Raw genomic sequence first — 55,619 nt, 5'->3', positions numbered from 1 at the left:
TGTGTCCTGGCGCGCGTTTTCCAATCCCGCCTTTCTTCCTTCTAATCGCACCTTTCTTTTCAGAGTGTCTGTTTCCCAGATTCCCCTTTCAATACCATCTCCTATTTTCCCCAGTCATAATCGATACCTTTCTCCTTGAACTCCCTCTCTCTTTCTCTGCCCTCTCAGTTTCCTCATCTGGATCTGCATCTTTGTCTTGCTCTCTGAGTTTCTCTTTTGGTATATCTTACATTTTTATGCAGACCTTGTACAAATAAAACCCCCTTTCTCTCTTACTTCCCTTTCTTCTTATCTCTATGCCCAAATACAAATACAACTCTAGCTTTGGAATTCTCAAAGCCATCGTCAATGGCGGTCTTAGAGACAGAGTGCTCGTTTGCAAAGTCCCGATCATCGTCGTCAGCCCCATCCAGCAGTTCTGACTACCTCTATGGCCACATCCGTTTTCCCACTCCCTATGACGTCGTCTTCGACAAGTTCATCTATCTCTCATTGATCAAGCTCTTCTTATTTAATTGTCAGCATCCTTAAATCTTAACATTTTTTTGTCAACCTAAAAATTTCCAGGGGCTGAAATGGGTGAATGATGGGTTTATAGTTTAGGGTATAGATTTGTTGAAATTTATTTATTAATCCATTTTGGGACTTTTAATGGGATCCTTACAAATCAATGGTGTTCATGGTGGATTTGGGTTAATTTGGGGCTTTAAGGGTTCAGATCTACACAGGACGTGGAAATAGTCTTTTCTATCTTAATCGCTTTTGGGTTATTATGCCCTGATGCTTACCACAGTCTTGCTCTTGTTGGTGAGTTTTAGCTTGTAGTCAAATTTTGATGTTTTCACTAGTAATTGGGTTCTCAAAAAAGTGAAAATTCCATTATGAAATGGGCATTTAGAATTGTTCAGATGATTGTTGTGAGTTTATTCAGTCTTTGATTCTTAAATGGTATGTTGGTGTTGCACAAAGATAAAGATTTATTATTGTGTTTGGAAATTTCAGTGCTTTGGAAAATGTTGTATTTGTTCAGAACCATAAACTATGACCTTGTTTTAAACGAAGATTTGTCCATTTTATTGTTGATTTTCTTGTTGAAGTAACTTGTCATGTTTTTGGTTCTCACATTGCAGAACTCTAATGTCAGTTGATAATTCATTTGGAAAGCTTCCTGATCATCTCCTAAAAGAAATTTTCATTCGAGTTCCTGTCTCAGAATGGGCACAAATATCCTGTGTCAAAAAACAGTGGGCCAATCTGTTTCGTGGAGAATGCTTGTGGCAAGCTGCTCTTGCAACAACATATCCTTTGGCTAGCCAAGCTAAAACGTGGCCTGGACCTATCCCTCGAGGAACATTTCTCCTCACGATGGTCATTTCTTTTTTCTTGCTTTCTATCCATTTCTAACTTTCCAATTTCTCTTATCTCTTTTAATAATTACTTGCTTCTGAGTTTTTTTGTTCTGTTGTTCTGGATTTCTAGTGAAGAATCTCCTTTCCCATCCTAAGCAGATAGCTGTGACTCTCCCCTAAGATCCACATTATAATCTTGTTTCCAAATCAATGCAGAAAAAACAACTTAGACTTACAAGTGCAAGGATATATTTTACACATGCCGCTAGTCTGATGCATGTGCTTCACTTCAAAATTCATGCATTATATTTTGCTAAGCTATTGACAATTTTCTCAAGAGATTTGCAGCTTTATATGTCTATTCTAACTTTACTTGTGTGATGGCAGATGATGGATCAATTTGGTGCTGGGGTTACAACATATGTATCCTTCACTATAGGGTTATATATGTGCTTTCATTAATTCTCCACAATGAAAGAATTTAGTTATGGAAAGTGCATCCCTAGTTCTTTGTGTTTGCTCCTTGTTTATAATATTGTTTACCGGTTGAATGGATGGTCAACCTTGTGTAAATGGAGAAAATGTTCTGGTGCCCTGCTTGTTGGAATGGTTCCTTGAGGTGTGATCTGCGACGAAGAGTCAAGTGTCATTACAGGTATGGAAAGAATTGTTTCACTACTGCATTAAATACCTGATGAAGATAAGAGCCTTATGTTTTGGTTTTTTGTTGTTGCCAAAGCTGTCTACATCAGGTTTGTTCTATTAAAGCTGGAGGAATGATGCCTCTAGCCATTGATAATAATCTTGGTGGCCTTTAGATATAGGGTAATTCCCACTTCTTAACCAATTCTACATTATATGTGAACCCACTATTGTTTTATCCTCTCTACAATTAATTTAAAAAAAGATAAACCCCAAAGATGTAGAAAGTGTCACAAGAAGGCTTTATAATTTTATTTTTTTTCATTTTATGTATTTTTTCTGCTATTTAATGAATTATTATGATTTTTGGAAGTTAAATAATTCAAAAATAGTAATAAACGGAAGAGAATGACAAGTTGCAGCACTTGAATGGTGCGTTGTTAGTGCTTCTGACATGTGTCATTCTTGTGAGCGACAGGTGTCATTCTTGGGAGCGGCACATGTCATTAGAGTTTCAATTTTATGTGTTAATCTTAAAAATTTCCCAATTTTTTTAATAAAAAGTCATAAAAATACACCAAGAATTTCTTCAAACTTGTTGCAACATTATCTTCAACTAGGGATTGTGAAAATCTAAATTTGAAGTAAAAATTAGAGGAAGTGTAATGATCTTCAACTTAGTGTATCATGCTTGTTGCATATTTCAGGCCATCTATGAGGATAATGGGTCATTTATGTGTCATCATGCACCCTATGGCACATATGCAACATCTCTGTTGAATTTACTTTTGAATATCAGCTTTGTTCTTTATATGTATTTTTTAATGCCCCTTCCAATTTGGTTTAAAATTCAGGACCTTGATAAACCACCTCTTACGTGAGAAACTTTTTTCTATCCTGGCATCATTGTGTATCATGCTTATTGCATATTTCAGGCTGTCTTTGGGGATAATGGGTCATTTATGTATCATTATGGATATGGTTATACACCCTACAACACATATGCCACATCTCTGTTAAATATACTTTTGAATGTCAATGTCCCTTCCAATTTGTTTAAAATTCGGGACCTTGAGAAACCACCTCTTACGTGAGAAACTTTTTTCTATCTTCAAATCATTCTGTATCATGTTTATTGCATATTTCAGACTGTCTATGGGGATAATGGGTCATTTATGTATCATTTCAAGTTGTATATGGGGTAACTTTACTTCATCTTTCTTTCTTTTTTCATGTTCCTCACCCCTCTGCCTCCCCTTTTATTCAAAACATCCCATTTCCACCTCTCACAACTAGAGCTAAGCTAAAGTACAAGGGAATTTTGCAAGGAGATATATTTAATATGTGCAGCATATTTTAATTTCAGCTATTTAATTTGGGAATTTTAGGCGCTTAGTTTGATTTATATTGTGTTTATTTAATTTGTGCAGCCATGGTTTAAAGCTTTGGTTGCCTTTGCAATTGGACGAGGATTGATTTCGTGATTGCTGTGAAAGTAATCAAATATAGAAAGAAAATAATAATAATTGCTTAAACGCATTTGGTACTTCTGCATTTTTTGTTGAGTATTCCTCTAAATGTTAAATTGTGACTTTTTTTGGGTTTAATATTGGAATTTTAGCAGCTTGGTTTTATTTTTATTATGTTCATAGTAATTTTATGTATATTTTTATAATTTTTAAAAATTATAAATTTTACAAATAATAGAGAAATGACACAAGTCTTAATTGCAATGCTACATCATTAATTGTTTTCCATCAAAATATCTTTCGTAAACGCTTCAAAAGGATTCACTAGAGCTTCAACATCGCTTCATAATATTGTTATTATTTTTTGACTAAGAAGTCTTCATTAGTATTTTTATGAATGTTTTAGGATGAACTCAAAAGACGTGGAAAGTGTCACATTGAGTTTGTATAATTTTTTGGTGCGTGTATTTTTATGCTATTTAATGAATTCTTTGTGTATGTTTCTCTTTAAAAATTCCCAAACAATTAATGAAAAATCGAAAAAATGCATCCTTAATTTCTACAAATTACATGCGATATTATCTCGAAAATCAAAATTTGACTTTGGAAAATTTGAATTAATAGTTGGAGGAAGAGTTAAACTTGGTGGGTAATTAGTTAGTACAGAAACAAACTTGAGCTTGAAAAATTATTTGAATTTTTTTATATCTCATAATAAACATGAAAAATTCACCAAAAAAATAGCTGAACTCCTTGTGACATTTCCAACATCTTTTAAGACTTAATATATAATTTTGACTAAGAGAAAAATTGAAATAATTTTCACAAAGTCAAGTTTGCGTCCATATGAACAGTAACACTAAGTTGAAGATCACTAGTTTGCATCACTACAACTCTTCCTCCAATTATTACTTCAAATTTCTCACAGTCAAATTTTGATTTTCGAGCATCATAGTCGAAGATTATGTTGCAAGGAAATTGTAGAAATTTTCGGTGTATTTTTCTGAAATTTTAATTATTTTTTTGTGAATTTTTAAAGATAAACTCACAAAAATGAAACATGAATGACATGTGGAGCTATGAGATAATGACACCCGTTGGAAAAATTGATGACGCACCCATTAGGCGCTGCCATGTGTCATTCTCTTCTATTTATTACTATTTTTCAATATTTTGACTTCCAAAAATCATAATAAATCTGAAAAATTCATCAAAAAATACCCTGGACTCCCTTGCGACATTTCTAACATCTTTTGAGACTTAAAATACAATTTTGACTTAGAGAAAAATTCAAATAATTTCACAAAGTCAAGTTTGCTTCAATACTAACAATAATAGTAAGTTGAAAATCACTAGTCTTCATCACTATAACTCTCCATCCAATTATTCCTTCAAATTTCTCAAAGTCAAATTTTGATTTTCGAGTATTATAGTCGAAGATAATGTTGCAAGGAATTTGTAGAAATTTTTTGTGTATTTTTCTGTTTTTTAATGATTTTTTGTGAATTTTTTAAGATATACTCACAAAAATGGAATATGAATGACATGTGGAGCTATAAGATACTGACACCCATTCAAAAAGTTGACAACGCACCCATCAGCCGCTGCCATGTGTCATTATCTTTCATTTATTACTATTTTCCTATATTTTGACTTCCAAGGATCATAATAAATTCATAATAAATATGAAAAATTCACCGAAAAATACCTCGGACACCTTGCGACATTTTCAACATCTTTTGAGACTTAAATTATAATTTTGACTAAGAGAAAAATTCAAATAATTTCACAAGGTCATGTTTGCTTCCATACTAATAATAACACTAAATTGAAGATCACTAGTTTTCATCACTACAACTCTTCCTCCAATTATTACTTCAAATTTTTCAATGTCAAATTTTATTTTTTGAGTATCATAGTCGAAGATAATGTCGCAAGGAATATGTAGAAATTTTCGGTGTATTTTTCTGATTTTTTAATAATTTTTCGTGAAGTTTTTAAGATAAACTCACAAAAATGAATCATTAATGACACGTGGCGCTATGAGATACTGACGCCCGTTGGAAAAGCTGACGACAGACCCAATCAAGGGCTGCCATGTGTCATTTTCTTCAATTTATTACTATTTTCCAATATTTTGACTTCCAAAAATCATAATAAATTCATAATAAATCCGAAAATTTCACCAAAAAATACCTCAGACTCCTTGTGACATTTCCAACATCTTTTGAGACTTAAAATATAATTTTGACTAAGAGAAAAATTCAAGTAATTTCACAAAGTCAAGTTTATTTCCTTACTAACAATAACACTAAGTTGATGATCACTAGTCTTCATTATTACAACTCTTCCTCTAATTATTACTTCAAATTTTTCAATGTGAAATTTTGATTTTCGAGTATCATAGTCGAAGATAATGTCGAAAGGAATTTGTAGAAAAGTTCGGTGTATTTTTCTGATTTTTTTTTCTGATTTTTCATGAATTTTTTAAGATAAACTCACAAAAATGAAAGATTAATGACATATGACGCTATGAGATACTGACATCCATTGGAAAAGCTGACGAAGCACCCATCAAGCGCTGCCATGTATCATTCTCTTCCATTTATTACTATTTTCCAATATTTTGATTTCCAAAAATCATAATAAATCTGAAAAATTCACCAAAAATACCCAAACTCCATACAACATTTTCTACACCTTTTGAGATTTAAAATATAATTTGTCTAAGAGAAAAATTCAAATAATTTCTTGAAGTCAAGTTTGCTTTTGTAATAACAATAACACTAAATTTAAGATCATTATTGTTCCTCCAATTATTACTTCAAAATTTCCATAGTCAAATTTGGATTTTCAAGCTTTATAGTCGAAGATATTGTGGTAAGGAGTTCATAGAAATTTTCGATTTTTTTTAATTTTTGTGAATTTTTTAATATAAAGACACAAAAATGAACCTTTGATGACAGGTAGCGCTACGTGAGAATGACACCCATCAGAAGCATTGATGACACACCTCTCAAGTGTTGCCACTTGTTATTCTCTTCCATTTAATATTATTTTTCAATGCTATAACTTGCAAAAATTGTATTAAATTCATAAAAAATAAGAAAAATACACTAAAATTTCTTGTGATACTTCTCTACTTCTTTTGAGTTTATGTAAACAAATTCATAAAAATATTTTAATACTTTTGAGTCAAAAAATAAAAATAATATTTATGAAGCTTTAGTTAATAGTAAATCAAGTGATGTTGAAGGTCTAATGAATCTTTTTGAAGCCTTTACGAAACATATTTTGGTGGCAAACAAGTAACTTGTGTCATTTCTCTATTATTTTATTGCATTACTTTTAAAATTATAAAAATAGACAAAAGCTTTAAGCATGTTCCTTGCAACGACTCTTCGTATTTGAAGTGTCAAGGCCACCAAAGCTTTAAACAAGGGCATGCACAAATTAAATAAACACCCAATATTGAACCAAAAAAAAGAGAGTCCCAATTTAACAATCAGAGGAATACTCAACATCGACCTCAACCTTGGCACCTGAAATTCACAAAAGGAACAAAGAAAAGGTGAATTAATTAAGAAAAAGAAGGGAAATGATATAAGAGGAAAGGAGAGGATAGGGTAAGGTAGGGTAGGGAGGAGGACCATGGAACTCATGAGGACGATGGTCCTCACCCCTTACCAATGCCGTGAGTGGACTCGAGGTACTGGTGGATGAGGTGGCGATACTTCTGGAGGTGGTTGACGCCCTCGATGCAGTAGCACTAGCGGAGCTTTGCTCTGATGATCTTGGCCTTCTCGATGTCGATCCACTTCTCTCGCATTGTGCTCCCTCATATCCATCATCGACACTGGGTCCTTGTACGGATTCGCTGAATCGAAGTCCACAGAAGAATCCTTGATAGTTTACATACTCTAGAAAACTATAAAAACTCAAATATCCAGTGCCAAGCATCTAAAACTTTGGGAGAAAATTAAGCATCTTAATTTATGATATCTACTTGATAAAATAAAAATAATTTCATGACAAATAAAGAAACAGAACAACTCATATTCCAGGAGGGGTAGAAAGTCTCTCACTCTTATAGTCGCCCCATGTACAATGAGCCAAGACACAAAGCAGATCAATGTATACATCATAATTAGTTCCTTGAAGGGCAGGACAACAGTTAATGCGGGAAAAAATGGCGCCCTGCACGAGAATGAAAAATTTCTCGAAAAAGTTTTGGAGGAGAGAGGAGAGAGAACAAGTTGAGGGTTTGATTCTAGTACAACTATTTCACTTACAATCGCTTTTTGCAAAACCATTGGATTAGATCCAACGGTGTTCTCATATAAGGTTCTCACATAAACGTTCTCACTAGATAACCGCCCAAATATTTAAGGGAGATTCACTACTATACCCAATATAGGAGCCCAATTTATTTTTTAAAAAAAACCCTATATGAAATGGACTTTAGAAACACACGTGTATTCAATTGAGATTTTAAAAGATTATTTTGGGATAAATAAGTCTTGTGGTATTCAATTAAGACTTTTAAATAATCTAAACAAGTCTTGTGGTATTCCATTAAGACTATTAGGATTTTTTAAAGAGAGTGTCAAAATCCTGTAGTATTCAATCAAGACTTTAAAGAAGTAACAAAAAGTCTTATGGTATTCAAAAACTTGTTAATTTCGAAGGAATTTTTCAAATGCTAAATTGTGTGAGACTTTTTAGTGAGATGTATGAATATCAAACCTATCTCAAATCGCACCCTAACCCATGAGACTTTTTTTTTTCCTTCACGTGAGATTGTTTTTTGTGCTCATCCACTTCGCCTTCTCTCAAAGCCAACTTCAACACCCCAAGCTTCACCGCCACAAGCCATCTCTGCAACTCTACCTGCAAACTCACTTCACTTTCTCTCCTATACCTCAGTCAAATTTATGGTGACACCATGAGACCCAACAGGTCCAAAGTCCCAAACTCAAATGGGTTCTTCTCTGTTAAAGCTTACATGGATAATCCAAACTCCATCTCCAGCTCCAATTCCTTCAACAAAATAGAGAGACTTGATAGTAGAAGTTCTTGCCCTCACTTGTAAGAAAATTCATGACTGGGAAATTCACTCCCTGCTGACACGTGATGGTACTTGTCACTCTCACCTTAGCCACCCTCATCTCGGGCAAAAGAGTCAGTTCACTGGTTGCAACTGTAGAGAAACTACAGACAACAAACACACTGGAACAGAGAAAGGGGTTAAAGGAAGCGAGCAAAAGAGAGAGAGAGAGACAGAGAGAGAGAGAGAGAGAGTCATGGACCTCGTGGTTCAGCATTAGGTAAATCCCTTCAAAAAAGTATGAGATTATCTCTCTTCATTTTCTCAGCTTTGAATTCTCGTCTGGGTCGTTGCCATTTTCCCCAAAGCCTTCCATTTTCTTGCCCAACTTCCTGACTCTTACAAAATGGAGTGACTCACTTGCATTTCAGGTTTTGGTTATTATAGTCTGTTTTGGGGATTGGTGTTGAAATTCTTGTGGTTTGTGGAGTGCGTTGGGGTTTTTTGTTGTTGCTGTAGTTGATTGGTTATAGGGAGTGGCTATGGAGGGAGGGTGGAGATGGAGGCTATGCAATTTTCTGGTTATCATCAATTCTCCCTTACTCAAGGATTTACACATTTTGTTCAAATTTTGAACCATCGTGTATGAATTTTGCAAATCAACTGAACTAGAGAACCTTCCTCTTAGGCCCTCTACTTTCCTTTGATTCCCAGCAAAGAAAAGAAATGGCATATAGCTTCCAACTTATTAATTGAGGATTAACTCCAAACAATACCATACTTTGAAAAAGAAGGTGGTAAGGGATAGAAGAGAAAATACTACCACCAAAAAAAACATAGGGCAGAAACTCCACTTGCATAGAACCACATGATATCTCATAACATTAATAGTTAATAAGGTAACACAAATTTTAAAAAACCAAGCAAGTTCCTTTTCCACTATTTTACTGGAGTTACCAGCTGTGCAGCAGGCCAGTGTTAAGATGGTAAAACCAGCAGCCTCCCATGTTCTGGGTTCACTATATTTGTTGGGCTAGGTATTTAAAAAAGTTTCAAATTTTGGTTAGGGCTATAGCCCTATTTAGTCATACCCATATATAAATCCTATTATATAAATCCATGTGGTCCTTTCAAATCTTATAAAATCTTATGATATAATCTTTAAAATCCAAAAGTTAAAAATCTTGATTATACAAAATTATCAATAAAATCTTATAAGTCATTATATTCTGATTAAATCCGTTGGATTTTTTTAATCCTTAAATAGTCTGTTAAAATCTCAATTGAATACACCCCCTAAAGCTCATTTACAACACAACAAAAAGGCTTTTAACTTCTTTTAAATTACAAAACTGCCATTGATTTCTTAAAACAAACCTAGCCCCAAAACCTCATAAAAAAAGTCCAAAACACTCAATAGGGCATCAAAGTAATTTAATAATCAAAATTAAATTCAATAGGGCCAGCTTTCATTTTTTGGGTTTGTTTATAGAAATTAAATAGTTATGGTTTATTTATAGTTTTAGTACTAAGAATGGGTATATGACTAAATATCTCAATATTTAATGAGTGCAGAAATGTGTGTCTACTCTTAATTTGAAAACTCATGTTATAGATACCATATGAACTCACAGTACTAAATTCTTTGTTAGTCTAATGTTGAAAATAACTGTATATTAAACCAGCAAATGTTTCCATTACACATGAGTCTCAGAAGAAATTGGCGCGAAGAATGATTTGAGAAAACCATTGTGTTTTTACAGCCAATCTGACAAGGTTAAGGGAGACAAGGGTATAGTTAGTGCTTAATGATTGTTAAAACTAGTTAATCTCATTAATTGACCCTCACTCATCACTCTACAATAAATAATGCATCTTTTTTTTTTGGCAAAAAAGAGGGATTCAAATTTGGAATCTAAACTAAGGTAATGTGTTCGACTCTCCCTCGCCAATTGAGCAGGGATAAATACCACAAGAACTCTTTCAATTTCTTACATCACAATAACTAAGTCGAACTTCACATCTAGATCCTAGTATTTCCATTTTGTTGATCTGGTTAAACCAGATTTTTGTTCTGTTTCAGAAGCAAATAGATGCCTAGAATTTGGTTTTGTTTTGTGGCGGTTAGGTCTTAAACCCTTTGTTCAACAGTGCCAAGTTGTGCAGAATTTATTTTACTCTTAATCAGCAATCTGCTTTCTTTTTAAGGAGGTAATTCATGCTACTGCTCTTAATTTGCAAACTGTCAATTTCGCATTGTATAGTTCCATTTTTATTTTTTTTTACTGCAAATTGGAAGGATAAACGCTTCATACTCACTCATTTAGAAAACCCCTGTTTTACAAGAGTGACAACTTAAGTATCACAAAAGAGACTGCAATCTTGCATTTATAAACAATCGTCCCCTATATTTTGATAGACCTATTACTTGAATTCCAAGTTCCCCAAAATAGAGAGAAAAAGTTACCAGCCCTTCCTAAGAACAGGGCCAAGACTGCAAATTCTGCTGCATGGCAGGATTGACAACTGGGAATGGTACTGATAATAACTTATATGGTGATAGATGAGCACAGCCAATGTCAAAAGACAATGAGAAGTTCTGAACAGCTCTACCATTCGTGAATAAAATCACAACATATAAACAATTTAAACTTGAGAAGCAGGCAGGGCTAACTGTCTCCGTACAAGATAGTTAACAAAAAAATGGTTCACGATGCTGGATAATTTGGATAGAAATGCTTAGGTGAAATGGAGAGGAGTTATCTTTAATCATGTGAAACACGTGAAATCCCTTCGTGCACCAGCAATTTCTGCAGTCATATAAGATCAGGCTCTAAAATGATTTGGAAAAAGTTTGGTCTGACACCTCATATATGCAGCTAATATTTACTTGAAATGTAATGGGAAAAAAGAGAGAAATATATTGAAAACAACAGAACCCTACAATTATTTAGCTTGAAAGAAAAATATTCTGTCATAATTAAAAAGACTAGCTATATTTGTTGCAACCAATTATGTCCAAAGGAAGGAGAAGCTACCAGAGCAGCCCGATGAGACTTGTCGAGTCCTTCAATTAAACTGAGAGTTATCTGGTTTCATATTCTGGAACCTGTCCTTCATTATCTGGTGCAATATCTGAAAGTCTCCAAAGTCTTCACTTCCATCTCACCAATGTGTTTGAAACTTGAAGGGTGTCGTCTTTGAACACATTAAATGTTAATTTTGATATTTGGGATGTGAGAAATTTTGAACCACTCTTTTCCTTTCTCCTTTTGGCAATGTTTTTGGAGAATTTTACACTTGTTGATTGTCAAATTCTGCAGTGGTATTTTTCGGAGGAAGTATGGTAGCACTTTTATGCAAAAGCAAGAGTCAATCTCTAAGGTATGAAGACTTGGCATTATTTTGATAGAAGCATCCCCTTTCATGGACCTTGCACTCCCTACCCATGCATTCCACTTGAACAAGGATGAAAATCGAAGTTCCCTCAATTTTGGGAATGAAATAATAGATGAGTTTTCTGACCCACCAGAATCTATTCCCAAAAACTCACACCCAACCTTTTTCATGCTACTCATAAGACATATTTCCAGTGATTCAAGGGATGGGAGTTTCCCCAAAGGAGGTAAAGACTCACAATCTGGGCAGGAATGCAGGATAAGCCTTCTCAAATTTGTTAACCGCAGCATCCAATCTGGAGATATGGTAGTGTCTCGATATTTTCGAATCTCTAAAGATTCCAAATTTGGATGTGGTTGTAAAGCTTCAAGTATAATTTTATCTTCAAGTCTCCTCTCTTCACTCCAATCAAAATCTAGATTCAAATCAACAAGGTTCCCTCTAGTAATGAGTTCTACTTTCTCAGCCGCAGTCACGTTTTGTAGGTTTCCACACCTACAAATATGAAGATACCCTTCGAGGTTCAAATTTTTCAAATCTCCCAGCTTAAATGCTTCTTCCTCATCATCACATGGTACAACGAGCATATCGAGTGTCTGAAGAGAAGTCAGCTTTGCAATTCCCCTCGGCAAACTCTCTAGATTAAAACAATAATCAAGGTGAAGATGTCTTAAGTTCACTAGTTTCCCCATCCCTTCTGGTAGTTTTCTAATTTGCATGCAATTGTTGATCAACAAGGTTTGCAAGTTTGACAAATCACACAATGTCTCCGGCAATATTTCCAACTCATCATTACTAGATAAATTGAGATATCTCAAATGTATGAACTTACCAACCTCCTGTGGTAGTTCTTTGAACCAGCAGCGACTCAAATTTAATGTTCTAAGACATGTTAGATGCACAAATGTCCCAGGATTTATCGGAACATTCATTGAACACAAAGTGAAGAGGGTGCGCAGTCCTTTTCTGTTGTGCGTTGAGATAGGAATTGCATCCCCAGGTGCTAGGACAAAAGTAGAATGACGAGCCCCTTTAATGTCTGGCTCTCCTATGTAACCCCCAGGTGCTTGGACAAAAGTAGAATGAAGGGCGCCTTCAACGTCTGGCTCTTCAACACAATCAACACCCGTGATAAAGCATTCATATCTAGTGACATATTGGGCCAAGCGATGCACCAAGTCATGCATCTTGCATTTGATAATATTTCCTTTATAATCTCTTTCAAAATCCTGGAAGAAAGACCGCATTGCTAAGTTCATAAAGTATTCTTGACCTAACATTTCCTTCTTTTTGTTTCTGTCAACACTGAGACCAAGAAAACCTTGTGACATCCACATTTTAATTAAATTGTCTCTCTCAATCAAGTGATCTTTCGGAAAAATTGCACAATATGAGAAACAACATCTTAGTGCAGGAGACAAATCATGATAACTGAACAGAAGCAGGTCAAAGGTGCTTATGTTGTTCGCATGTCCCAATTCCCAGATCATCTCTCGCAAAACAGATTCCCACTCTCCTCTACTACTCTTAAAGTGCAGGAGACCCCCGATGACCTTTATCGCAAGAGGCAAGCCATAGCAGACCTTCACAATTTTCTTACCAATTTTTTCTAGTTGTTTGCACTCACTTGCATCCCTTCCAAAAAATGCAATTTGCCTAAACGTCAACCAAGAAGATTCTTGTGACAATGCATTTAGATGCATCATCCTAGTTGCTCCCATCCTCTTAGCCATGCTCTCAGTTCTTGCGGTCACCAAAATTCTACTGCCCGCAGCACCAAAACGCAAAAGCTTCCAAAGAAGATACCCCTTCGAAAAGTCTGCATCCCGGGGATCCCACACATTATCCAACACAAGAAGGAACTTCTTTCCTGAAACAGATGCACGAATACTCTCAAGTAAAGATTCCAATTCAACCAAGTTTGATGTCTTATTTTTTCGGGCAATAACTTGAAGAATTTCTTCAGCAATCCTCAACTCACGAGACGAAAACGACTTACACACCCAAATTCTGAAATCAAAATGAGTTTTAACCTTTTGATCATTATATACTAATTGTGCAAGAGTGGTTTTCCCAATTCCACCCACACCAACAATGGAGATGACACCAGGCCCCCTAACCACACCCTCTTCACTACTCTCAGATACCAAATTTCTTATTAACATCTTCTGATCTTCATCCCGACCATATAAACTCGGTTCTTCAATCAATTTATGGGAGGTAGAAATTCCTGTTCCTACTCTCTCCGGCTGATTAATCTCTCTGTACTTTCTAAACCTGAACCCATGACTCTCAGCGAAAATCACACTCAGTCTTTCCCTCAAACACTTAATACGACGTCGTTGACCGACCCGATTGACTAATTGACTGCAGCAAAAGCAAGAGGTAAGCCGAGAGAAGCATACCTTCATCAAAACGAAAGCTTTCTTTGTTCCATGAGTTTCTTCTTCCAATTTGGGTATGGCAGTGCTCAACTCGTCCAACACGTCTTCGATGTCGCAGCTCACGTCTTTGAGCTTCCCCAACCACACTCTCACGCGCTCATCTTTCACTCGCCTCTTCTCTGCATCCTCCAGCACTGGTTCAATGTGGCGGAGGATTCCGGTGAGCTCTGTAAATTCCTCCTTTCCGTCCAGTTGGTCTAACAGTCTGGAAACCAGGGCAAGTGCATCAGCCATGATCGGAGCTTTGGAGCTTGAAGCTTGATTGGCAAGAAAGACTGGAAAAGGGGGCGGCTATATACGAAATGAAAAAAGGAAAGACAGACTTTCATTGGACAAAATAAAATAAAAAAGGAAAGAGAGAGATTTTCTTTTGAAAAAAAGGAAAGAGAAAGATTTTCTTTTGAAAAAAAAGAAAAGAGAGATTTTATTTTGAAAAAAAAAAGGAAAAAGGAAAGGGAAAGATAACATATTTGTACCAAAACTGGAAAGAAATAACAAATATTTACAGGGCCGAATATTATAAAGGTGAGTTTGCGTAGCTGACAAGGCCTCAACACTTAATTTCTTGTTTAGTCACTAGCTTGGACTATAAGACTGGATAAACTAATTTCACACATCATATGATATGCATGTGAGACCGATATTATTTGAGAAGTTGAGAAGAAATTTATATATAAAAAAAGTATAGTTTTTGGTCTTTTTAATAATTTTTAATTACTATTTTATTCTTATTGTATTATTTTTTTTTTTCACTTAGTTTAGTTTAAATTAGCATATCTGCACACGCGATGTGCCACTTCATCAATTATATCTTCAAGCACCGTGAGCCTCTAGGAATTTCATAGCATGTATGAATCCTGAATTTTGGAGGCATTATTTAAAACAAAGGTGGAGATTAAGACCACTTAATTAGTGTCATGTAAATTTGTTAATTTTAATTTAGTATCCATGGAAAATAGGTAGCTATAATTATTCAAGATATCCAATTCATGATTAAAGATTTTGAACATCTGACAGGTTTTCAGAGAAGCAAATAAACTTGCGATGGGTTTTGCTAATATTTGGCAGTTAGGGACCCCAAATGGAAAGAGGTGGTAGTTGTTTTTTTTTGTTTTTTTATTTTATTTTTTTAAAATTTTAATAAATAAATAAATAAAATAAGTGCGGAGCTGGTCGCTACGAATCCTACACGTGGTTAAGCAATTAAAATCCCACAGCCAAACACGACGCCATAAGATGCACCCGAGCCTGCCTGAGATTGTTTGACGGCTCAAAAAAACCACAAGAGAGAAAGTGCGAGGAAGTGAGAAATTTTGAGGGAAAGTTGAAGAAGCAAAAGAAGATGAGCAGCGAGCCCAAAATCAGTAGCGCAACTGCTGGAGGAGGAGGAGGAGGAGGAGGAGCAGGAGGAAGGGGATTTAGGGCGAAAATGGAGCACTACATGTACAGCGGTGAGAAGAAGCATGTATTTGCTGGCATCGTTCTTGTCAGCGCCGTCTTTGCCGTTCCTTGGTACCTCATGACTCGAGGTTTGTTTATCTTTCTCACTTTTTTTTCGATTTACTCCCTGTGGTTTTGGGTTTTAGCATAATGTAGCTGCAAATTTTAGGTTTTGGAATTTTCCTAATTTTTCTTGGCAACCAAACAGTGGAAATGTGTAAATTGGGTCAAGTGGTTCCATTCTACTACACAGATCAGTTTAAATTAAATTCATCGAAATGTGTAAATTGGGTCAAGTGGTTCCATTCTACTACACAGATCAGTTTAAATTAAATTCATCGAAATGTGTAAATTGGGTCAAGTGTTTACTGATTGCTCGAGCCTCCTTTGTGTATTTAGTGAATAATAAGATTTGGGTTTTGCTGTCTGAGCTATGGGAATTATAATAATTTGTATTTATGAATTAATGTTTATTTATTTGGTTTTTTTATATGTAAAATAATATATGTATATATAGAAGCTCATCTTAATATGCATGTTATCATAGGAAATTTGGGGCTCCTGTAATCTCAGTGGCATTTTGTTCTGCTCTCTTCTTGTGTGTTGTGTGTAACGAAGAAAGGGGAAAGGACAATATGCACTGTGATTTTGACTACCATATTGTAGGTAAATACATGGTACTATGTTCATGGTAGTTTCTTTAGTTGATGGTTGTAATCCATGAATGTGCCTTGTATGAATGGGGTTCATACTTCATTATCAGATTTTGTTTCGGTTGCCGGTTGATTTGCCTACCTTCCTTTCCTATGCATAAGAAAGTCATGCTGCTGGTATTTTATCTGCTAAATAAATGGAATTCAATCTGTGTTCTCTCCTGTAGGGGCAAAGCATCAATCCCATCAAGATTACTTAGAGAAAGCTGATAAGGCAAGGAGCCAAAGACTTTCTTCAGGGGCTTCTTCTGCTAAATGATTTTGAAAGCTTTCTTGTTAAGGGTGTGTAACTTTCCTCTGCTTTTTTTTTTTCTTCTTTTAATGGTTGGAAGGTGCAGTAGGTCTTTGTTGTTTGGCACTGTTTTTGCCTTCTCAACCTGTTCTCTGGAAGAGATACTGGCTTCTCATGATCCTTGAGGAGCAATAGTTTTGTTTATTTTCCTTGTGATAGTTACAAATCTACAGTCCATGAGGAACACATTTTCAATAACCAGCTAGAAGCAAACTTCTATTTCTTGTTATGTCAATCAGGCTTCTTTCTGGTGTCATGTTGAGTTGCACTATAAAGTATGGCCGTTGATCCAAAAAAAGAAGCAGCCCAGCAATACTTTTCTTAATCTTGTGCATTTTGAGGTTCAGCATGTCTAGTAGGTGAATAGTGTCTTTCAACTTTTTTATTTGATACAGCCAATAAAATTTTGAGGGGTAAACAAAAATATGCTTGGTAAATTGGCTCTATGGAGTCAGGTGGAGTAAATAATGCGCCAAGGGAATTGTTGTTCAAGTGGTCAGGAGCATTTACAATGGCACCTTCGAATTTTCCATTTTCCAATATCGATTGTATCAAAAGTGTCATTGCTAAGGGAAAATGACCCCAACCCAATACGTACATACTCCAGAGTTTTATAATTTACCACTGCACCTAGTGATGTCCACAACTTGTATCTAACATATCTCTACTACTTGTATTTCATGCACTCTCAAATAGACCTTATCAAATCACGTACACTATACAACATGAATATGTACAAAAGATGAGTGTTTGGGGCAAGCTTTACCGGGGCCGATCCATAACGGGTGTAACATTAACATATCGAGTCAGTGTTCATTCGTGAAACACGATACTGACACGTTATCTTTATGCACTATGCTTTTAGTTCTTATTTTCTGTGAAAAATCTTTTAGCCTATAGCTTATATCTTTCAACCCCTAAAGCCTAAAACTTGTGTCTTTCTTATGCATGGTGTTTTGTAACTTTTTGAACATTTTTAGTGTAATGTGTTCGACATAAGTTTAGTTTTATAGCATTATAACACGTTTTCTTTATGTTATACTAAATACTTTTTTGTTGTTGGAGTATTGTTGAAAAAAAGACACACGAACTCGCAAAAATTGTGAATAGGTTTCATATATTGAAACACGATAAGTTAGCAGATTATATTTGGAATAATTTCACACAACACGACGCGTCGCTGGGTCTACCATCAAAGTATCTCAGCCGGTCATGTTTGCCAACTTTCAAGGTTGCTCGTCTTATTCAAAGAGAAAAACACAAGCAAACAAGCCATTCTGTTTATATCTCTGTAAATAGAGTTTTATTAAAATAGAATGATAATTATCGAACCACACCAATCAACAACTGATGAACTATTTATTCACTGACCAAAGAGTTCTTGCTTAATGCACACTAGCATCTCCGCACGCGCTTTCAAGCCTGTGAGAGACTTTTTTTTAAATAAAAAAAATATATATTTTATTTTAGAATTAAATAAGATAATGGGTAGTTGTGTTCCATAAAAATAGGATCCATTATCTTATTTTTCTTTGAATTTTAATTTTTGTTTTAATTCTGAAAAAGTATGAATTTACCATATTATCCTCAGTTAATTAATAATTTCAATTCTCAATGTTTGTATTAATCAATGGTATTTTTTGGTATTTTGAATTTTTTAACATTTTCTTTTTTTTGCTTTATATATATATATATATATATATTAACAAATAAAAAAGTTAAATCACGAGCAGATGAATTTGCTTAGAAATACTGGGTTTTACTGCACATACCTTTTTTGCTTTTTCAGTGAATTTGACATTGAATGAAATTGAAAGAATCGATCCATCCAACTAACTTTCCATTTATGGTGTGTTTACTAATCAGGAATTAGAATTAGAATTGGAATTAGGAATTGAATTTCAAGTATGGATGATTATTGTGTTTACTTCACATCAAGAAATTAAAAAGTGAGTAGGACCCATACAAAATTAGAAATTGAATACCTAATTTTAGAAGAATTCAATTCTTTGGTGGAGTGTGGTATTCTAATTCCTGTATATCTAACCCATTAGGAATTCATCTTTTTTACCCATTATATCCTCACACAATTTTTAAAATTCTAACCCTAAACCCTATATATATAACCCATTAGGAATTCTTTTTTTTTTACCCATCATATCCTCACACACTTTTTAAAATTCCAAATTTATCATCTACTTTAACCCAACAACAAGAACATTATAGTAATTAATACCACTCCAACCCCAATTTCATATGGTTTAGTAAACAACTTCAATAGGAATCCGAAATCTAACTCTCCTCAATCCATATGATTTAGTAAACAACTTAAACTTCAGTAGAAACCTGGAATCTTATTCACCTCAATCCAACTCCTCAATTCAATTCCTCCTAATCTAAAGAAGGAACATAGACAATAGCAATAAATATTTTTTTTTTCTTTTTCATTTGTAATTCCTTCATTGAGGTTTCGTTTTACATCTAAAGTGGCATCAGTCTTCTGTACTTGAAGAACCACACAAATGCAGAAAATATGCAAAAGCCAGTTACACCTGTAATTATAAGTACCCACTTAAATGCACCAGCGTTATCAAACAAAGGTATTGTGAAGTTCATCCCAAAGATTCCTGCTACGACCCCAAATATAGCAACAACAAATGTTGCAGTTGTGAGTAGTAGCTCAAATTGGATCAGCTGATTTCGGACATTATCCTGCGAGCAAAAACTTTCTAGCGTTAAATTTTTGTTCCCTTCATACCGACAAATTTCAAAGAAACGAAACTGAAAGTAACATCTAACATTATTGTAATCTTTAGCTATAGAATTAGCATTAGCCAACGAATTACGCATGGTATTATAGAGGTTTCTAATGATTAGTCCTCGGCAAAATTCAAATTGTATTAGAAAGTCTACAGTAAAAAAATGAGGTCCCTCAGTGAACATTCAATGCTAATAACTTAGTAAGTCTAGTGTACTTATTCAATAAAAGGATCACGAAGGGACTTTTGACTAATAGTACACTTACCTAGCGTCTTTATTTGTTCAATATAATTGTTTAACAGCTTTTGGATATTTGAACAGTGTTTTAGGCAATATTTGAGACTAAGTAATAAACTATCTATTGACCCAAAAAAAAGTAATAAACTATCTCTTTTCTTCTTTATTCAATTTTTAGACAAATGTTTTAGGCAATATTTGAAAGACATTTAGACATTTATTGAGAAAAAAATAAATTAAACGAGGCGCATACCAGCTGAATGTTTATGAAATCTTCTGTGTCATCAATGTACTCTTTCAACTGAAACACGGACAGAAATAACATAAGCTTGTATTCTACTCAAGTTAATATGGCACTGGAATGATTAGATATAGTCATTGATGTATATACTGATGTCAAAGTTCAATAAAACAAGTGCTATGCATACCGATGTCAGCTTATTCAGTGTGCTGTCAATGACAACAAAGTATGCTTCCAACAGCATCTCAAGCTCTTCTATACTCTCTGTAGCACTATCTGAACTTCTCATGCTTTCATGTCGACTCCTTGCAATGCTCAGGCTTTTCTCAAGCTTTCGGCCATCGGGAGGTGAAGCTACAGGAGAAACAGGAGCAGAAAGAGATGTACCATCAGTAGATCTGTACCCCAGCACAGATTGATCACCATAAAACGATGACTCCATACGACTTTTCTTGTCAGTGAGATACATCTCAGCCATATCTCCATCATCATCCATGAGCTGCTCTATTTCATCCCGAACCTAAATAGATGCATCTCAAACGTTGGAAGACAGTTTTGGTCATCATTTGGAGTCTTAAGCAGGATGAAATAACAAATGAGATGATTATGCAATACCTTCTGAACTCTCCGAGTCAAGGCAAGGAGTCTACTTTTCAATCGACGTGCGCGCTCCAAGTTCAGTGTACTGATCTTTGACGTGAGCTCATCTAGTAACGGATATGCTTCAATTTCTAGTTCAGCTGCCTATAAACAAGCCATTATTAAATGAGTTACTAACTAGGAGAATGTTTAACCAACAAGAAAATGTTCAGACTACCGATGGGGAATCCAAATTTGTAAAGCTTTTAAGAACTGATTAACCACACAAGCAAACAAAACAGAGGACAAAATGTCCGCTGAATACCAAAGGTAGAAACTAACAAACAAACATGAGGAATCTGTTAACAACATATCCCTCCCCCTATACAATAACTGGGTGTTCCTTAGACTCTAAAAAGATCTAAACCCGACCAAAATATATTTATATCCCACAAAACCTCCACATTCTGCCCCCAAAGAAATTAACTCTGAATAAATGGATTATTATCATGATGACCATAAAGCATGCAAGGAGTCAATGAAAAAGATTCTTCAAATCATCTATATTTTCACAGTCTAAGGCCTCGTCCTTTTCAGTGGTAAACACCACACCACAGATACACCTATTTTGAGTGCTTGATGAAAATGAAAGGCACACCAGTTGCTCAAAATAGCAAGGTACTACGTGCTTAGCTTCAATCATCCTGACAAATTTAATCACATAAGTGGCTGAGGCACCAAGGCAAGTATCATCATCACTCAGCGTTAGGCACTGACCTCAAAACTATATAAATTCCTACATCATGGACTCTCTTTAAATTTGATACCAACTGAATACTTCAAATTTATAGATTTTCTCTGATCTAAGAAAACTTCATCTCTTCAGTAACTAGTGAAAGAATATGATCATAACATTGTTTGACATCATATCATAACATCAAAGGACAAAGGCATAAACACAAAAACAAAAACAAAACATAAAAACAATTTCGCATAATAATGACAGTCTTTGGTATCATAATAGCATCTTGACCAAAGGGTACACAGACTTTGATCTATCAGTGTAAAATAAAAGGCTAACAGAAGTATGATTCGGCATTCACTATAACAGATACAAGTTTAAATTTTAGATGGATCACCACCAGATTTCAGGGACCAAACATAATATGTAGTTAGCAAACGATTTTTATAGCCACATATAGCTACTTATAAACATCTGGTACTTGAGCTAAACAAAATATGGCATGGATATTGTTGCTGATACACTCCACTTCCTTGCATTACATTACAAGTCTTCATAAACTATTAACTGGCCATCTTGCACATGATAGTATCATTGATATCCTTCAACAATTATAGTGCAGAATTCAATCAATATTTAAAAGGCAAAGTTATGTGAGTATTTTTAGAAATATGTGCTCAAGGAAATACGATGAGAGATAGAGAACCCAAATTCTTGTGCTCTTTTACACACCTGAGAATCAAGAAATTTACAGGCAGCCTCCAGAGCAACTTCTAAGGCCCTAAACTCAAAGGGCAAATAATCAGGAGATGTGCTTCCAAACACACTATCAAAATTTCTATTTCCCCTCCTCCGACTCAATTCAGAACCATCGGATTGCCAAACATCACCTACCCCATTTGTTGTCAATCTTCTCTGAAGCTCCACCACATATTGCAATACATAGCTATCAAGTGAATTCAAAAGAAGAACCTCATCGGCCGTAATTATACATCGAATCTGCTCTAGGTTTACAACGATAGCTTTCTCTCTTCCAAGGATGGTTGAAGGGTAAACAAATAGAGGATCAAGCAGGCGTAGATCACGGGCAGGTAGATCACAACGACGCATCATGGTGAACTTGTCAACCTCAATGATCTGAGAATTCCCATACGTATCAACGCGAATCCAAGACCGAAGGCCCTGGCCCCGCTTCTTCAGCCCCAGAACATCCACACTTTGAAAGGGTTGCCTTCCAAAGGCTGCTGGTCGATAGGATGACTCCCGAAGGTTAATAGCTGATGCAGGTTTTGGAACTTTTGGCGGAAGCAGCCTCTCTTTGAGGTCCTCCATTACCTATGAGCTCTCAGTGCTGCAACATTTAAAATAAGATAAAACAAAATAATTTTCTGATACTACACTTACAAATTGAAGTAGATACATGGACTAAAATTTATCTGCTGTCTTTATGTATTAAGTTGCCAAAATCATTGATTGCAGGCTTTCATGTTTGCACAAGTACTTCATTTTATGGTTCATGTGTGCTAGATATGATTAATTGCCTACCGAAATACCCATCTTAGATTACAGTAAGGAGACCCAATTCATCAAGAATTAAAAGAAAATAAATTATGGAATAAGGATATGATTTCCACAAAGAATGGCACACCATACATAACCATTTATAGCAGAGAAAAACCTTATGCAAACGCGGGAACAAAACCAACTTTATGAACTTCAATCCATAGTTCCACCAAAAGAAAATGGAAGGCATCAAGATTCAAACCCCAAATTCAAAAGCTACGAGTTTGGTGGCTGAATGTCCAAAATCCCAGTTTCCAAACCATAAACACATACCCAGACATAGTAAAAGCATGTGAATTGATATATGGAGCAAGAGAAGAAGAGTCACAATCACCTGCAATGAGAAGGAAAACCTGGGTTGCTGCCAGGAGCTGGTGTTCTTGATGATACTCAGCTGAAAATGAAATTGAAAAATTGATTGGTTTGAATAAGAACCCTAGATTCAGAAATCGGAGAGCGAGAGATGAAAACCCAGAAAGGAGAGATTTTTGGCATGCCCAACTGAGCTGTGAATTGAAATTCGCGGTGGGCATATCAGGCGGTTTGCTTACTGGTTTTTTGAAAGAGGAACGAAGGAAGAAGAAGGAATCATTTTCACACGTCCAGGAAACAAAATCCTCAAGTTTCAAAAAGGTATATAATTAAATAAAATAAAATAATGATTTTACTCACAGGAAAAAATTAAAAATAATTTAATTAATAACTATGAATTTGAACACAAGTACAATGCGTGAGTTTTGTCTGCTTTTGTTTCGACCCGTTTTAAATGGATCCTGCATCTCTCTATCTCCTACTTCTTCGACAACTTAATGGGTCAACCGGACCTTAACCCGAACCTTAACGGATCCAAATAAATCCAACTCGACTGGATTGTTTTCTTCTTCTTGTCTTTCTTTTCTTTTTTTCATCTCTTAATAAAACCAAAAAGATAAAAGGATAGAGATAACTAACAAAAGTGGCCCCAAAAGCTCCTTTATCTACTCATTTCGAAATTTCATATTTCTAGAAAGAACAATGCTTTTTTTTAAAATTTATTTATACAAACGGTAGTTTAAAATATTATAGATTAATTTAACGTACAAATAAAGAAACTCGAATTTAAGTGCAAGAAGATGAGCTAACTTTCCTAACTAAGAAACCTAATCCACGTCAACAAGCACAATGCTTCCTTAGATGTAAAAGGTCAATCCAATTAAAGTTCGACACGTATTGACTTCAAAGGAGGATCTTGGTCAATATAATAAATAAATAAACAAGTGGGATGGATTATCAAACTGTAATTAGTTTCTATTCAACTTAGATGTAAAACCTATGATGATTGTTATTTAAAAAAAAAAGATACTTTGTCACTTAGAATTATTTTTCACAAGTTTAACACTAAAAAAAAAACAACGTAAAACTAAGAGGTCAAGTAATGATCCGAACTCAATTCCTTTTTTTCAGTGAAAATTAACCAAATTAGTTAAGAGGTTATTTTGAACCCAAAAAAAAATGTTACAGAGGTTATCGTTCAAAAGTTAAGACAGCCCTCGAAGAGAAGTACGCCAAAGTCTTGGGGCCTTTTCTCTTTTTCGAGTTTTGCCACTTTCTTTGTCATTTCCTTTTTGTCATAAGCCGAGCCCACAACAACATAGGCCCACACTAAAGTCATAAATTTTGATGATCCCAAACAAAACCTAGCCGCGGCCAATCAACCAAAAACCCAACTTTTTTCCTCTTACGAAATTGAAATAATTTTTCTGACCAAAAAAAAAAAAAAGAAGAAGAAATAATCCAATATCCTAGTTAAAACTCGAAATTGAGTACATACTTCGTAGTAGCCTCATTAGACTATACATCTTCTTTTAACTAGATGTGTCAAATGGACTGACAGAAAGACGCCTCAATTAAATAAGGCCCAACACAATGTCTATATATTTGAATGGGCTAGATTAAGGTATTTCAACCCAATTGGCTGTGTCGTCTGGGAGCTTCTACAATGAGGAGTTAAAGTGAGGAGGTTATTTGAGGAGACCGATCCGACCGTCAAAACATTTAAAATATTTAAGTCCCATGATTTCTTTACATTTGTTGATGGTGAAATTTGACCTCCTCAAATAACCTCCTCACTTTAAGCCCTCATTATAGCCTTTCCTCAGTCTGAAGCCCAATGGGCCAGCCTGTTTAAAGTTCACGTCTATTTCTTTTCTCTACCGAACGTGTATTGATGATCTCATGCCTACGAATGTTTTAACTTGTTATTTTCAAGTTGTTTCAATTTCATACTTCTAGGAAATCTATTCCAACGAGGCTTAGAAATCTTTGTTTGGTATTAGAACACGATCGCATAGTATAATTAGTTCATATGCTACGATATAGGTGGATGATATAGTTGATAATTACTCTAGTACCACACTATTAATACTCTTTGACAACCACATCTCTTTCTCACTCTTGAACTTGGCTAAAGATTCGATCAAAAAATGAACTTGGCTAAAAGACTCGATCAAAAAAAGAACTTGGCTAAAGACATGCACTGTGTTGGACTCGTGATGGATGATGATTAACATGAACTCCTCACAGCTTAGATGAGCACTCGCAATTTGTTTGGGCTGATTTTAGGTGAATGCTTCACGGCAAAGCCTGCAGGTGCTGCAAGTGTATATGCAGTGACAATATCAACAGAAGGAATATTAACATCAATCTACACAAGTCGAGCATATATAGTTTTTAAAAAATAAAACATTAAAATTAAAATTAAAAGAGACAATTTGCAATAGTGAGAAGAGAAATCTTGAGAACTCTTCATTTGTAAATGGTGAGGCATTGCCTGCTTTAGCTATGTACAAAAAGGACAATTTGATCCTCAGTTCCATTATATACAAAGAACAACCATTTAGGTTGCAAAGGGATTTGGATTTAACCCATCTATTGATTAATTACATTTCTTCTTCAAATATAAGGATTAATGTGAGATGTGTAGTCCCTGATTCCAGCTCCTTCCCATCCCATCCATTCCTCCCACATGTCCCAATCCGGATCGTTCATTCCTCTCATCGGCTCATCATCTCCTTCATCGTACGTCTCATACATATTGGATGGAGTAGATTCTCCTCTCAAATCGCTCATAACAATCTGCATAGACAAGTGCATATGATCAGATAATTGTTACAGTATCTTAGAGGACACAATGTTTCTGTTGGGACCCTACCATTTGATAAAGCATCATAATCAGAAAGCTTATCCAGGAACCTATTACCTAACACACCACAAAGACTTTTGTTGCAATGTCTCAAAAGATGCCCGATTCCATCAACATCATATAATTCATAACGATGCTAAAAATTAGTGATTGAAATTCAAGTTTTGATCAGACACTCATCAGATTCTAAACCGCGAATGAAATCTAACCGGAAACTTTATCCAAAGACTTGGAATATAAAAAGTGCATCCACAATTTAGTAGTGCAGGATTCTATTCTGGTGACAGTTAATTATGCTTACATTTGAAATGGTATTGCATTAAACTCATATTCACAATAGGGTTTGACTCTCATCCTATCTGTTCTATGGGGGTTAAGAGAGCATCTTTGCCCATGACTGGTTGTATGCTTCAACTACCAACCTCAAGATAAGGAACAAAAGAGGCCAACAAAATCGTAAACAATTAATTCTCTGATAGCCCAAAGGAAGAAGAAGCAGATAGCATCTAAAAACTTTATTGGAACACAATCTTGCACAGAAATTACAAGTGAACAACATGACATGCATACATCCAAGATAAAATAGCAGGCTTGATTGATAAACGAAAATACGAAAGGGAAGACAAATACATACATCATAAGCTTCATTGATCTGGTGAAACTGAACTCCACAATTGTTTCCTCTGCATACGTCTGGATGATACTGCAATTGACAAAGTCCAATCAGTCAACAAAGCCCCACAACAATCATTCAAACTCACAAAATTTGATTACAAATTTAATCAAACATAGTGGCTATTAAATAAAATCCCTAATAAATACGCAAAACACATGATTCGTAGAAAATAGCTAATGAATTAAAAACCCATCAAGAAAAAAAAAAGTAACAGAAGAAAAGGATCCCAACAGGAAAAAAATAACAAAAGTGCCTACTTTTCTACTTGGTAACATACATTATTCAAAACCAAATACTAAGGGAAAATTTTGAAAATTGAAAAAGAAAAAAAAAAATCCAGAATAAAATAAATCAAAACGGAGATTAAATCAGATGTAAACAAACCTTCAAGGCAAGTTGTCTGAAAGCCTTCCTGACCTCAGATTCAGAAGCACCAGGTTGGATCTTCAAAGTCTGGTAAGGATCCATCACAGAAGAATAAACACAAGACACCATAACCTTATTCGCCGTCTTCTTCTTCCTGGGCTTGTCCTTAAACAGATTCCAAGAAGACCCATTACCCCCAATAACACCAGCAGCCACAGCAGCCATTGCAAAACCCAGAAATCAAACTCAAAAACCCAACAAACCACTGGCTATAAAAAGAAGAACCCAAGCTATATTATATATATAAAAAAACGTTGTTTTGAATGGATCAATGGGCAGGGCAAAGTGGTTTTAACGGGTTTGAAAGACTCAATGATTTGTCCAAAAAAAAGAAAGACTCAATGATTGAAAAATCGTTGAATATAATAATTAATAGAGGGAGAGAGAGAGAGAGGGAGATTCATAGAATGGACTCTTTCAAATAGGAAAGCACCTATATTTATAGAGGGAAGTTTGCTTGTGAGGTGGAGAGGTGTGAGCTTGGGAGGTCCTTATCCATTGGGTCCGTTTTCATGGTGACGTGTATTGTCTTATTTTGTGGATTAGGTAAAAGGGAAAGAGGAGAGAGAGAGTGCAATTCTTATCTGGTTTGCTCTCACTCGGTCCTAGTCATATTTGGAGACTTTTGTTGTGGAATTTAGGGTTTGTATCGGAGGATATTCTCTCTGCTGTTTTTTGAGTTCTTCTTCTTTGGCTACCCCTATTTTAGATTTTTTCGCATTTTTTGTCTCTCATGTCTAATTGACTAATTCAACTTATATATATATATATATATAAGTGCGACTTGTTAAAGTTCGTTAGTAAAGAGACTCTTCCTATTGTTTTAAGGAGTCGATTTCTGTTAAAGTCTATTCATTTTCATTCTTTGTAGCCGTTTTAACTAGATTCTATTTGTGTCACATTAAATTTAAAGGGATAATGATTTCTCACACACACATTGTTAGTGAGCGACTCCTTATCTAGTTAGAATTTTGGTTTTTTATTTAGTTAAGATTTTAGTTACTTAGCCGTTTTATTTAGTCCGTTATAACTAAGATTTATTTCATATTGTTATTTAGATTTATTTCATATTTTATTTAGGATTAACACATCCTTGTACTTCTTTATGAATACCTCTATATTAAATAAGAATATATATATAAAATATCTGAAAATTCTCATATACTTTGTTTGACACACATTACCAAAATGCAATGTGATTCGAGCTTGAAATAACTGGTCTACATATAGGACGCTGTTGGCCATTAAACTTAGTTTTAGAATTGAATTTTCCGGAACAATTGATTTATTGACATTTAAATAATTTCGTCCTACAAATCCAACTGAGCTTCTTCTATTTATTATTGATGGATGCCCTTTAGTTTTATAATTCTTAAGCTGAGCTCATTGGCCAGCTTTTTCTTATTTCATTTTTATAATTCCTAGGCTGAAGTCATTGACCTACTTTTTGTTCTTCTTGGCACCCCCTTAACCTTGTTTTTTGACTATAATAATAGGGTGCATCCCTAATATATCACAATCAAGTCATCATCAACTTTGCAACAAATCATCATTTTATTTTACCAAAAATAATTAATTATATTCTTTTCTCGATTATTTATAGGGAGTTTCACTAAAACACCCAAAATGGAGGTTGAAATTATAAAAAAACCCAACACCCAAAACACTTTATAAACACACCCAAAACCCATCATTACACACACTCAAAATCCATTTATAAACACACCCAAAAAGTTAACTTTTGGGTTGATTTTGGGTGTGTTTCTATGTTTAAATAGTGCTTGGATTTTTTTATAAATACATGTCTAGGATTGGGTTTATTTATAAATTTGTATTATTTATATGAGTTTAGTTTTTTATTTTATTTTAAACTGAGGTTTTAGCAACAGTTCAATGAATTATAAAAATCTGCATCCTATCAAACTCATGAAGGAAAATTTAATTACTTTTTTTCATATCAACGTCACAACGACTCATCGATTTCGCATTATTTGGTACGACATCTCTATTCGCCATATAATAAAAAACTGAAACCTATGGGGGAGAAAGAGAATTGAGAAAGAGACAGGGGCATGGACACGTGGTAACATTTAAGTGGCTATTATAAAGGCGTGCTGCGTGGCTCGTAAAATAAGGAAAAACAGCGGTAAGGGTCGGATAATGCAGAGTTTTATTTATTTATTTATTATATTTATACATATGGGGAGCTCCCCTTTTTAAATGAGAGGCTAAGATGTTTGAAGACTGACACGTGGCTCCCACAAAGCATGCCACGAGTTAAATAAATTTTGTTGCCCTTCCATTTAGGGATGCTGTACCCTGAATAGTGTGCAGATTTCGTTTACATTATTAATTATTTTTATTTCATACTTTGCACGAGTAACATGTTTCTATATTTAGCTGTGAATTATTGTAATTAAATTAGTTCCAACGCGGTTTGAATAATAAACAAGTACCTTTGGCAAAAAAATAATAATAATAAAAATAAACAAGCACCACGCATGTGCTTGGATTTAAGATTTTTTTTTTGTTTTTTTTGGGTGAAGAAACGAAATTTTATTGAAAATACATCAAATGAAGATAGCACTATTTTACTATTTCACTCAATTACGATATGCCATATGTGATAACAAAACAATATTATTCCCGTATTTCATAGAAGTTTTGCTCGCACTTAAGAGACCCAGGTTCACAAGATAACATGTTTGAGTGAGTTGGAACAATATTTCAATCACACATTTTCACTTTGGTAGGAACTTACGCACGCCACAGTGCACACCATAATTGCCCATAAATGCCTTGGAATCCTAGTTAGCATTTTTCTATTTAATACTTATATTATATATGTACGTATATATTTTTCAATAATACTTTCATTTTTTATACACGTTTTAAAGACTTGATAAAATACACAGTTTTTAAAAACAAACAGTCATGCCTCGGACCCAGGGGTTGATGAAAATCCTGCACTCGGTGCGTGATAAAATAAATTAAAAAAAGCCGAAACATAGTTTAAAATAAACTTCTCTTATAAAAATAACTCTAAAATCTTACAACTTTACAATAAATAAATAAAACTCTATTACTCTTATCTAATTCAACCTCAATTGGTTTAGTCCTTGTCTTGCCCACTAATTCATTTGAAAAATTAAACAGGGTGAGGAATGAGCAACCACTGCTCAGTAGGGACATGAGACCTTACCACAGTTGATTGATGTAACTAAATTAAGCGACATGCAATCACATAACATATAAAAGATAATAATGCATGAATGAGCTTCGATTCTATCCAACCCGTTAATCTATATAGTAGGGCAAACAAATCTGCATGTCTCATACCATGCATTTTACCACAGTAATTCTAAATGACCCAGTATATAAACTAACACCCATCTTACTCATCCCATAATTCCTCTTTTGCTAGTCATATTGTCTAAGCCATTGATCTCTAAGCCCAAATCACTCAATCGACAATTATACCATCGATATCCTATTTTACTGTGCACACAGACTCGCCTGAACTTGGTCCCTACAATGGCCAGACTCAACCACACAAAAGGCCCCTTCCCATTACCTCTTTTCCATAATTTCTGTAAGGATTATATTTTGGCTCTTCTCTTATGACAAAAACCGATGTATTTTACTATGGTATAAATATTGGTTTACGTCTGTTTGAATGAACATGCTAGATTCAAAAGTGTCATCTTTGCAATCCAAACTTAAATTCATTACATTCACATGGGTTAATACACATGATTGATACAAGCCTTAAAATCGTTTTCTATTTCATTTTGTATCAATCCTTCCTAGTATGTTTAATCCATCTTTCACTTTGCATTCATACACATGGATTGATATACGGGGATTGATACAACCTTTAAAAAACGTGTTCTACTATATTCTGTATCAATCCTACATATTCTATTTCAATCCACTTTGAGATGTATCAATTAATATTTTATTAAAATATCTTCAGCTCTTGATTTCATTCGATGAAGACTTCTTAAATTGCTTCTGGTGTCAATTAACTTCTTGAAACTTGTTTTCAAAAGCAACAGTCTTGGATGAAGTTACCCTGTGTTTATATGACCACAACATATTATTATAATATATTCTTTCTTTCTTGAAACTAGTTTTCTCCAAAAGAAGTCTTTATATTATCTTGCACATGAGCTACTTCTTTTATTGCTTGTGGAGTCAATACTCCATGCTTCAACCGACTCCTTCTATTCTCTCCTTTAGGATTCTTGAAAACAACATATTATTATATAATATGTTCTTTCTTGAAACTAGTTTTCTCAAAGGGAGTATTTATTTTCTCTTTTGTGCACATGCCATATTTTCTCCACTCTTGCACATGTGTTCTGACAAAGCATGGGTTCTCTCTTTTCAATAGTTATAGCTCATGGCACGGCTATTTCCAATAGCATGTTATCCTCTTCATGACTGTATATGCAGATTGCATATACTTTATTATTTTATACCACTTGGACAGACCATGCTTAGCTTTATGTGTGTTGCTCCTTATTGGACAACAAATAGGTTGTTCATTCATACTGGTTTTCTAGTATCACTTCATAGGAATGGATTTGCTGCAGTCTTGCCCTTCATGATATTTTAGCCACCAAACAACATTCTTTATATTATATGTGGTTGGGTAAATGATTCCCTTTGATCAAAATATCCCCTCTTCATTCAAATCAAAGTCTCTATATATACTAAGCTAGACCTAAGGAAGAGGTTGAGAAGTTCATTTGAACTTGCTTCATTTTTATCAGTTCTTTGAAGAACCATTCATGCTAGTCATGTAAAAACAGAAAATCTGCATCTTTGATGCAGACCCGGTTCTATGTTTTTGAAATCATTTTATATATGCTCTTGAGCATTCAAAAACTATTTTATTATTTTAGCAATTGTTAATTACTTGAGAGTATGAGTATGATTGCATACACATAAAATTCCTCCAAGTATATTCACATTGATTTCGACTAAGTCTTTTGTTTCATTGTTGTTATGTTGATTTAAACTATATGCTTCAAGTTCATTACTTCTAGTTTAATCATCACAACACTTGGTTTCATTTGTCTAGCTTAATCATTCTTTGTGATTAAGAAAGATGAAAATCTGAAACCACAACTCACTTCATATCATTATACTTTCTGCAACTTGGAGCTTCGTGCTGTTGCAAACCATGAAGATTTGTCTGTTGCAATTGGAGCTGAATGCTCATGCAAAGATTGGAAGAGAACTTGCTGCTGAGAAGTAAAGATTGTGCTTTTCTGGAAGGTTAGATAGTTAGCTGCCTATTGTGTGTAGATGAGCTAATATTGTGCTTTGCTAGAAGGTTAGATAGTTTGCTGCCTACTGAGTGTAGATGGAGCACAACTCCCTTTGTATCTTGTACTTCTCTTTGATAGTGGATTCCCTTACTGGCTTGGTCCTCAGTTTTCCCCCTTGTTGGGTTTTTGGGTTAACAAATCTTTGTGTATGTTTATATTCTTGTTGTCATTAGTTGTACTTGCTGCATCTTGTTCAAATGACATCAGTACACTAACGTGGATCAATATGGTGTTGCACTGTATTGATCCAAAATCACAGGGGTTTCTGTTTGTATTTGATACATGGTGTGGTCTGTATCAATCCAGTTTCATGCAGTTAGTTCCGTTTACTCACTGCATATGCTAAGTAATTGAACACCATGGTTGTGCATGTGTTTATGTTTCCGCTTATTAATTCTTAGTTGGGCTTAAAATTTAAAAAGATAGGTTATTGCCATATAGCCTACTTCACCCCCCCCTTTGTAGGCTTTTAGAGCCCAGGGCCTGTTTAACAATTTCTTTATCAACCCAAGAAATCCAGCCATCTCTGATAACATATGAACATGTCAATATTAATAAAATAATATAATGATAATTAAAAACATGCAAACACCCAATAAGAAGACCAACCAAACTGTAATACCATGCATAATATAATACTTACAAAATTTAATTAAATCAATCTCCATAAAGGCCCCTAAGAAACCCCATACCTTGATTCCAAAACTAGCTCCAAATTAAGAAAATACCAGACAACTCCCAGAATTTCATCATCATTCCCCTCCCCCTCTCCTTTTCTCTCTCTCACTCTCTCTCTAAAAGAACTATCACTTTGCATGGAGTGCATGCTATCTCTAAGTCATTGTAGTATTGTTGTACTTCACAAGACTATCTAGTATGTGTGTTTCAAAAGAACCATCAACGAGTCCTATTTATACTTCAAAGAGGCGGCAACTAATGGCTTTTGATTGGTCGAATGTGAGGCTGGTGATATGCTTCACTCCAAGATTATCTAATTTTCCCTTGATGCCAATAGCTCATGCTTGAAAATGCAGCTCCTGCTTTAGCTATTTAGTCATTTATGGGTAGACACTTGTGAAGAAATTAGGATGATGCATGTGAGTAGGATTTGACGTACATACCACCTTAAGTGATAAAGCTTGTACGTGGCACCCTTACTAATCCAATTATGTATCAAACAAATAAGTATTATTATAATAGTATTATTCTTAATAACTATTATAAAAGTAACAACTATATATATATATATATATATATATATATACTATGTGGCAAGATAACTACATATATACAATTATAACCAATTAAACATAATTTAACTTATAAACCTAAATAGATAGCAAAACATTTAATTTCCCAAAATATTAATATATATATATATATATATTAAAATACAGGGCTTCACACAAATATATAATACACATATTATACACATACATACATATTTTCACATTTAATATACTTTTTTTACAAAATTTACGTATTATACTTGTATTTTTAATATATTATTGAATAAAAATAATATATTAAAATATTTAATAAATTATATTAAAATATTATATAGTGGTTGAACTTTTTAGTTGTATCTTGCCAAAATTTTACCGTATAAAATACATACATATTTTATTCGTACTTTTCCCATTTTGTATTTTACCATATAAAACACATTATACGAATATTTTAGAAGATACACGTATTATACACATTCGTACTGTAAAACAAGTATTTAACATAAAACATTAGAGGATTCAACACTTCCATTTATTATTGTAACGAGAAATGTGTAGGGCTATTTTGGGACCCAATAATTAAAAGGAGTTTCACTAATACACCCAAAAATATGGGCTGAAATTATAAAAAAACCCAACATGAAAAACACTTTATAAACACACCCAAAACCCATTTATTAAACACACTCAAAACCCATTTATAAACACACCCAAAAAATATACAATTGTTGATTTTGGGTGTGTTTCTATGTTTTAAATAATGTTGGGTTTTTTTATAAATTCATATTTAGGATTGGGTTTATTTATAAATTTGTAATAATTAAATATACCAATTTTTTTTTAATATTATAATATACCACTTCTTTATCAAAGAGAAACTTCATTAAATAATCTTGGACAATACAATGAAGACATCAACATAGTTATGTATAGTTATGTATTGTATACTTCTGGGACAACTATTGTAGCTTACTAATATAGTTATGTATTGTTCGTTAGACATGCATCCAATTCAAAGCTTTCTATGTATGTATTCAAATACGGCCACTGCATGGTGTTCATTCATAGAATTATTGTTCACACTTCACACAAACAATATGAAAAGAAAAGGAACAAAAATCTTGATATTTTTTTCCTTGGTCAGGTTACCATCTGAAGCAAGTGTTCAGTCTTAAAAATTTGCTGGCAAAGCTCTTTAAAATCTGCAGGGAAACCAAAAGACAAACTCCCTGACACATGTACAGAACTCGTAAGCTATACCGGTACTTGACAAAACACCGTGAACACATACTGTCATGAGAATTCTTTCCTAATCTGAACGAATTTATGATTTTCTGAGATCACCAAAAGCCCTAACTTGCAGAAAATGCAGTCATTCGATAGTCATGGGAAGATCTATTTAGCTTTTGCCGAGCTTTTATCCTTCTCAGATGATGGATTAGACGAGAGAGGCTTGTCCCCGACAGAAGCAGCTGAAGTAACAGGTTTCTTAAGCTGAACCAAGATCATTGTCATGTTGTCACACCCCTCTCCACCAGGTGATGGTGCCAAGCACCTTTCAAACACTCTCTCACAAATCACTGAGAGTTTACTTTCCTACATACGAATATTTTATGTTACTCAGACAGTATATATTTGGATATATAAGGGAAGTCTCCCCAACTTACATGTTTTAATTGTTCCCGAACGTAGTCCACAAGTTGTTGGCTCGACATGCAGTCCCTAGAGAGCGTGCATCAGTGTCAACAAAGTAGGAACATATTAATTGCACTTATATTTCAGAAATATAAAATACAGCATTAGAAAAATCATACGACAGAGACACAAGTTCAACAATGTTGTCAGCCTTTTGACCTCCCAAACATGGGCTTTCTAAGAACCTAACAAGGAGTCAAAACTAAATGACACGAAGTAACAACTGGAAGAACAATACTTTGAGGAGCAGTTGAGATCTTGAAACCAATCAGGTAAAGAAGGTGGATAAAAAGCAAACACAGATAACAACTAAATTGTTGACAACATAGACAAACAAGAATATGAGAGCATTCGGGAATTGCCTTTGGTAAACAGTAAACCAAATGGCACTAAAAGAACGTACTCACCTCGCCTTACTCCACCCATTCTCTCTCACACATATTTTCTCTTGCGCAAGCATTGGATGGATAATAAACAAAATTATTAACTTTTTTTTTTTTCCCATGGGAACAAATATTCGAAACTAAGTTACAGGGAAATCTTGACACAGAACCACATATGAATTTACGAGTGTATTCTTAAATAATATTTAGTTTTGGGCTTACTATCACATGATATACTGGAGTAACAGGTTCAACGGAGACAAGTTCAAATCAGCAGACCTTCACATCAAAGATTCTTCCCTTAAAGGAAAACTTTTAAATCCGGATACAGAACACAGGAGATTCAACTTTGATTACTTTCCTCCGACATTTTGGAAAATAAGAAGCTAACAAGGTTACTTGTACATTTATAACCATAAATATATTGTTGGAGAGCTTGCAACACTTGTATATATACTAGTTAAAGCCAATTGTCATCAGACCATCAACTATATATTACTTCATTCTTACATTAACCAGTAATTGTTACATTCCATGCATTTACAGGCTTCTAAAGAGATGGTAATTGGTTCTTCCACAGGATGTATTTCTAGCTAACTGTTTAAGTAACAGCCATCTTAACTTGTGAGAAGAACCAACCACATAAAGCCCTTCCTTCCACCCTTCCAATTTTTCTAGTCTTACGCCTACAGCCTTTGGAGAACATATGAGATGGAGATAAAATATACACAGTAATTGACAGACACCTATTTTTTGGGATAGGAAAGTATATTAAAAAGGGAAACAAACTTACCATATCCCATCACAAGCTATGACGAGAAACTCATCATCATCACAAATCTCAACCTACATCAAGGGAAATTTTAAAACTTTAAACATAAAATTAGTGCAACTGCAAACAAATCTGATAAATGGCATACCCCAATTGTTTATGCCAGCAAAAGTCTTATAAGGAAATAAAAAGTCAAAAACAGCACTTTCTTGCTTTAAAAGTACAAAAGTCTGACTAGCATCTAAATAATATATCTTCAATCCCCAGAAAAGGCTTTTCATCTTGAAAAAAAAGACTTAATTTTCTTTCTTGTAAGATTGGTTGTATTGCATTTATTTATGGTTAAAAAATTTCAGCCCAATTTATATCATTTAATTCCAAAATGAAATGTCTCATACACTAGTTACGTCTGGATTGGCAGTTACGATCTGCCTTTCAACGGGCAAATGTTTGTTCTGCTTGAATTCTGCATCCCCTGCAAACAACATAATTTTAAACTACAGGCAATTCAAATATAAAAGAAAAGGAGGTTCTTTCTCGGTTTCTCCTTTGACATGGTAAGGAAATATTTTTATACCAATAGCTCTGGCCAAGTTCAAACTTCCATTGACTCTTCCAACTTGGATGAATCCACCAGCCTTCAGAATTCTTTCTTTTTCATTCTCAATGTCAGGCTTATGATCTTTTGACAGATTATATGCCTGCATTTAAAATTTCAATAAGGCATCACAATAGCAGCTCATCAGACAAAAAACCTGTTAAAGATTAGCAGCTCAGCAAACAACACAATGGCAGAAAACCAATTGATATATTCCTAGAAACTGGCACAAAAGTTGGGGTCAGGGGCAGGTTGTCAATGCAAGATTCACTGAAAACAAAATCTCAGAAGATGAACATAACCATTCTTTTTGGCTGATATGGATGTAAAGGAACAGTTCAATTGGAGAGTGTGGGGACTTTTAATGAGATAAGGCTAGATTTTCGGTCCTTTCTATGGGCTTTGGCCTCTTCTGCATTCCATGATTGCCCTGATTGTGTTTGGGAGGCTTTGGTTTCTGTTGTGTGTTTTAAGGATGCTGTACACCTTCTTTTTGGGATAACTGAGATAATTTTTTAAATTTTTTTATGAAACTGAGATAATTTTTAAATGTGAACAAAGCTGCCCCAAAATGCAATCCTTACATAAAGTCCATAGGTAAAAATTGCATTAAAACAATATAATACCTGACCCTTCCTGGATATAACACAACGAGAATCACCAGCATTGGCAACAACAAGTTGATTGTTTCGGATGATAGCAACACAAGCTGTGCTTCCAGAATTCGGTCCATCAAAATCAGAGTGAGGCCCCTGGTTTCAAGCCCAAAAGCTTTTCTTCATGAAAATCCGATTACATAGTAAAATATATCAAACAGAAATTAACTAATCAAATTCCCATAACATTCATTATAACATCAAAATAGATGCAGGACTGCTAGAAACCAAGTCTGATGCAAAACCTTAGATTCTTACTTTCTGAAACCAAAGCAATAGGAAATGTAAAGAGCCGTTCAATCTCTTCCACTTGCCCAATGGATCAGGAGGCAAGGGGAATCCATTGATTGAATTTATACCGATCATTTAGGCTGGTTTAAGAAACACGGTTGCAATGCTATGGTAAGCAAGGGAAATGAGTTATTTTATTTGTGTAAGGTGGCTGTGGAGGGGTTGAATTTTGGTAGGAAGTAAAAAAGAACTCATTCCTATGGGTCAAATATGTAAGTATTACATCACATGGAATATATACAAAGCAGGCAGAGAATATCTTTCACTTTGTCCTAGACTTCCTTTTGTGAGATGCATCTGGTGATATGGATAATAAAGCAAATGGAAAACATAGTGCCATTGTTAAATGTAGCTGAAGTAAAGATGGTGTAACAAGTACCTCCTCAGAAGACCACTGATCAGTATGGTCATTAAATGCACCACTTTTAGCTTCAACACTCTTGGGAGAAAAAATGAACCCTTCTATAAGACCAGAAACTTTGTCTATCTTATCTCCCAGCACGGCTAATTCTCTCCAGCCTCTTTGCCCACGCATCATCTCATCCATCCTGCGTCAATTTGAAGCAAGGTAAGATAATAAGTATCTCATTCATAAGCACATCTATCTAAATCATCCCTTCGATACCCCTATACAGATTTATGCCACTAATTTTGTTTCATCATAAATTGTATAACTTTGAAAACCAATTTAAAATGAAAGTCCACTGAGATGTTATAATTGGATTTGACAATACAATTTCTGTAAAGTTTCATAACATACTGTCCATGCCCTATAAAATGATAATTAAAGAAACGGCATGAGCATGTACGGCAGTGTGAAAATCTATTAAATGAATGGGCATTGATGCAAGTTTACTTATCTTAGGCGCATTAACACAATGCAGCAATGATAATGGCCGGCAGTGGTAGCAGAACAATGGCCTAGTTTCAAGTTCCCAAGCTGTTTACAACATATGACTTACAGGAGAAAGACACCATTCCGCAGCCTTGTTCTTGGGCAAAATTGATAAGACAGATGCATCTGCTGAAAATTGCTAAATTGAAGATTACTAACACAAGGGATTAAGTAACCTGAGAAAAGCTTTCTGTAGAGAAGTGCCTAAATCGCCAGCTAGATATGCTTCGTCCTTGAGCACCTGCAGGTGGAGATACTTGGCGCAGAAATTTGCCACTGCTTTACCTGCAAATCAACGGACCAGTGATGACAAAACTTCACCAGATAGTACCAACCTATAAAACTTAAACATTAAGCATAAACTGCTCTAACTAACCACCCCCTTCCTTTCTGCTGAGGGCCAAAAGGTGGGAAGGAAAAGACAAACCACTAAAACCTTGGTAACTGCACAATCCAAGACATGTGTAAAATAAAAATTCCAGAACTTTGAAGACTAGGCCCTATATGTCAACCTCATGCGTTAATATGGAAATTTGTGCACACATTGTTCCCGTATGTGGCATTATTTTCTCTTTGGTCATATTTTGGGCTGCACATCATGTGTAAAATCCATAAAATCTTCAATTGAAAACTATGCCACTCCCCCACCCACCCCTAGTGCTGATAAATACAACTCATCATACCAACAATCTAGCAATATACTTTGTTGGGCACATTAAAGTGGCCTTCATATTTCGTTCAGCTATTTCCGTTTTCCTACCATAATATGGCCACAGACCTTTTTTTTTTTTTTTCATTAAATTAGTCTTTAGCTTCCAATCACACAATGCAATACCTACTGAATAACACAGGAAAGCCAACTGATTGGTAAAAAAATTTCACTAAATTAATTTAAATAATGATAGATTTTCAATTCAGATTGAGTAGACTTTGGAGGTTTTTCTGAAACACAAAATAAATGCCGATTGCAGGTCTGCAATCATGGTGAGTACAGCTAACTGTTTTGCCATGTGATAAAAGTTAAAACCAACCAAACTTCAAACCAGATCCCAGGGTGAGATTTTTGAAGTGAACAGAAGCAGAAGGTATAAAGGAAAGCTTAAAATAGAAATTGCAACTATCACAAGTTCTATAATAATTAGCATTGTCAACAGACCTTCTGCACCTATGTGCACAAGAGTTTTGAAGGGACATAACTTTGTTTTATAAAAAGAATTTGCACTATAAGATGAAAACAATTCAATTAATAAACTCTTCAACGAAATTTTTTACATATTTTATTCTGCAAATATCCAAATTCAGCTCCATAAAACTCAAGATTATTCAGGCCTGGTTACACCATATACAAGTCTTCTCCAGAAATACTTGGGCAGTCCAACACGCATATGAAAACCAACTATAAATGGAAGAAGTTTCTTAAAATGATAAGAAAGATAGAGTTAAATTATAGAGCTTGGAAACCTAACCTCCATGACCATCATAAACAGCAAAGAAAGATGTTGAACCGTCAAAATCTGGAATAGCAGCATGCTGCAATAAAAGTGAAAAGTCAAGTACTTTTAGTGTATGATAGGCAAGATAGTACATCATCTATGGCAAGATTACTATACTAAAATACTTTTAGTGCACTTTCTGTATTACATATTCAATATGTGTCCATTCTGAGGAAAACCAATTTAACAAGATGATAATTACCTTCATCTAGGACTTCTGTAGTGACAAACCAAATGCTATGAAGTAAGAATGCTAAGTATGGCAATTGCATGTGAAATGCAAAGCTCACTATGAAACTACAAAGACCAAACAACAAGAACTACTCAGCTGCACTCTCCGAGCATCATCTAAGTGAATAAGAAGAACGACATAAAGACTTACAGCATCTTCCATGGTTGAACGCCACCCTTGCATGGAGGATGACCCGTATCGAAGTTTGTCATTCTCACCATCTTCTGAGACCTTATCAGTTTTGGGAGCACTGAGATATATTCCCATTTGCAGCTGCAACCATATCATCAAACAACGCAGTCATTTTGAAATCCACATGCATGGGTGCGCTCGTGTGCACACACATACATTTCTTTCTTAATTTTCATCATGCCAACACACACACACACGCACACACACATTTCTTTCTTAATTTTCATCATGCCAACACACACACACACACACACACACACACACACATTTCTTTCTCCATTTTCATCATGCTAATATATTACATATCCCCTGCCCATTTGAGTCTAATCACACACTTGCGCACAAGGAATTGCAGCATTCAAAACTTTCTTAATTTGCCCGTAGCATTTCATATACATATAGTCTAGTTTTAGAAGGAATTCACCTACACCACATCACTAAGAACAATAAATGCACGGATGACCACATTAATTAATCAATGGATCCCTTATTTGCTACTCAGAACTCATCAAAACTACCCAATCAATTCAATTTCCATAAAAGCCTACCACATTTATTCCACTAATTTCAAATCTACCATATCCAAACCACCATAACTAAACTACAATTTTCAACTCCAATCATGCAGCAGAATTCAAAACATGCCCATTCGAGTCCACTTGGTAGCCAAGAAAACAGAGGAAAAAATGCCCATAAAATCGAGATTTACTCAATCATAAACACTGGAATTTCTACAACTGGAAGCATACAATTTCCTGCGTTGTCTTGGAAACCAAACGGACCAAACAATAAAAATTACTCAAGATAGTAAAATTATACAAATCAGATTCGAGGCTCACAAGCACAATGACGATGAGCTGAGTGAGAAAATGCTGGCAATAATTATTATTAATTATTTAGAAACAAGAAATTAAGAAAATTCAATGGCTCTAGGGATTGCAGTAAACTCACTAATTGGTTTGAGCGTGTCTGATGGAAGCGCGAGAGAGATCTGATTGAATTGAAGAAATGATTTTGATGAGACTGAATGGATTTCGATATATGTATGTGTATATATAGGCATTGGTTTTCTTTTTGAGTGAAACCAGCGGGCGGACACGCGCCATTCATCTGAGGCAACAATTGGTCATTTCAGTTGCAAGGAAAACCAAGAAAAATTAAACTAAACAAATTTGTTTCCTTTTTATTACCCACCATTTGAATTAAATTTTAAATTTTAAAAAAAATAAATGAAACCAATCAATTACTCGCAATTATAAAACGTGTATTTATTCATATTATTATATATATTCCACCACATTAGTGTAATTATACTACAATGTTGATATGGTGTGAATCTAGAATAAAATATTAATGAATAAATATACGTGTTATAATGTAAAAGTCGCATAAAAGAAAATCTCACTGGTCACAAGTTCTTATAAAAGATAAATTTATGTTACTAATTTTTTCAATGCACAAAATTAGAACATTGGGCTTGTAATTGCAATGGAATTCATTTTCATATTCACATAACAGTGAACGCATAAGTGCCCGATGATAAATGATTTTTAAAAAATTTTGGGAAACCCAACCCGTTTGGTAAATTATGAGAAATCACTTATTGTTAAAAATTGATGTGAGAGAAAGCTATAAGAGAAAACAGCTAATAAGGTGCTTTCATTGTTTAATTATATGGGAATCCGTACCAACAACACTTTTAACAAAAAATTTACCAAACGCCAAACTGCTTTCTCTCACAGAATCTAACAGAATTATTTTCACAGCACAATAATGCCAAACTGGCCCTAAGTCTATAAAAATCATTATGAATTTATTTTGGTTGGAGTAGAAATTGCATGGCACAAGAATTTCGTACATATGTTTTGGGGCTTGTTTGGTTTGCAGAATGGATGTTTGAAAAATGTGATTTACATATTAGAGTGGAAAATGTTTGGAAATACTACTAGCAATATATGGTTACTATGAAAGAACATTTGTTCCCATTCCAATATTTTGTGCAATAAGACCCTAAATGCTTTCAAACATTCATTTTGCAAACCAAACAAGTCCCTAAACATACGAGCAATGATAAGTCATTTTTCCCTTAGATTTGAACAAAAATGTAACACATTATGACGGCAATGCCAACACTGCGAGAGAAAGTAAAATTAAAGGAATACATGAGCCATTTTTCAAATTTGAGGATCAAAATAAAAATCGGACATAAGTTCCAAAGATTATTGCTCCTAAAAATCTTTTTTTTTTTCAAATTTATTACATGCCCATTTTTGAAATCCATTTTGAGCCCCAAAATTCTCAGGGCCAACCCCTTGATTGTTCCATTCTTGACACTTGATTCGATCGATATCCAGAACCCTAATCCTTGTTCCATTGACCTATCATTTTTTCCCTTGGCAATCCAAAATGAAGCCAGAACAGCATCTGCCAAGTTTAAATTTCTAATGAACTGCGCAGGTTTGTTCAACCATAATCATAATGCAACAGCTAGGAAAATTTAGTGTAAAGCTTTATCGGCAAGGTCCTAGCTGACACTATCTAGGTTTAAAATAAAAGAATTAATTCAATCTCCAAATATTCCAATTGTACAATTGATTTCTCTTTCCTACTAGTTGCTCTCTTTTCCTGGAACTACGACTTTTACAGTAACAAATTTACTATAACAACTTACGTTCACAATAAGATGGTGTGCTCCAAGAAAGTTGACAATTGGAACGAGGAAAAGTTTTATCAGTTTGAGAATGGTGTCTTATTTCCAGGATGATGTGCTTGAACGGCTCCTTTGGCTATCATATCCAGATTGTGGTCCACTCATGGCATCCTAAAGAGAAGGCCAAACAAGAAAATCAAATGTGAGTTTTAGGAAAACATGAAAACAAAGAAGCAAAACACAAACCAATTACAAAAGATGTGAAGATTTAGAGGTAAGTCTAGCATGAACATTTTGGGATGTTATGCAGTTCCTTGCAACTTACTTGTATTGAGGTATTCGAGCGTTGTCTCGGGGAGAATACTCCACCAGCACCATGCATGACACAATTCAAGATCTCGTCTGTAAGTGCTCTCAATCTGTTAAGTTCAGGTAGCACAACCTTGGCGAGATCCGGTCTGTCTTTTCGCCTCATTTCAGCGCACTGTAAACACAGCTTGGCAAACTTCAAGGCTTCCTCAACAGGCCAATCAGGGACTGCAGGGTCAAGCATCTCAGCGAAAGTCCCCATCTCAATAGCCCGTTCGACATGATGTGTCAACCCCATTGGTGGCTTGGCTGTTATTAGCTGTAGAAGCATGACCCCAAGTGAGTAAATATCAGATTTTGTTCCAAGCATGCCAGTTTGCTGATACTCTGGGTCGATGTAGCAAAATGTTCCGGCCGTTGATGTCATGTGATACTGAGTGACAGAGTCGGCTACTGATGGAGGCACAAGCCTAGCCAAACCTACATCACTGATCTTGCTCACATAGTTATGGTCTAGCAAGATATTGCCGGGTTTTAGGTCGCGGTGTACAAGGGGTTCTGGCTTGGCTTGATGAAGAAACAAAAGCCCTGTCGCAATTTCTGCAGCAATTCGGAACCTTAGCTGCCAAGGAATAACTGGGGTGTTACCGCGCCGGAACAGACAATCGTCCAAGCTCCCATTAGCCATGTACTCATAGACCAAGCAACCATACTCTGGGCAAGCTCCAAGGAGGAGAACCATGTTTGGATGCCGTATGCAGCTCAATACTTCAACCTGCATAGCTAAAAACTGTCAGATATATAATCCACAACAATACATGATCAATAAAATTAAATGCCAAGCAATATTAATAAAATAATCCTTGGATTTATAATTGGTTTTGTTTGCAAACAATATGGTCCCCATTCTGGAAACAAATTGGTTATGTTGTTTAGTGTGTTGTATATTTGAAGATGGTAGTTAAAAGTTTTATAATATTCCATGTCACAAACCTCCTGGTTGAACTGCGACTTTCCTTGAGCTGCATCTGGACGTAGAACTTTTATTGCCACTGGCGTGTGGTCCAGTTCACCTCTGTAAACTGGCCCATAGCCTCCTTCCCCGATCTTGCGAGCTTGCGAGAAATCATTCGTTGCCTTCTCAATCTCCTCAATTGTGTATTTCCTGTACCTGGGATCATATGCCCTCGATTGGAGTGCCTTCTTCTTCTCTTCGGATTCTTTAAAGGCTTTCATTTCTGCAGCCCTCCGTTTGTGTGCTTCCAATTCAGCAATCCTATGAGATACTTCGGCTGCCTCGATGGCTGCCTTACATTTCGCTTTCTCCCTCTCTACAAGCGCCAATGCAGCTTCCTCAGCATGTCTTGCCGCTTCTAACCTTTGTTCATCTTCCAATTTCCACCGGTTAAGTTCCCTTTCCTGTGATGATTTTGTCATTAGAATAATATGTGATTAAATAGTGTTCAAAACCCCAGGTTTCTATTTATTAAATTGAATTTCTCTTTATGCTATGTGTATGGTTGCAGGACCTGTAGGTTTGTCATTCACCTCTTGCTCTCAAGAAGATGACACCGAAACTTAAATTCTACCCCTCAAATAAGGTTTCGCATCAGATACCTTGTGTTTTGCTGTCAGTGCTTCCTTGCAGGCCATACTGTACATCTCCATTGTTTGCTTGAGCTCTAGCTTGAGCCTCCTCATCTCAGCTTCCACATCATCCTATATTGTTGCCAAAGCAAAACAAGTATCAATACGATGAACTATATTAGGAATTTTATTTATTTTTTTGAGAAAAAAAGTTTATAGTGGGTTTTGTGCTTGCAAGTTAAGTTTCCCATGCTGGGAAATTATCTTACCATGTTCTGTGATGATGACGATAATTTTCCACTTTCGATCGAGCACGATGAGATTTCGTATTGTGGAGACCCCATATCAAAAAGCCTGTTTCTTGAGTATGACGATGTGGAGCTTCTGCTCTCCATTTCTGACCCAATTGAATGCCGAGAGGGCATCGCCACTACTTCCGCACCAAAATCATAGAAAGAAGGAGAAATGTGATCGATGCTTGCCCTTCCACTACTCACAAATGATATATCAGTATCAGACGAGAGCTCGTACGATTTGTCCATTGAAGCTCTTCCTCTTGTGAATGGTGACCTGGATATCATTTTTATTGGGTTAGCCCCTCTTATGATTTTACTCACACATCCTCTTTTTTAGTATTATATAGAGTTGTTCACACAAACATATAGGCTTAGAAAACTTTTAAGATCTAGAGTTTGCCAAGGAGGGCGGGGAGTATCTAATTATCTACAAATTTATAAATAAACCCAATCCTAGACATGTATTTATAAAAAAACACAAGCACTATTTAAACATAGAAACACACCCAAAATTAACCCCAAAGTCAACTTTTTGGGTGTGTTTATAAATGGGTTTTGAGTGTGTGTAATGATGGGTTTTGGGTGTGTTTATATGTTTAAATAGTGCTTGGGTTTTTTTATAATTTCAACCCCCATTTTGGGTGTTTTAGTGAAACTCCCCTAATTATCTTTTTAGAAGAGTTAATGCATCAACCCAATCACGGATAAATTCTCAACTATTTTTTCTAGTCACAATGTTTGTGCTTTATTAAAGGACAAACTGTCGATATGACACTGATAAGTTGTCCATATGATTATCGATAACATATTGTTTCTCAAATATCTAAACCTGTTTCTCTCAATCTCTCCTAAATAATCAAAATAGTATAATTAGAGCATACTTGATTTGAGTGTCAGCATCTGGCGGGCTACGAGCTGAATAGTACTGTGTCCTCTCCGATGCTGTATGAATCAAAGAAATTAAAATTTAATTAGTAATAATTAGTGAAAACAAAACCGTATTATAATAATCATGAGGTGGGAAATAATTACACATGCTAGAATTACAGAAGACTTGTGTGTATATATATATACCTGATGATTTGGTTTCAGAAACAGGGGTGGGTTGGTGTTGTATCTGATTACGTGGGGCAGATTTTTGGGGTGTTGTAGTAGTAGCACATCGCATGTACGAGACCTTTCCCTTGCCAATCACGTAAACAGAGCAAAAATCTGGTGCCCCCTTTGACACTGTGCTTGGAACGTCTGTGAGTTTGAATCTTTTGGTGCAAAAAATAAATTTAAAAAAAAAAAAAAAAGAAGAAGGAAAATTTGGGTAATTAGGATCGAATTTAGGAGCTAATTAAGATGATTATGATGAATTAATTAATTAATTAATCACCTGAAAAGGCCACTTTTTGTTGGTGTACCAAGAACCAAAATCTCAACCGAGCTAGTGACAACGTAATTGATGATTGCTTTTGGAATATCAGTATCCTCGAGTACGACTTCATTGCATTTTATCTGTTAAAGATATCAGTCACAAGCAAAACAAGTGTTAGACGGCTCCCCTAGGCAAAAACAAGTGTTATATTGTTTATATTTTTTGTTACTTATGATTGATGGATCCAGATCTTTTTGGTTTCTTTTTTTGCTATGATTTGCTTGACTTGCAATTAAATTACTTGGTTTGTGCGGTCGTATGAATTAAAATTTGTTTAATTTTTCCATATAACAAAAACAAAACATCAACAGATAATATTTTGCATTTATCAAGGCTATGTTTAAGACGTATCACATTTTGAAGAATGTGCATACCAAACATGAAAATTGAATTTCATCATACTGATTATATCAACCCGCATCTCAAATTCCAAATGATTTGAAAAATAAAACAGTCAATGTGATACGTAAACGTTGATCAACAAACATTTTTCAGAGTTTCCATTTATCTTTCTTGATCTTAATCTTAAAATAAATAAATAAATAAACTTTTGTGGCATTTCCCTTCCAAATATTTAGCATACGTAGTTTCAATTCCTCCTTGCCATTCTTGGTTAATAAACATGTCTCGACGAAAAAATTATGTAATTGTAAAGTATAAAATTATACATAAAAGAAAATAATTAGGAAGTATATTAGAACTCACATTCTTTTTGGAGCAAAAGGAACGGTACGAAAGAAACAGGCTTTGTGCTTGAGCACCACCACCTTGGCTGTCGGCTCCTTCAGAAGAGGATGTGTGCTTAACATGCAGCAACGTGAGAGGTTGGCCTCTTGTGAGAAGATGATCAACAGCCCATTTGATGGCATTTTCACTTCCTTTGTCCTTGTCTATGGCCACTGCCACGGACTCTTCTCTCTTCTCTCCATGCCCTCGGTTAATCCTTGCCATTAATTCTTAATTAACTCTCTTAATCTCCTATAAAATAATTAATTCAAAACTCTCCAAGTGGGCAGATTACAGATCCAGCTTTCAAGAAGATGATCATATGTTATATAATCTCCAAGTTTTTTTTTCTCTCCAATGCCTCTCTCTCTCTCTCTCTCTCTCTCTGATTATTCTAGAGGCCTGTCTGGGAAACCCTTCTTTGTCCTGTCCAGAGAGGGTTGGTTTGTTTTGTTGAACAGAAGAGAAGAGAAGAAAAAAACACTTACCAAATTTCCCTAACCATGTTATCTTTTGTCTCTATTTTGAGTTAGTTCTTTCTTACTTTTAATAACAAACTCTCTCTTATGTTTCAAATACGCATCATCGTCTGTCGCATGATGTGATCAACTAATGTGACCCGAAAATGTTATGATTTTTTTAGCATGATCCTGAGGACCTGCACATTGTTGCGTGGTTGGAACTATTGTTTTGTATCTTGCCAAATTAGGTGACTTCCGACCCGCTTTCTTCTGGAAAAAAAAAAAAAAAAAAAAAAAGCAATACCCGCTTTCTTTGATGTGTTTGCATTGCGTGGTTATGGAGTTCTTGACAGCAAAGCTAAACAAATTTTTGCTCCCCCAAAATTTTTAATTAAAAAAAATATATATTATATATATATACGTGTTATTATTTGTATAAATTAATTTCTATAAGACATCACTAATATATAGTCTACCACCTAAGTAAAGAAAAATTATAAAATATCAACTTCTTTTACTAGAAAAATGAAATTTTCTTTTTCTTTTGAAAAAGATAAAAAAAACTAAACAAGAGTGGACAACCCAACCAAACTCACCAAATCGCCCGATCTGAACTGTAATGGCTGGTTTGCCTTGGTTTCAACCAAGATATATATTTTTTTAAAGGGTTTAAAACAGAAGCATACTATAATGGTTTGGTTTGGTTGCGATTTTTAGATTTTGCAAACCAACCTAAACCGAATCAAAACGTCCGCTTGTATATGTTTTTATGTTATTTTATTTTATACGTCAAATGCTTTCATTGGCTAATAACTAAATAAGGATGTTTCTTTTGAAGTTTAATTGAACTTTGAAGTTATTGGTCTTTTGAATTGTAACTATATTAGTTATTGAACTTTAAAGTTTGATGACATGTTAATTATAAAATAGTTTGAGGTGCTAGAAAATGAAAAATATATATGTAGCACGTTATGAAATTTTTCATTTTATTTTTTTGTAATTGGGCTAACCCCTACAACTTATGGTAACTACATCTAACCCCAATGCTATGATCCCTTTAAATGCATGTAATCAATCACCCTTCTAAAAGATACTGCTTGCTTCCTAAAGAATCACAATTTGACATGTATGTAAAAATAATTTATTAAAAACACAAAATAAGGAAGAATTTATGTACACATGTGACACTGCTCTTCACAAGAATATAAAAGCTCTTACTTACATAGTAAGGAATGAAGTATCTTTCTCCCCTAAAAGCCTGTAACATGCAACTTATGAGTACCATCCGTCCACTACCCAAGAAAAACTCCATGATCACTTTGTCATTAATGTAATGCACTTGTCAAAGTGATGAGAAAGATACGAAAATTAAAGACAACGCTGCATTTGCACCAACCTTATCTCCTCGACACAGAGACTAGATGACGGGTTCATCTACAATGCTCCGGTGTATCAATACATCAAACTGTTAAGGGTATATATGTCTTTTCAAAATTCACTAATGAAACATGTAGTCATGGGGTGTGGAAGGCATCACCTTTTGGGGATAAATTTGGGCAGTGCACGTATAGTCATGCAATTGCACATCTGGTGCTATGTGTGCGAGGGAGAGAGAGAAAGAGAGGCAGAAAGAGTGGGTCGGGGCTGGGGGTCGATGGGAGGGGATCTGTGGTCGGGAGTGCTGCGGGAGAGTGGGGTCAAAATTGGATGAGAGAGAGAGAGAGAGAGAGAGAGAGAGAGAGCAGAGGGGGGAGTGGGATGCGAAAGGAACGGGAAGGAAAGGAGGGAGAGGCGAATGGGGAGGGAGAGGGAGAGTTGCAGGCTTTTTTATATTTTATTTATTTATTATTTGTTACTTTTAAAATTTCAAAATTCTAAGGTGTACATTTTAAACTTTTTTTTTAAAAAAAAAGTTTTAAATCTACGTTGTCAACCTTTTTTTTTCAGACTAATGTTTGGGCTTAATGATATTTTTCTCCATGTTTTATCTTGTTCTATTCTTTAATTATTATTTTTTTTATAAGGATTCTTTTCTTCTTTTTAATATTTCTTAGTCTATTAAAGATTTTTATTTTTTTTTGTCAAGCTAATACAATATGCATAAGATTTCACTTTATGGTTTTAAACTTAGTTATTTTCAAGAAGAAAAAAATGAAAAGATGATTATTTTATGAATTTTTGTTTATTACAAAAAATATATTAATGATGATGAAGTAAATCACAAAAGAATTAGTAGAAACAAATCAAAGTTAATTCACTTTATTTTGAGTATTTAAAAAAGTAATTTTTAAATACTGATCTAGTAAATTTGATTTCAGGTTAGCCCTGAGATTTTAAGGGTCATGTGCGAAACTTAAACTGTGACCTTCGGATAATCTTATACGTATATACTATAAAAAAAAAATTTGTCTACCATTATTTAATGCCTTACAACAATTTTTAAAACTAAAATCATCATCAATCATCATGCAAATTACAAATCAAAATTATAAATGTTAACTTTCAATTTGAGAAAGTTAAATACCAATATGTTCAGTATAAAAACTAAATTATTTTCTAGTACTTGTTAACTATATGAAGACTTGTACATAGTATAGTGTAATTATCATACATATAAAGTATATGAATCAATCATCATCCTGTAACCAAATATATATATATATATATAACCTATCAAATATACAGAGAGCTTCCGTTAAGGGATCCCTCAAAAAAGCTTATTTGAGGGACAATCTTGAAGGACCCATTTTGTATTTTATTTCACTAATTCAAACCATATATTTTGTAGATCTTCATTCAAAGATCATCTCTACAAAAAATAACTTGAATTTGACATCATTTAACCACTCAATTAAATTATTGGAAATTTAGTACTTTCTTGCAGCACCGTGTTTATTAATTTTGTAGGACACAATTAGATGTCTAAACGATTTCCGATTTGTTTAATTTTTTGCAATGATGATCTATAAATGAAGACCTAAAAATTAGCTGGTTTGGATCGTTGAAAGAAAATTCATAAGATACCCTAAATGGCATCCCTCAATTAAAATTATTTTAAGGAATCCCTCAATAGAAAAGGACTGATCAAATATATATGAACTATATGCATTACTCGTTATCTTTCAACATGATAATGAAACAAGTCATGTAGTGTATATATATACACATACTTGAATTTGAATTGAGATTTCAATTTAAATATTTGATTTTGAGTGGCCTTTATGAATTTATGAATTAGGGTTTTTGATTTTTGGTTTTCAGATGTTTGAAATTGAAAAAAAAAATGTCAATTGTTTGATGCATAAGGCACAGAAGTGTGTAAAATATAGTTTTACCACGCTTAACGCCTACGATTGTACAAGATTTCTTATACAAGTCTAATTAAAAATCCTAAATTATAAACCATAAAATTGTGGAGTTATATTGTATTTAAAAATGCAATTATAAGTAATTATATACATGGGGTTAACTAATACAATATGAATGTTTCAATTACCACTTGAATGACGTTCCTTACCAAAGAAACAAGCTCGTTCATTTAGTACCCACAAAATGTTGCGTTTGTGAGGTAAAATATCCATTGAAATGGTAAATTACAACATGAACACAAAATTTACCATGTAAACGAGACTCCGGCGTAGCGGCCATAAATGCTCTTTTCCAATTTAAACGTACATTTTACCCCGCAAACGCAAATGTTGCATTTGGGAGGTAAAACATGCGTTAAAATGGTAACTTACAACGTGAACGCAAAATTTACCATGTAAACGAGACTCATGCGTTCAGGGAGTAAACACCCTCGTCTATGAGTAAAGACGGCTAGAAATGCCCTTTTACAATTTAAACGTACCTTTTACGCCGCGAATGTGTCTCTTTACTCACTGAAAGCACATGTGGGGTTTATATGGTAATCGAGGCGTTCATTTGGTAATTTACCGTTTAAATGTGGATTTTATCTTCCAAATACCATCCTTGTGGTGGTATTAAAAGAGAAAGATGAGTTTTTTAACTAGAGAAACTCAGTGTTTGCATTGCTATGAATAACCAATTTCGTGGAATTGCTATTTGCACATAGTCACTCAGTGTTTGCATTTCAAACATGCAATTACATGACCATGATGCAATTCTAGAGTGCCTGTGGCGCAATTAGAACGAACATTAACATACATATAACATGTTTTTTTTAAGAACATTCCAAAAACAACATGTTACATTTTATTTCATACACTTTAAAAGTGCAAATATAACATTAAAAGTAAAAATGAGGAAGCCATAGTTTTGTAATGGATAGAGTGAGTAAAGGGTTCAATGAATTGATCCTTTTATACATGAATGGACGATTCAGATTGAAGCATGTCCATTTCAACGAATAGTTATTGTTAAATTCCAGTTAATTCGGTTCATTGGCTAATTGAATACATATATAAAAAATATTCACTTAACGAACGGAGTATTTTACATCGAATGACGCAACACTCGTTCTTTACTCACCGAATGACCCAACTCTCGCTCGTTAGGTAAATTCACTTTATTTTAAGTATTAAAACAATCTCTTTTTATTATGAAAATAGAGGTTTATTTTATGATAGAAGTGGTGAAAAGAAAATTAACCTATTAATCATGTGAAGTCAAAATTATAAACAATGAAGAATATTGATAGTTAAAAATTGAAAGATAAAATATTGAAGAATATGGATTGCAATGCTAAACCCAAAGCATATGGAATTACACGTGTGTTTGCATACAGGGGGTCGACTTTGGTGCTATTAGAGCATCTTCAGCGCCCAACCCAAATCGGGTGAAGGGCTGCGAGAGAGCCCAAGGAAGCTCCAGCAGGTCCGTAGCCGGTTTCGTGGTGGGTCCCACCAGCCGAGGAAGCCCAAGGGCAAGTCTTGCCCGGGCTGAAGCCCGAGTTTGGTGACGTCGTGGCGCCACGACGGTAACGATCAATTTTTACCGTTGGCACGTGAATTACACGCGCCAACGGTAAAAATTTGACTTCCGTCTTGGCGTCGGCGACGCCACGACGTCACCACCGACAGCTCAACGGGTGTTTGCCACGTAGCGCGACGGGACTCTCGGATGGCTTTTTCCGAAATACGACGGTCCTCGTTTTTGGCTAAAAATTGCAAAAAAATCGAAAAAATTCTGAATTTTTTAAAAAATACCCAAAAATTCTGTATTTTTTCTCTATAAATACCTAACCATTTTATTTACTTCCCACACTAAATCTTCATACAATTTCTTCTCCATCCAATATTTTTTACTCTTTACTCACATTTCTAAAACATTCCACACCAATTCTTCATACAAACTTTTCTTCTTCCAATATTTTTTTATCTCCACTCACATTTTTCACTTCCACACCAATTCTCCATACAAACTCTTCTCCTTCCAATATTTTTTACTCTCCACTCACATTTTTCTACTACTTTCCATTTGTATAAAAAAACGAATGGCATCTTCTATTGAAGTCGGAGGCTCGTGGTCAACGAATGAAGATATTGCGTTGTGTCAATCTTGGGTGAACATTAGTCATGACCCTATTACGGGCAATGAGATGAAGTTTCATCACATGTGGAGCAAAATTCATGGAGAATTTTGTCAAAGATCGGGTTATATTCGGACCGAAATGACGTTGTCTAGTAAATGGAAACTTCTGAATAAAGAGTTAGGGAAATGGAGAAATGCCTTGACAAAAGCAAAGGCGAACATTCAAAGCGGTCAAAATTTGACCGATGAGGTAAAATATTTATAATTGCCATTTTAATCAATTCAATGTCACTTTTTTTTTATTGCATATTCTATTTGTTTTTCTTGCATATTTTTTTTTTCTTGGTGCACCTTTAATTTGTCTATATTTTCTTGCATAATCAATTTTATTTTTGCATTTCAAAATAGTTTATATTTTCTTGCATAATAATTTTTGTTTCTTGCACTTCCAATTATTTATTTTTAATAGATGATACAAGCACAAATGTGATTCGGTGCCATGGGGCAAGGCAAAAAAAGTTTCATGCATTTCCATTGTTGGGAAATTGTGAATGATTGTTCGAGATTCAAAATTATTCCCACCGGTCCGCCGGTTGTGATGAATGAGACGCCACTCCACGATTCTCCATCAACCGATTCTCCATTGGACTCCCCAATGGAAACGGAGTCACCATTTGTGCCACGTCCGCCAAGACCTATTGGGAGAAAGGCGGCAAAGGCCAAGAGAGGGGGCACTTCGACCAATGAATGTGTACAATTATTGGAGCAAATAGCTAAGAGCACCTCACTAAGAATGGAGAGAGACTTGAAAAGAGATGAAATGGACATGGCACGAGAGGAAGCATTTGTTCTGCAACAACAAATGGCACAAGAAAAAGACATAGAGGATAGAGAGATGAAAATCATGGCCATGGATACGAGCCATATGTCTCCCGAAACAAAGGCCTATTGGAAGCTACGACGAAGAGATGTGATGAGAAAAAAACTTTTCCATGACGACGGACCTAGCAATACGGATTGGTTAAATGATGAAAACCATTAGGTTGTATTGAAACACCTTTGCCATATGTTGTATTGTTGTATTATCCTTTAATTTGTTGTATTGTTTCCTTTTTATTCAATAAAAAAAGCATTAAATAAAATACAAATTTATAAATAAACCCAATCCTAGACATGTATTTATAAAAAAACCCAAGCACTATTTAAACATAGAAACACACCCAAAATCAACCCAAAAGTCAACTTTTTGGGTGTGTTTATAAATGAGTTTTGAGTGTGTGTAATGATGGATTTTTGGTGTGTTTATAAAGTGTTTTGGGTGTTGGGTTTTTTTATAATTTCAACCTCTATTTTGGGTGTTTTAGTGAAACTCCCTAAATAAAATGACTATTTATTAAAAATATTTGAGCATCAAAACAAATATTAATTAAAAAAAACCTTCATTTATTGCAAACAACACACAAAACAAACCATACATAAAAGCATAATAATAAAAAGCATAATTCAAAAAAACCACACACAAAATAAAGCATAATTAAAAACAAAGCATAATTCCAAACAAAGCACTAATCTTGACTTCATCCATTGTGATTGCCTTTCATCTCCCACAAGTGCTCGACCAAGTCACCTTGACGTATCTCGTGAACATATGAAGATTGCATTTCTTGATACCGATCAATCATGGGGTTGTTGAATTGAC

General features: G+C 34.8%; 6 protein-coding genes across 7 annotated transcripts; 1 reads left to right on the top strand and 5 right to left on the bottom strand.

Annotated features, from left to right (window-relative positions):
* Positions 1-11,405: 11,405 nt before the first annotated feature.
* On the bottom strand, positions 11,406-14,709 carry LOC103328210 (putative disease resistance protein RGA3). The gene has a single exon (XM_008230604.2). The coding sequence runs from the start codon at positions 14,582-14,584 to the stop codon at positions 11,717-11,719; it is 2,868 nt and encodes a 955-aa protein (XP_008228826.2). The 5' UTR covers positions 14,585-14,709; the 3' UTR covers positions 11,406-11,716.
* An 844-nt stretch (positions 14,710-15,553) lies between these two features.
* LOC103328183 (uncharacterized) lies at positions 15,554-17,030 on the top strand. The gene is made up of 2 exons (XM_008230582.3): positions 15,554-15,879; positions 16,671-17,030. Exons 1-2 carry the CDS (start codon positions 15,693-15,695, stop codon positions 16,760-16,762), a joined length of 279 nt encoding a protein of 92 aa, XP_008228804.2. The 5' UTR covers positions 15,554-15,692; the 3' UTR covers positions 16,763-17,030.
* Positions 17,031-19,129: 2,099 nt separating this feature from the next.
* LOC103328184 (magnesium transporter MRS2-1) lies at positions 19,130-23,539 on the bottom strand. The gene is made up of 6 exons (XM_008230583.3): positions 23,252-23,539; positions 22,087-22,705; positions 20,649-20,777; positions 20,221-20,553; positions 20,046-20,093; positions 19,130-19,507 (listed from the first exon to the last, which is right to left on the bottom strand). Exons 2-6 carry the CDS (start codon positions 22,684-22,686, stop codon positions 19,277-19,279), a joined length of 1,341 nt encoding a protein of 446 aa, XP_008228805.1. The 5' UTR covers positions 22,687-22,705; positions 23,252-23,539; the 3' UTR covers positions 19,130-19,276.
* Positions 23,540-25,673: 2,134 nt separating this feature from the next.
* Positions 25,674-27,615, bottom strand: J8 (Chaperone DnaJ-domain superfamily protein). The gene is made up of 3 exons (XM_008230585.2): positions 27,159-27,615; positions 26,733-26,801; positions 25,674-26,031 (listed from the first exon to the last, which is right to left on the bottom strand). Exons 1-3 carry the CDS (start codon positions 27,363-27,365, stop codon positions 25,849-25,851), a joined length of 459 nt encoding a protein of 152 aa, XP_008228807.2. The 5' UTR covers positions 27,366-27,615; the 3' UTR covers positions 25,674-25,848.
* A 7,251-nt stretch (positions 27,616-34,866) lies between these two features.
* LOC103328188 (putative protein phosphatase 2C 60) lies at positions 34,867-42,084 on the bottom strand. Of its 2 annotated transcripts, none has more exons than XM_008230586.2 (11): positions 41,927-42,084; positions 40,934-41,056; positions 40,525-40,588; positions 39,235-39,343; positions 38,543-38,711; positions 37,843-37,968; positions 37,196-37,319; positions 37,017-37,093; positions 36,640-36,692; positions 35,436-35,490; positions 34,867-35,364 (listed from the first exon to the last, which is right to left on the bottom strand). In XM_008230586.2, the coding sequence occupies exons 2-11, from the start codon at positions 41,048-41,050 to the stop codon at positions 35,164-35,166; spliced, it is 1,095 nt and encodes a 364-aa protein (XP_008228808.2). In that variant the 5' UTR covers positions 41,051-41,056; positions 41,927-42,084; the 3' UTR covers positions 34,867-35,163. The 2 variants fall into 2 exon arrangements, with proteins under 2 accessions (XP_008228808.2, XP_088906471.1); XM_089050345.1 differs by lacking the exon at positions 41,927-42,084 and adding an exon at positions 40,754-40,848 and having other exon boundaries at positions 40,934-41,046.
* A 1,103-nt stretch (positions 42,085-43,187) lies between these two features.
* LOC103328211 (U-box domain-containing protein 52-like) lies at positions 43,188-48,499 on the bottom strand. Its single transcript, XM_089050344.1, has 9 exons — positions 47,946-48,499; positions 47,199-47,320; positions 46,892-47,076; positions 46,699-46,759; positions 45,791-46,091; positions 45,552-45,653; positions 44,928-45,353; positions 43,951-44,709; positions 43,188-43,796 (listed from the first exon to the last, which is right to left on the bottom strand). The coding sequence occupies exons 1-9, from the start codon at positions 48,189-48,191 to the stop codon at positions 43,725-43,727; spliced, it is 2,274 nt and encodes a 757-aa protein (XP_088906470.1). The 5' UTR covers positions 48,192-48,499; the 3' UTR covers positions 43,188-43,724.
* Between the last annotated feature and the right edge of the window lie 7,120 nt (positions 48,500-55,619).

Source organism: Prunus mume, linkage group LG4 (assembly GCF_029339155.1).
Source record: "Prunus mume cultivar Tortuosa linkage group LG4, ASM2933915v1, whole genome shotgun sequence".
Taxonomy (NCBI): Eukaryota; Viridiplantae; Streptophyta; class Magnoliopsida; order Rosales; family Rosaceae; genus Prunus; species Prunus mume.
This window is presented reverse-complemented; position numbering and strand designations above follow the sequence as displayed.

Excerpts from the sequence above, each read along its gene's own strand:
- LOC103328210 (XM_008230604.2), bottom strand. The coding sequence starts at position 14,584 with ATGGCTGATGCACTTGCCCTGGTTTCCAGACTGTTAGACCAACTGGAC.
- LOC103328183 (XM_008230582.3), top strand. The coding sequence starts at position 15,693 with ATGAGCAGCGAGCCCAAAATCAGTAGCGCAACTGCTGGAGGAGGAGGA. Across the intron at positions 15,880-16,670 it reads TTGGTACCTCATGACTCGAG|GGGCAAAGCATCAATCCCAT; the intron begins GTTTGTTTATCT and ends TCTCTCCTGTAG.
- LOC103328184 (XM_008230583.3), bottom strand. The coding sequence starts at position 22,686 with ATGGAGGACCTCAAAGAGAGGCTGCTTCCGCCAAAAGTTCCAAAACCT. Across the intron at positions 20,094-20,220 it reads CACTGAATAAGCTGACATCG|TTGAAAGAGTACATTGATGA; the intron begins GTATGCATAGCA and ends TCCGTGTTTCAG. Across the intron at positions 19,508-20,045 it reads ATTTCATAAACATTCAGCTG|GATAATGTCCGAAATCAGCT; the intron begins GTATGCGCCTCG and ends TTTTGCTCGCAG.
- J8 (XM_008230585.2), bottom strand. The coding sequence starts at position 27,365 with ATGGCTGCTGTGGCTGCTGGTGTTATTGGGGGTAATGGGTCTTCTTGG. Across the intron at positions 26,802-27,158 it reads TCAGACAACTTGCCTTGAAG|TATCATCCAGACGTATGCAG; the intron begins GTTTGTTTACAT and ends TGTCAATTGCAG. Across the intron at positions 26,032-26,732 it reads AGATCAATGAAGCTTATGAT|ATTGTTATGAGCGATTTGAG; the intron begins GTATGTATTTGT and ends TTGTCTATGCAG.
- LOC103328188 (XM_008230586.2), bottom strand. The coding sequence starts at position 41,050 with ATGGGAATATATCTCAGTGCTCCCAAAACTGATAAGGTCTCAGAAGAT. Across the intron at positions 37,969-38,542 it reads ATCAGTGGTCTTCTGAGGAG|GGGCCTCACTCTGATTTTGA; the intron begins GTACTTGTTACA and ends GCTTGAAACCAG. Across the intron at positions 37,320-37,842 it reads TTATATCCAGGAAGGGTCAG|GCATATAATCTGTCAAAAGA; the intron begins GTATTATATTGT and ends TTTTAAATGCAG.
- LOC103328211 (XM_089050344.1), bottom strand. The coding sequence starts at position 48,191 with ATGGCAAGGATTAACCGAGGGCATGGAGAGAAGAGAGAAGAGTCCGTG. Across the intron at positions 47,321-47,945 it reads CCTTTTGCTCCAAAAAGAAT|ATAAAATGCAATGAAGTCGT; the intron begins GTGAGTTCTAAT and ends TATCTTTAACAG. Across the intron at positions 46,760-46,891 it reads TTCTGAAACCAAATCATCAG|CATCGGAGAGGACACAGTAC; the intron begins GTATATATATAT and ends TGATTCATACAG.